Source organism: Mycetomoellerius zeteki, unplaced genomic scaffold (assembly GCF_001594055.1).
Source record: "Mycetomoellerius zeteki isolate Tzet28-1 unplaced genomic scaffold, Tzet1.0 scaffold106, whole genome shotgun sequence".
NCBI classification, from domain to species: domain Eukaryota; kingdom Metazoa; phylum Arthropoda; class Insecta; order Hymenoptera; family Formicidae; genus Mycetomoellerius; species Mycetomoellerius zeteki.
In genome coordinates this window covers 5,444,646-5,516,734 of record NW_017255975.1, presented here as the reverse complement: position 1 = coordinate 5,516,734, position 72,089 = coordinate 5,444,646, and the positions used below count along the sequence as shown (strand labels likewise).

The 72,089-nt window shown below is 33.7% G+C and overlaps 4 protein-coding genes and 1 long non-coding RNA gene across 5 annotated transcripts; 1 reads left to right on the top strand and 4 right to left on the bottom strand.

Moving 5' to 3' along the window:
* Nucleotides 1-15,522: 15,522 nt before the first annotated feature.
* LOC108723297 (uncharacterized) lies at nt 15,523-16,104 on the top strand. Its single transcript, XR_001936639.1, has 2 exons — nt 15,523-15,646; nt 15,721-16,104. It is a non-coding gene; the product is annotated as an uncharacterized lncRNA (long non-coding RNA).
* A 15,836-nt stretch (nt 16,105-31,940) lies between these two features.
* Nucleotides 31,941-33,441, bottom strand: LOC113002599 (cytochrome P450 9e2-like). Its single transcript, NM_001365357.1, has one exon. The coding sequence runs from the start codon at nt 33,431-33,433 to the stop codon at nt 31,943-31,945; it is 1,491 nt and encodes a 496-aa protein (NP_001352286.1). The 5' UTR covers nt 33,434-33,441; the 3' UTR covers nt 31,941-31,942.
* Nucleotides 33,442-38,179: 4,738 nt separating this feature from the next.
* LOC108722576 (cytochrome P450 9e2-like) lies at nt 38,180-40,291 on the bottom strand. The gene has a single exon (NM_001365356.1). The coding sequence runs from the start codon at nt 39,713-39,715 to the stop codon at nt 38,180-38,182; it is 1,536 nt and encodes a 511-aa protein (NP_001352285.1). The 5' UTR covers nt 39,716-40,291.
* Nucleotides 40,292-41,802: 1,511 nt separating this feature from the next.
* On the bottom strand, nt 41,803-48,477 carry LOC108723697 (uncharacterized). The gene is made up of 2 exons (XM_018449614.1): nt 46,644-48,477; nt 41,803-43,653 (listed from the first exon to the last, which is right to left on the bottom strand). The coding sequence occupies exons 1-2, from the start codon at nt 48,113-48,115 to the stop codon at nt 42,141-42,143; spliced, it is 2,985 nt and encodes a 994-aa protein (XP_018305116.1). The 5' UTR covers nt 48,116-48,477; the 3' UTR covers nt 41,803-42,140.
* A 2,780-nt stretch (nt 48,478-51,257) lies between these two features.
* Nucleotides 51,258-56,761, bottom strand: LOC108723705 (uncharacterized). Its single transcript, XM_018449626.1, has 4 exons — nt 55,186-56,761; nt 52,133-53,011; nt 51,449-52,092; nt 51,258-51,307 (listed from the first exon to the last, which is right to left on the bottom strand). The coding sequence occupies exons 1-3, from the start codon at nt 56,673-56,675 to the stop codon at nt 51,471-51,473; spliced, it is 2,991 nt and encodes a 996-aa protein (XP_018305128.1). The 5' UTR covers nt 56,676-56,761; the 3' UTR covers nt 51,258-51,307; nt 51,449-51,470.
* Between the last annotated feature and the right edge of the window lie 15,328 nt (nt 56,762-72,089).

Below are 72,089 nucleotides of genomic sequence, written 5' to 3'. Positions count from 1 at the left end.
TAATAGTGAATTAATTAATTCTTAGGATATCTTATGCAGAAATGCAACAATAAGGCATGCAGCCTGGGACAGTCTACATACTTATTGTATTTATAGTCATGTTATTTTTGGACAGATCATTTATCTTTCAGTCACGATTACTGACAAATTATAAATTTTATCCGGCGAAATACGTGATTGTCATGAGATATTTGTGCATTATTATGCGTGGTTTGTCCAACGAGGTGCAAATTGTGGAGTAAAATATTTTGGAAGCATTCGTACTGAGGGTGGACGTACAAAAATTCGAACCTTTCACGAACCTTGATCGCAAATCGTGGAGATCGAAGAGACGCCACTTGTTTCGACGACTGCGAAGCGTGCTAACGGTACGTGTCTAGCATATCGAGCGCCTACGTAAGATCTACGTTGATGCCATTCCAATGTTAATTGAGGTGCCTCACGCCTACGAGGTTTGAATTATTCGCGATTGGCTTATTATTGATTATCGTTAACTCGTCAAGTCAATAAACGCTCAAATTTTCATGGTAATTCGTCCAATGTGCTATCAGTATCCCAAGCTAAATTATATTATCAATATAGCGCAAGCTTGTCATTTTATATCAAGATAATAAACAGAAGGATAATTAAAAATTTGATTAAAAAACTGATAGCATAGCACTGACAGTACTATATAGTAGATATCAATTATTAGTACACACATGAAGGTATAATTATATTAATTAAGAAAATTACAATAATATGATCTAATCCTCGGTCTTTTTTAAGAATTTGAGAAAAATCGTTATGATAAGTATAGTAAAGAAAAATAAATTTTTATTAATTTCTTTAAATTTTAAAAAGTATCAGTTCAAATTATTACTGTATTGAAGTCCAGATTGAAGTCCAGATTGAAGTCCAGATAATTGCAAACAGTAAAAAATATGATCACGATACATATAATTAACCAAATATTGTCTCAAGAGAATTGATAAATCATGTTCTCACGAGACATTCGAGAAAAACGACAGAGTGATGATGGGATACGCAATTTAGGATTTCTCGCGCGAAGTGAACCGTCAATGAAGGCGAGACGAGGGAAGAAGAGGGCGAAAACGAAAGCGCGAAAGAAGGTGGAGACCACGGTCACTCCTGGCGGGCAGAACGGCAGACGGAGAATAGAGCCACTGTCTGGTCCAGCTGGAAAAATCGGCTCTGAATCACTGTGCGCGGCCTACCTGCTGCCATATTGAGGAACCCGCTCCTCGGTCGTTCTTTCAGCTCATGCAGTCAGGAGTATAAATAGCAACTCTTTGAGAATGTGCTGGAGACACATCACCGTGCACGTTCTCCATGCATCACCTCGCTCTGCATCACTTCCACCTCTCGCGTTTTTCCGTCACGCAGATCGCACGCATATGTACATGGTACTCCGATTCTGATAAGCCTCGTGACGCAAAATAGACGAGGGCTAAGTGTTTTGCCCTTTGTACGTGTAAAGTAGTGGCTGTCAACTGTAGCGCAAAGATAGCTATGTCGAATTACAATCTGCTCTCGATCTAATTTTTGTTCTATAAGAAGATAAAATATTTCCAATGATAAAAACGAAATATATCCAAGTTTATTGAATATGGAAATATATTAAATGATTGTAACAAATTTATATTCATAAATTTCAATTTTACGAATATCGTTCCTTCTCAAATATTCTAATTATTCAAGTTTTCTAATTATCTCGACTGATAGACGAATAATTTTAACAATGTTCTGTTTCGGTGAAATCAATCAAATAAAATTATTATTTTTTCAATCATAAACGCTCAAGATTTATGTCCTACCTATGAAAAGGATGGGTTTTGTGGAAATATTTAAAAATTTAGCTAAATACAGATCTGAAAATAATTTGTTGAACCATCAAAATAATTATATAGGACGCTCAAATTGATTGTTAGAATGTTAAAACTTTTTTTTGTAACATTGCTCGTCATGTTTAGTTTCCTATGTAATTATTTTAATGATCCAATATAAAATTATTTTCAAAATCTAAACTTTTAGATATTTTAGCAAAATCATTCTTTCCGCGCAACACACTTGAGCAAGTATGCTTCTGTAAAATGAATGGCAAATTAATGATTAAACGTTGAGAATCGTCTCAATGATCGCAGTGCGTCTAAGAGATTAGAAGATGATTTATATGGCCAGTTCGCTTATCAATGACTAGAGGCTCGGGATGAAACGCGCATGACGTTACAATACATCGATTTTCTCTTGGCGTATCCTCATCTGCCAGACCTTCGATTCGACTTCGTTATAACAGAACGGCGCCTGCAGCTTCGCGAAGAGACTGGCAACAGACGTGGGCGTCTTTATCAATGCAGTAATACGCCGTGGCGAGTCAAGAGGCTCGCCTCTCCGCTAACTTCGTCCTCCTTAAAAGCGCGGCCGTTCTCGCGTCGGCAAAAAGCACCAGTTTCGTGTCCTTGCGGTACACCTTGAATTTCGAGGCCAGGATAATAGCACCTCCCGGTAAGACTGACGAAGCCCTGGACCTCGTCCCACGTATTTGGCCAACTCATCCGTTCTGTCCGACACCCACCATATCTTTTTCGCCGTCGCGCGTCGGCACGTCAGGAAGAACGCTTACTTCCTCGGTAAATGAGCTCTTTAAAGAACAGAACCGTGCTTGTCCAATTTGATTTCAGTCTTTTGTTACGATATGTAGGCCGCATTCACGCGAGCGCGTAATTGTACGCACGAAAGAGGATTAAGTTAATTTACGACGCAGGTTCTTTTTAACTGACATTTTGTTCCGTGCAAACGAAATGAAACCCTTAAATTAACGTATTACTGAGCTTCAATGAAACTGTATTGTAGAATTCATGGCTCATCTATTAGAGTATAAGTAATTTTATTTTATTTATGTTTGAATGAGTTCATCTATTAGAGTATAATTTTTTATTTTACTTATATTTGAATAAGAGAGTCACGTGAATGCTAATCATTTCTTTTATTTTTTAAAGAATGTTTTATTACATTACGATAAATTATTCTATTTTTAAATTATGTTTGTAATATATTATTAAAGGAAATTTTTTAATTTTTCTTCGATTATATATATATATATACATTTACCATCTATTATAAAGATTTATATAATAAATCATCTTCTCTATTTAATTATTATATTAGATATATTTAATCAATGGCATTAATTAATGGCATTAATATTGTAATCTATATTAAAAAAAATTAACTTCAGATATTAGTTTGACACACAAAATTCCATGTCATTTTATACCAACATGAAAAGATTTTGCTGAAGCATCTAAAAATTTTGTTCGAGAAACAGATCTGAAAATAATTTTATTTGGACCATCAAAATAATTATGTAGAATACTCAAACTGGTTGCTAGAATGTTAAAACTTTTTGCAGTATTTTAATACATAATCACTTTGATGAGACAACAAAATTATTTTCAGATCTGTATTTAGCTAAATTTTAGATACTTCATCAAAACTGTTCTTTCCAGAAAGTGTTTAATACATTACTGTATAGCCGAGTACATCGAAGAATAACAGGACTGAGTATGTTCATTGCTTACATCACGTTCGAAGGAGAACGAAAAATCTCGCGATTTCTCGTGCCGACACGTCCGTTTTCGCCGAAAGGATCCGAAAGTACGACTACGAACATGTCTGTGAGAGTCAAGTTCGCGATGCTCGTGTTCGTCATTTTCGATAAGATCTTCAGGTCGAAACCACGCAAACTGATTAATATTCCGCTCAAGCGGGCTTTATGGTTTACGAATACATAAGGCGAGATGTGACGCCGACCGCGTATTTACGATAAATTAGCTGAGTTTTACATATTAAGACGATCAAAAATAGCGTGCGTGTGTCCACTTTTCACTTCCAATTAAAACTTTAGAAATATATTCAATTCTTAAATGTAAATGTAAATCTTGAAGATTAATAAGCGTGGAACTTAAAGATTATTAAGGCGTGTATCTTACATGCCTATTCATTGTTACCAAGAACTGTTCGCCACAGGTTCTTAATATTCGACGACCTGAGTAAAATTTTCAATGACGTCATGTCCGCTTACTACTGGCCAAATCGATGGGTGAAGACAATGGATAAAGATACATAGCCTCAATTAAATCTGCCCTAATGACCGATAATTCATATTTTTATGTAGATTAAAGGTTGGAAGTAATTTAACAGCAGAATTGATGGTACCACTTTTTCTTCACTAATTATTTTAATCTTTTTCTTTTTTGTATTAAATATACAGAATTAAAAATATGTGAATATTATAAATAATCTAACCACACAAAAAATATCAAAATAATTTTTCACTAATCGAAAAAAAGGTAAAAAATTAAATTGAAACTTTCAATTGAATTTTATCGGGATATTATCGATGGTTCTATGTTAAATAAAAAGATTCGATATAATTCAACTAACTCTCTTTTCTCTAATTTGTTCTTCAGCTAATTAAATACGACATAATTGAAATTTTATAATTAGAAGAAAATATTTCGCAAGACACAAAGTAACCAAATAACTCTAAAATCCAAGTCTGCTTAAATTCCTGACGAAATGAAATTCCGTTTTTAACAATTATAAATCCTTATACACTTCATGAACTTCCACGCAACTTCGAGAATGATTTTTTATTTAATTGGCGGCACTTTGTAAGATCTGTCACGTAGGTGTAAAGAACAGTGATTTCTACGTGGGCTTCGATCCAGTCATCGCACCAGGAAGTATCTGTCATCCAAATGGCTGTGCGTTTTTTCGCAGCGCGCACTGGACGATACGCTTCCACCATGGATCTTATTAACGAATTCGTAACGTTTTCACGATTATGGACGACGATAATCTTGATGGGTCGAAAATGCTATCGATAGCGGTTTGTGTAATGTGTACGCGTTACTAAACAGCATAGTAATAAAAAAACCGCCCCCTAAGTAATAAATAATAGAGATGATCTGAAGGAATTCTAACGGTATCGTTCTTTTTTTTATGACAAATCGTGAATTTCCACGTATAAAGAACCGATTATAAAATTTCGCAAAGAATCGCGTTACTTTATCTGCTATTCCCCGTTGTATCAATACTATAGACATATAAATTATCACGTTGTCTGCGTAGGCAGACAAACCTGCTGCATAGATGCTGGCTGTAACAAGGACGTCTGAAAATTTTCAGTCGGTTATGTCGCACGAATACGATACTTCAAGATTTCAATATCATCGTCGTTGATCAAAGTTTCTTCTTGCATGACGTGCGTTGAAAGTTGTGTAGGTGAATAATAATATTATGCGTGGGATGCAACTAAATCTGTGGGTTAATATCGATTCTGCGAGAAAACCATCCAAACCAGCTGCATGAAGTGTATAACATAAGTTGGCAAATTAATTTGAATTATATCGAATACTACTACAGAGAAAAAGATTTTATGAATTTGCTAAAAAAATACACGTTCGAAAAATTATTTTTAACGAGACCTATATAAAATTACTATATAAAATTTTTGTAAATAGTAAAAATTATACGTACAATATATAAAATATATTGAATAATATTTAATAAACACACGAATTTTTGGTAATTAAGTACGGGCTCTCTTGCACGAGTCTTAATAGTCAAGAGTTGTCTTTCCGCATCCCAATCGTCACGGGGGCCAATTAGCTCCCTGCGGGTATCCAGAAATTAAATATTGCCTTTTAGAAGAGATGTTTTCCGAAAACAAGAACAATTTATTTGTTGCACAACAGGACAGTTTCTTTGGAAATGTCTATTCCAAGGATTTATTTGTTCCATCGCAAGGTTCGAGTTGGTACATAAAGTACCTCATTAGGGAGTCTCTCACGAAGGACTGATACTTCATCGATTTAAGTTTAATGAAACCTCAGATTTGCAAGTATTTTTCATCGCGCTGTACCTAAAGACATTTTATTCATTTGATAAAGACCAGTTTTCGCGCTTGATTTATTCTTAGATCATTAAAGCACTAATACTTTTTTACTATATTTTTAATATGTGGAAAACATATATTTACTTTAAAAGATATTAAGAATAAAATAAATGATGATATACGGCGTACGATCGTAAACAACAATTTTTCATACTCTTTTTATCTCTTTTTGATTTATGTAGACATATTCTCAGAAAAATTCGCAACGAGATAAAGTTGACTAGCGGAAGATTCCCGCGGAGGAAGTCGGTTTTATTAATTTTTTCGAGACCGAAATGATCAACGATAATTCTCGATAATAGATCCAGCCACACCGGGTCCGTCGTTATTCAGTCCAGCCGTCTCTCATGCTACTTTTTTCCTCGATGCGGCGTCGTACCGTCGCCGCAATCGCACAGCGAAATAATTTAGTGCTACCATTCTGGACGCGCGCGCTGCCGGATGGACGCAATGATTAGTCGCGACGCGCACTGGTCGCACCAGTTCGCGAGCGTAGGGTCCATCGGTCCCTGGAGAGATGCACGCGCCTCGCCCTCGCGCAGTTCATTTCTCTCTCTCTCTCTCTCTCTCTCTCTCCTTTTCTCTGCTGTCTATTCGTTTCTCCTCTTTCCACTTATCCACGCTGTCTCTCTGCTCTCCCCTGTCTGCCGATTATTTCCTCGTATTGCATTCCGCGGCCAGTTTAATCGTTCATGTGCGGTTGGATGCGCGAAATGGAGTTGCGTGCTCGGCGATAAATGGGACACTTCGTTTCTCTCGATCGAGCATCTCCCCGCGGACGAGTTTATTCGTTCGCGAGTCCACAATCCCGCCGAACCAGCCGATCGGATTCGCCAGGACGGCGAAGTCTCGCGACTGGTTTGCACACGCACGATATATACGTGTACACACGCGGAGAGGCCTCGGTGCTATCGCGATGGAGATCTTGCAGGGCCGCGCGCGAGTTACCGTAGTACACAAAGTGTAGCGACTGAAATTATAACGGGCGTGGTAATATTACGACTTTCGGATGTATGATTTTACCTATGTCTTACGCTCCCCTAAGCCAAACGGAAGAACGAGCGTCATGTTTCCGCTGTGTTATCATGTCGTCGTGGAGAAAATCGTTGACTATCGTTAAAAAATTGTCATTTTAATTAAAATAGGAAAACTGTCGCTCTAACTAATTTATTTTTCAACCATAAACTCGGATTTAATGAGGAGACTTAATTATATTAAATTAACTGTCTCTTTAAACTCTATTTTAATTTTAAATATAACTAGAGCATTTTCAAATTTTATAAACAGGAAGTCATTAATTTAAGAATAGGTTTACACATATTTTTTTAACAAAATGAAAAATTATGAAAAAATTACAAATCTTCTATGTAGTATTTGAAAGTAATATAAAAAGTTTGGCAGCTCAGAACCTGGAAATTATTTCAATAAGAAGTATAGACATGTTTTTGAAAGATAATCGAGATAAAATTAGAAAATTTTCGTGTAAACTATAAAATTTTTTTTAAACAGCGAAACGATGAACTAAATTAGTCTTTATTAATTTAAAAGTCCTTCTAAAAATCTTGTTTTTAATATTTTAATTTTTAGGTAATTTTTGCGAAATGCTTATAATATTTCATTGGTGCTTTTGAATCGCGTAAGACAGAATATGATTACTTAGAGGTTAATACGAGAAGCAAACAATAAACTCGAAACGAGTCGAGTCAGTATAAAAAAGGATCGGTGACTTATGACCTACATAATTTAGCGAAAAATCAAAGAACCCCACTTTTGAAAATTCATCGATGGGTTGATATGGCTTTTCGAACTCCTTGATTGAATTGGGATAATCTCGAGCAGCACCTCCGGGACGAGATATTATGACAAGACACGCAATGTCACGTTCCAATTTCGAAAGATCTACCCTCAAATAACGTACAAAAGTACTCGTGGCGCTATTAAGTCGCATTGTTCCGCAACTGTGCAACGGTGCATTCATAATCCGGGCGTTCTATCCGAGTAGATACAGTTATGGCCCCGAGGAGTCCATAAGCGCATCCTCTGTCCCTCGGCGCGCCATTGATCACGGAGATGATCTTCTGGCGTCCACGAAGTCTGGGAGTCATGCAATTCGAGGCGGGCTTTGCGTTCCGCGAAAAAGTCACGTACGACCCGCGCAAAATGACGGTTCGACCCAGAGAATAGGCCATGCTCGATCGCGTCGTCGCACGACCGATGGTAATAGAAAACCATCGTCCGCAAACGGCACATTTCACTGAGTGAATCCTTGCCTGATGGTTGCAAATGATAGCTACTTAAAATCTTTCTACTAACTTTGCTTCTAATATTACTTTCTCAGACGTATATATTTATTATACATTATTAAAGGTATTTCTTTAATATTAATGAGATGTTGTAAACACTTGTACATATCCCTTTCTAAATTATAGAATAGAAATATGTAGCAAATAAAAACAACAGGAAAGTTGTTATATATTAATCATGACGTGTAAGCCATTTTTCTCCACTTTTCTTGTGCAAAATAAGATAAGTGTAAATTGTTTTGTCTCTGTGTCTTTAAATTCACAGAACGTATTACGACGTTTAGCTTGTTTAATGTTTCCACTCTTTATTTAATTCCAATTACATCGGAGAGAATCGCGTAGACACTTAATAATTAAAGGGCTGAGAGCAAAAATGTACCAAGTCCATAATTTATAAGAGCCACTTTACATACGACTTTGTACTTAAAGCAGGCTTTACAAATTACAGACCCCGTCCGCTTTTGCTTTGAAGCCCTTAATTATGCTACAGTCTCTTTTCACCGAGATTTGTCCATCTTCCGAGAGGCTCAGCGACATGCGAGGAACGCACGCCGATTAGCTCGTCTTGATTTTTCCCACACTCTCGAGAAAGCGAGGGGGTAGGCCCACGTCAGCGGGACATTTAATATTCACTAAGTTTCCGACAGGAGGACGGGCCCGTATGCATGCACCGAGACTCCGTTCCATCCTTTCGTCGGATAATTCCAATTCCGCGGCGGACATTGACGAATCATCGATTCGCGCGGGCATCATTAACCAAGCGGCTACCTACGTGCGCCGTTCGTTGCCAGGCTCGAACGAGAAGTCGGGTTACTGGCCAAACGCCTTCGTCTCACGTAATTCTTTAGTTGCCACGATTACGTTACGTTTCGCAGATCAAAATGTATATTTTGGGACACGAACTTATAATATTTACGATGATACACTTGTAATACTTAATCTTTAGGTAATTTAAGGATACGTAAGTTCATTGATGGGCTGCTTACAACGTCCTAAAAAATTTTAATTTTATAGTTATACTTTTTATTAGTATATTATGTTATAATTAAATTTATATTAGTCATTAGTTATGTTATAAGATAGAAGAATGTAGAAATAATGAACTTTTGGGCAACATTTTTCTTTTTTTAGAACAAGATTTTACTGTTCACCTCACTCACTTACTTATAAAAGTTCAGAAAAACTCTCTAAAGAGCTCGGTCACAATATAATTTTGTCTTCTAATTCTTCTCACCTGTTTTTCAAATCTTAATTTCTAAAACTCTTCTGTTCTTTTTATACGTTTGAAGGTTTTATCGAATTTTTTTATTAGATATAATATAAAATTTTTTATTCTTATAAAAAAATTGTAAAATGAAATTCTAAAAAAGCCAGAACCTAAAAGGGAAGGAAAATAAGATATTTTTATTATTTAATAGTTTTCTCTTATCTCATTATGTAATAAATTTAAAATCAGTTTTTTAATAATTTTAACTGATAATTTTAACTAATAAAGATAGTTATAAATATCATTACCCATTAACGATTACGATGATGAGGCAGCGAAAGCAACGTTTTTATTTTGTTGAAATAATGAAGATAATTAATATTAATTTCCTGAAGTTACTAGATAATTACAGATAAGAGAAAAATAAGAAATATAAAGGAGACGACTACGTATTTAATAATATTAATTTCAGAAATAATCGTGAAAAGTTTCCTGTTTATGCACATCTCCGCTCCACGGCGTATACATCATCGCGTTAGTGCAGTCTGCTCTATTTTTCGTAAAAAGACCCGCCGCGTCGCGACAGTGATTCTCTCGTGTTGCGTCTTGTCGCCGAAAGAGATAATGCCGTCGTCGCAATGATGGGTCGCGGACGCGTAATAAACTTTATTAATGACCGTTTCGCGCGCGACCGGGTGAGGACACGCACGCGGATAACGCGTAGAAGACGGATGACGTCACCTGCTGCGGGACGTCCTACTCGTGCACAGACACCCGCGAGGCCGAGGTTACCGTGAGCACGTACACGCGATGCGAACACGCTCGCGAGTCGAAGGCACCGCGCGGAGCCGCGTGCGAGCGCGCGCGAGATAAGTGGAGAAGGGGGAATCGACGCAGAAGTGAATGAATGTAGCGAAGCGTGGGCGAGCAGTGTTCTCCAGGGGTTCTCTATTTCCGGATGAACGACAAAGGTTCACCAGCAGGATGTATCCAAAGGATTTTCGGGAGTCGTCCCAGTCGATCGAAATGGGACTATAAAATAATAACAGAGTGTAAACAATAAATTCACATTATATTTTTTTAATACGTGTAATAATAATATAATTGTTTTGCAGTTTATCGGAATGTATTATTTGGGACGATTATGCTAAATTTTGTCATTTTGAATCTAAAGCAGTAATATGTTCACAAAGTGTACTAAAAATGAATTAATTGAAAAATTTTTTAATATTTTTAAATCACGTTAATTTTAAAAGTTTCTAATATTCCATCCACATTCGCATTGATCGATGAAATTGGTCTTCTTTGCAGTAAGGTAATACTTTTTTAAGTAAATTTTAATTCGCTGGGTTTTGCTATAATTTTATCAGATTATATGAAGAAAATTTAAAGAAACTAGAATTAATAGAGAAATATCGGATTTGATATAAGACTGTACTTTAAAATTAAGAACAAATGTAAAAATTTTTACACAAGAATATTTGGAAATGGTTGTGTAATATAAATTGCGCCAAGTCTTGCATGTGAACGGAGCTTAAGAAGGCGCGCAAGCATGCACGCGACCATCTCGACCAGCCCAGCGTCAACACCAGTACTTACCGGGTGGATAACATCCGGCTTCCATCGCATCGGTTAAACGACACGGCGCTTGATTCATTCATGAAAAACACGAGACTTTATCCCAATTAACACGAATCTCCACTCAATTCATGCGACCGCAACGGTGGTCATTAATTTCCCGCGGTGCCACTCGTGACCGCTTCGTCGATACCAGCGGTTCGGACACAGGTTCGAGAAGACAAAGGGGACATACGAACGTGGAGGAAGGTTGCGGAGAGGGTAGAAAATGCCTAGACCTCGCTGTACTCGGAGTCTTTCTCTTGATCTATGTACCTATCTTCTATCCGGCAAGCGCTAACTACATCCGAACATTATAAGCCGTACATTATAGCTCGCTAGTCTGACAGTATTTGTAGTTACTACCTGGGACCTTGGGTGATAAAGACGTGGCGCTTTCTGAGATTATTTTTCCTAGTCATTTCTATTGTACTTCACGTCGGAGAACTTTTTTCTCACATACCTAAATATTTTATTTATTAAAAATCGTAAAAAAATACTTATATTTTATAAAGATTTATGAAATATAAAAAAATTGTAGTATTTCATAAATATTAATATGTTTTTACTATTTTTTTTTAATAGCAATTGAATATCATCGACAATCTTCTTACTCTGTGAAATAGAACTAAAGTTATCTTTAAGTGTTTTATTTTATATTCTACTTCTTTCCTTTCTTTTTGTAAGAATTAAAACGTAATTTTTAAGATGAATGTCATAAATTCGAAGAAATAGGAATACCATATAAGTAATGAATTTTAATAATTTAAATTTTGAACTCTAACTGCTATTAACTTCTTTCTGTATTCTTTATCTGGCTTTCAAAATTTATCTCTTTGTTTAGATCCGTTTCTGTATCTATATTCTTATTCATATATTATTATATGTAATGATGTTTTTCCTTGGCAATTTTTTTCTTCACCAACATCATTGGTTACACCTTATCTCTTCTCTTCGCGAGCACACACTCATCTCCCAACATGCTATACGCTTCACACGTACACGCTCTATCTTACGCGACGTGTCACAGCCGCTGGCTTGTCGCATTTTCGACGAGACGTGGAATTCGGCCTTGACAGGTAGATAAGACGAGATGGTGAAAGAGAGCCACGCCGCGTACAGTCGTGGCTCTCTTTTCCGAGACGGGACTCGCCCATCCTCTCGGCGTCATCGCCACTGTGAATTTTCCCCCCTCGGCACTTTTTCTCGTGAATCGATACCGCCGTCGTCGCTGCTGCTGTATAAACCGGTCCACTTTAAAGGCGCATAGTAGCGCCGATCGCGAATACTCTAGAACTGGGCCTAGCAGAGGGATATCTTTGGAGCCGCGTGAGAGAAAATCTTTCCTGCGATCCATGATGCTGTGGTATGCCTAATACGATCGCATAGCAGCGGCATCCGGCATGTATGCGGCCCGTGTAGGAGCGTATGCATGAGTCGGATGTTCGTTACATATGATACAAACATTTGCTTTTAATTGGCTGACGTTATAACGCATCGATCCAATTAGAGGCCGGGCGGAATAAATCGTTTAATCGGTGACAATGATTTACATTCTTCTTGTATCTCGGAGGAGTCGTCTATGTGTCGGGTTCAGGCTTGCGTAATCTTTCTTCCTGCTGTGGCAATTATCACGGATATGTAGTTGGACGCAACTGAAAGTAGAGTATCGTCTAGTGGCTGTCGACTGATCACGATATATATATGGCAAATTATATTGTTTCACAATTAACATGTTTCGAGCCGACCGACGGTCAGCATTAAATAAATTATTAAATTGGTTTCAACATTATTAAAGAACTACGTCCGTAAACAGATTGATTAAAATGATAGGGAAAGTCGGAAGTTGCGGATCTGCGTATAGACTGTTTTTTATCCTAAATCGGACAATGTAAACGACGAGTATATGGCTTTAAGAGTCGCCGTGAGAAAATCGTGATTTGCAATATGACTTTCAGTTTTCCCAGGTGGATCTTCTCTACAGTGAAAGTCCGCAGAATCATCGGACGTATCCGTAGAAAGTACTTCCGCTGGCATCTCGTTCATAGGCCGCCTACAATATTTGGAGATTAATTGTAATAATTCTTCGATAATTTTTACAGAAATTCAAAATACTGACCGATTCAATACTGAAAGATAGTGGTTAATTATCTATTTTGAATATTAAAATCACCGTTGTTCAGTACTTAATAAATAATTAATCACCGTCTTCTGGCATTAAATTTCTGTAAGGGAAAAGATTCTCATGTTATGTTTTCGAAGTGCAAAATGAAAAATATATGAGAAATAAAAAAAATATTTTAAGTATTTAAAAGTTTATAAAGAAGATATCATTGCTATTAACTTCAATTAGTGCTAATTGTTCAATTCGGTTAATTTCTTAAATAAATATTTATTTAATGAATATTTTTTCATATTTAATGATATTAATACAGAGCATACATGTAACATTCTAGTATTTAGTGTAATATCTTTTTGTAAAAAAATAATACTTTATTATTTTTTAAAATTTCTTTTAATTAGTAGTAAACATGAGAATCTTTTTCTATCTTCTTCAGAACGTTTCAGAACGTTTCGCTTTTTTATTTATGATAAAATTGCACTATGCCATAATTCCGAGAATATTATCATTGTATAAACGAGTGATGACACCACGCAATTTACCACTGACGCAACTTGGTAAACGCTACGCGATGTTTCAAAAGCGCTAATACGCAATGCGGATTCATGTGTGATTTCTTTAACGGTTATCAACTGTCGGACGAAAGTTCAAAGCGTCCTACGCTTAAATCGTCGACGAACTTCCTCCACGGCAGACCCGGAAGACGGCCGAACACAAGCTTTACATGTAACCGTTTATCTACGTCGCAAGTCGTGGTCGTCAGTCGACCCGATATTTGCGGCGAGTAGAATATGAAGAAGCCGCCGGGATAATACGGCTGAGTACAGTGGCCCTGATGAGTCGTTCTTCCTTTTAGCGATAGACACAACACGAGTACGAGAACTAACGTTTGAGAAAACATGCACTCAATCATACTTGAATGAGCGACAATTAAAGTTAACTCGCGTTCGCTTGTGGGACTGTTCTGTCTTCGCGCAATTGTTTAGATTACACTGGCGGAACTGATTCTGCAATAAGCAACAATTTTCTGGCTACGTAAAACTGTTGCGTTGAGGTCGATCAGCGTTAACTATGCGTATAACTAAATATAAATCTTATTTAATTAAGCTTAAATTCTTTTATTTTTGTGTATCGACAATAATATTATGCAACCGTAATTTAGCAAGAAAAGAGTTGAGTGAGAGAGAGAGAGAGAGAGAGAGAGAGAGAGAGAGCAAATCATCAGCCGAAGTTAGTTAAACTCTGTCAGAAAAGATTCACACTTATGTCTCCGATAAAGTAATTAACAGGTTTCTTGATGCGATCACCATCTCGCGATAGAAACACGTTGTAGTTTAATCACACTTTGGAAAAGGAGCGGAAAGATATCACAAGCTCACATTTGCTCGCTCGTGCGTTCTCATCATCACCGATGTAACATGAAGGAAACGCCTAATGGTCCGCGAAGTCGACCATCGGTTACGCGACCGCATATCACCAGTCGGCCGGTGAAAACAAGACGAGAACAGGAGAAACGCATTATGGGGAACGAGTGCACGAGCATGCACGTCGATATCGACGATGTCCGTCCGAATTAATCATCGGCATAGTCCTGCCGCCGAACGCTAATGCGATCAGTTAATCAAACCGCGTGCGGAACGATAATTATCTGTATTTGATCTCAGATCTTCAAGGAAAAGTGGCAGACCAATGGCGTAAAATCCGGATATGCAAAAGCTGCGTCCTTCCTTTTACTCTTTAGAATACAGTAATTATATCTTAAGAGAGAAACAAATACATGGATTAAATGTGAAGACTTTTTTGTGAATACAAATCAACAACGGAAGCTGTAAAATATCCGAACAAATAGTACCGAGTGCCGTGGTGTTCACGCGTTGATAGAGTTTCTTGCAACTAAAAATGTTAGAGCCGTCGAAACTTTACGTAAACTACGTACATAGTTCGGAGAAGAGACGCTATCGACGGTGCAAGTGCGCAGTAGCACTCGATACTGTAGAGTGCTATTGCTTACATTAGTCTCTATTCATCTTTTTTTAGTTTCGAGAATGTCATGTTTTTTTTTCTATTACGCCGGAATTCGTTTGAATATACTTGTCGGACGTCACTTTCGCATGCACACATGATAACAATCTCTTATCAGCGACACGTGCTTGAAAGAATGCGAAACATGTTTTGTAAAATAATTATTTTTGTTATAAAAGAATATAATTGATAATAGGCTACACAAATGGCAAAACAGGTGTGTGCAATTATCATTAACATTCCTTAACAAATAGATCATTATTCGGCACAGTATAAATGTTGCTACTGCGACATGACGCGAACACAGTAAACGTTCATTATAGCAAGCAGTAGCAGCGCAAGATTGCAACATGAAATTATCAGTGGTGTTCTTGGTCTTGATGATAGTAGTATGTGCCATGTTTCAGGGATCTGTAAGTCTTAATCTAAACATGATCGTTTATCGATAAATTTCTGAAAAATAACGAAAGTTCCACTTTGTATGAAGGAATCCATTCCTCATAAATCTCGTGGACAGCGTGGACAGCGTAGAAACTGTAGTTCAACAACAGGTGCAACAACAGATGCACCAATAGCTACAACATAGGTACAATGGAAGAATCTTCCGCCACTACGACCGCAACGATGTAACACCACAATAACCAGGGATAAATTGAACTTGATGCCTATTTAGTCATGAAATAGAAATGTGTCTTACATAGCTGTTGTCTAGTTTTTTTTTTAGTCAGTTGTTAATCGGTAATATAAACGCTCAATTCTTCTAATAGCTATATAAAAAAATTAGCTAAAGATAGAGATAAAAAATTAAATGAGTAGTAGTCTATTCTAGACTGGACACAGCGAGTGCAAATAAATAGCAAAAAAAATAAAATAAAACATGAATCTTTTTATTATAATTTTTTCCTCTATCAAATTCCTAGTTTTTTAAATTCAAGATTCTGTATCTAACCTCTACATAGTTTTTATTAATCAGATTTTCTACACGGAGATAATTTTTTCTTAGAGTTTACCCTGAAAATATGATAGTTATGGGACAATATTATATTTTTTTTTCGAAGAATTTTAATATAAATTTCTTTTATTCATTAATAAAACTATAATAAAATATAAAATAAGTTTGATCAATTTTACTGAAATGGTAAAAATCATTAAAATATTGTATTGTACAAAAAAACTACCATAATTTCAGGGCAAATTTTAAAAGAAAATTCTCTCCGTGTATATATTTATTATCTTTTTATTTTTCTTAAGAAATGAATCGGTCAATATTTTCTGTTTCTAAAATTTTCTGCTCTACTTAATCACAGTACACAATTTTGAATTTGCAAAATTTTATATTTGATAAGACTTGAACTTGAAACTCTTGACTTTTGAGTTGATCATCTCATATATTGCGAAGCGCCACGAAGCGTATCGAAGTTATTTGCGTCGACCTGCCGTTCGTTCTGCGCATTGATGTTGTCCGCGCCGTTCATTCTACATGCATCGAAGTTGCAGCTACGTTCCACACACCAAAGTCACGGCGATTGCATCGCGATAAGCAGAGGCGAAAGTATAATTCGCCGATTATGACATGTATCTCTCACAGTCACGACGATTTTCGCGTTGTTACATACGTGATACGTAGAGTTTTGAGATTATCATATTTTTTTTTCTATTACATCGGAATTCGTTTGAATATACTTGTCGGATGTCACTTTCATATGTATACATGATAACAATCTCTTATCAGCGACACGTGCTTGAAAGAATGCGAAACATGTTTTGTAAAATAATTATTTTTGTTATAAAGGAACATAATTGACAATAGGTTATACAAATGGTAAAACAAGTGTGTACCATTTTTTATTGTCAATTTTTACCAAATAGATCGTTATTAACCGGTATAGTATAAATATTGCTACGGCATGACGCGATATAAATATTTACAGTGCAAACAAGTAGAAGCGCAAGTTTGCAATATGAGAATATCAGTGGTGTACTTGATCTTGATGATAGTAGTGTGTGCCATGTTCCAGGAATCTGTAAGTCTTAGTTTAAACATGATCGTTTATCGATGAATTTCTGAAAAATAATTCCACCTTGTGTGAAGGAATCCATTCCTCATCAACATAGACATCGTGGACATCATGGACATTATGGACACTGTAGACTAACCGTAACACCAATACATGTTACGACGCAGGAAGAATCTTACGCCACTATATAGCGGCGTCAGCACAATAACCAGAGATAAATTAAACCTTATTATTTTATGCCTATCTAGTCATAAAATAGAAAAGTTGCGTCTTACATAACTGTTGTCTAGTTTTTTAGTCAGTTGTTAATCGGTAATATAACGCTTCTCCTCACTTCTTCTAGTATCGTAAATGTGGGTGACTTGGGACAAGTGTAGGTGACTTGGAACAGCATGTATTTTCGTTAAAATTCAGTCATGAAATCTATTCATGAGTCTCTAAAGGAAGTTTAAAACTTAAACTTAACTTAACTTTCTTTAGAGACTCATGGATGGATTCCAAAATTGAATTTAACAAAAATAAATGCTGTCCCAAATCACCTACGCTTGTCTCAAGTCATCCACATTTACGGTAGCTATACAAAAAAAATTAGCTAAAACTAGGGATAAAAAGTTAATTAGTAAGTAGTCTATTCTAAACCAGACACAACGACTGAAATAGCAAATAAAAATAAAATAAAACATCTAACTTTTTTATCGTCTTTTTTTCTCTATCAAATCTCTTAGACAGTTTTTTTAATTCAGGATTCTGTATTAAGGATATCTAACTTTTAGATAGTTTCTATTAATCAGACTTTCTATAATATACTTATTGTTTTTTTTTTTTATTCTACTTAGAAATTCTTAATAATATTCTCCTTAAAAGATGAATGGGTCATATTTCCTAAAAATCTTTTGCTCTACTTAATCACAACACACAATTTGAATTGTATCTGGAAAAACATTTTATATCTGGTAAGACTTGAACCTGAAACTCTTGATTTTTGAGTTGATCATCTCACATACTGCGGAGCGCCACAAAGCGTATCGAAGTTGTTCGCGCCGACTAGCTGTTCGTTCCACGCATTGATATCGCCCCGCATCATTCGTTCTACACGCATCGAAGTTGAAATTTCGTTCCATACATGAAAGTTATCGCGGCGATTGCATCGCGATAAACAGAGGCTAAAGTATAATTTATCGATTATGACACGTATCCCTCACAGTCATGACGATTGTCGCGTTGCTACGTATGGCACGTAGAGTTTTAATTATCGTGTTTTTTTTTCTATTACGCCGGAATTCGTTTGAATATGCTTGTCGGACGTCACTTTCGCATGCATACTACCTTGATCAAAAAGTTCCCGGAATTACCACCAAGTGATGCTCTGAGTCAGCTGATTTAAGTTCTGTTTTTTTGATTAGGTTGCCACATCTATCATTGACAATTCCACCAAATTTTATCGCCATAGCTTGACATTTGTAAAAGTTACGCCGTCTTGAGAACATCTATCTCTGCACGTGTTTTCGATTTTTTACAGTTTTAAAAATGGAGTTGAATTTGCAACAACGTTTGTATTAAATTTTTTGACCAAGAACGAAACGAATACCATCCAACAGCCATCGAATTCACCCGATATGGCTCCCTGCGATTTTTTTCCGTTCGATCGAGTCAAAAAACCATTACTAACAATAAGAGGTAATGGAAAAATCGAAGACGGCTCTGATGGCTATACCGACAATAGAGTTCCAGAAATGTTTCGAGAGCTGGATCAATCGCTGGTATAAGTGCGTTACAGTCGATGGGGAGTACTTTGAAGAGGACAATATCACTTTTGATGAATAAACTTTGTATTTTGAATTTTCTGAATGAATTCCGGGAACTTTTGATCAAGGTAGTATATGATAACAATCTCTTATCAGCGACACGTGCTTGAAAGAATGCGAAACATGTTTTGTAAAATAATTATTTTTGTTATAAAAGAATATAATTGATAATAGGCTACACAAATGGCAAAACAGGTGTGTGCAATTATCATTAACATTCCTTAACAAATAGATCATTATTCGGCACAGTATAAATGTTGCTACTGCGACATAACGCGAACACAGTAAACGTTCACATAGCAAGCAGTAGCAGCGCAAGATTGCAACATGAGATTCTCAGTGGTGTTCTTGGTTTTGATGATAGTAGTGTGTGCCATATTTCAGGCAGAATGTTCATGGGTAAGTCTTAATTTTAATATGATCGTTTATTGATAAATTTCTGGAGAATAACGAAGTTGTTCGTGAAGGGATTTTGTAGAGGACGGAGACGGCGAACAACAACAACAACAACAACAACAGCAGCAGCAGCAGTAGAAGCAGCAGTAGCAGCAACAGCAAAAGCAGCAGTAGCAGGAACAGCAGAAGCAGCAGTAGCAGGAACAGCACACTCCTAGATGGAGCGAACAATAGCACTACTTAGTAATAACCAGGGATAAATTGAACCTGATGCTTATTTAGTCATGAAATATAAATGTTGTGTCTTACATAGCTGTTGTCTAGTTTTTTTTTAGTCAGTTTCTAATCGGTAATATAAACGCTCAATTCTTCTAATAGCTATATAAAAAAATTAGCTAAAGATAGAGATAAAAAATTAAATGAGTAGTAGTCTATTCTAGACTGGACACAGCGAGTGCAAATAAATAGCAAAATAAAAAATAAAATAAAACATCAATCTTTTTATTGTAATTTTTTTCTCTATCAAATTCCTAGTTTTTGAACTCAGGATTCTGTATCTAATCTCTAGATATTATAGTTTTTATTAATCAGACTTCCTATACACTTATTATCTTTTTATTCTTCTTAAAAGTATTCTTCTTAAAAGATGAATAAGTCAATATTTTCTGTTCCTAAAAATCTTCTGCTCTACTTAATCACAATACAATAATTTGAATTGTATCTGTAAAATTATTATATATCTAGTAAAACTCGAAACTCTTAATTTTTGAGTGCGTAGCTCCACGAAGCGCATCGAAATTGCAACTTTGTTCCACGCATCAAAGTCATCATGACAATTGCATCGCGATATGCAGAGGCGAAAGTATAATTTGATGATTATGACACGTATCCCTCACAGTCACGACGATTGTCGAGTTGCTACATACGTATGGTCACGCAGTTAGCGATGTAATGGAACGTCGAATGGTTCAGAATAAGCGGGCTAATTGTGTGCAGGTTTCACTTAGTGTGTCGACGCTCGCACCGACGATGCGTAAAAATCACGTTACGCCTGTCGGTCACCAAAAGGGAAAGGTTGTTTTAAGTGTGTCAACATCGAGATTAGCCTTTATCGTGAAGTACCTAATTAACAACCTGCTTAATATATGCATTTCGAAATTACCTTTATATTATCGATAGCTCGAATCATACACGTATCTTACCATACAGATATATTTGTATACAGTAAATTTGTGTATTGAGGCTAGTGATGTAAAAATGTAGAAAATATCTAGGCTATTTTAACATATTTACCCTAGGAACACATAAAAGTCAACAGAAAATCAAAATGACTTTATTTTGATTCTTAACATCCATAAATAATCACATTTTGTAACAAAAAATCATCTTCTTAACTTTCATGACGTCAAAATAAAGTCATTTTGACTTTCTCTTAACTTGATGTGTTCCTTATAGGTACTCAATCTTTCCTAAAAATATTTATGATCGAAAAAGATCTTTTAACAAGATAATAAAAATATCGAGAAAATATTTTATGTTTAAAAGTTTGTCGTGTGCATAATAATTATTGATTAAATATATGTGAAACACCATCCGTTTTATAACGGTGAAATATCCCGGAAGCATAATCGTAAACTTATCAGACAATTAGATGCATGCTTAGGTATATAATTGAGAACGATTGTATAAAGTAAACCTGTCTAAACTGAGCATAATCATATGAAACAACCGTTAGCGGTTGATAAAATTACACCCGCTGTAGGCTGAAAACGCATTATTAGATTCGATAATTAACCGTTTACGACCTTTGCGACGTATATGGCAAACATACTGGTAGGTAAAAAAAAATTCACAATGAATCATTGATGGGCGTTTCGACAAACACTTTGAATGTCAGATTACTAAAGATCATATCGTACTTGATACGAAATATTATTGCCCCAAAATAACAGCAACCGAATGACATGCAAACTACATTTACAGTTAATTTCTCAGTACAATTCATGAAAAATTCATCTTAATTTGATCTCCAGCTGGATTCTTAATTGATCTTAATTGATCTTCGATAACTAGGCCAAACGTCACGTAGATTTCGTTGTTTCTGATATTGTTGCTATGTAATTGATATCATTTGTGGGCGTGCAAATGATCGGTAACCTTATACTTCTGGTAATAAAAATTTGAAATTATCCATAACGAATTATTGAGACGGAGCGAAGAACAAATACTTTTAATCAAAATAATTGTTTTGATGTATAAAATTAAAAGTACTAAGAGTATTTGTTTTTAGTTTGTTGTTACTAATAAAAAAAATTGTTTCAAATTCGTAAATAGAAAGATAAAAATTGATCAAAACAATTTAAAAAATAGTTATTATTTAACATTAGACTAAATACGTAAAAAATTGATATTATTTAATAATTAATATTAATAATAGATAAAAAAAATAAATAGTCTGTATTATATAATTCTATTTAATATCTCTGCCAATTTTTATAAATATAGAATTCAAAACAAAAAAATGACTGTAGTAAAAACTAAACGTTATTTTTGTAAAGTTGTGTTTTATGTTTTTTATCAAAAATATCTAGATCCGGTTGAGGAACATTTGCCTTACTTCTGTATATATGAGCCAATGAATGCACACATTTGCTGGTCAACTCTGCAGCTCGACGCCAATTAGAGCAAGAGATTTCTCGGAGAGTTAGCACGACGTCATCGTAAACGGCGTCGTCTGCGAACGTATTTAGATCGTGGTGAGCCTAACCCAGAGGGGCTTCCCAGTCCAGATTTATTATTCAGCGGAACGTAGGCAGATCGCCCACCACTGTAGCCGCCGGACCTCGACTTCCCACGCATCTCTCATTCGCCAATACCTATTTAGTCCCATCGGGGGTTGCCTCGGGTTAGACTGGCTCGCCACGCGAGTTCGGACCCGTTGCGCCATTAAAACGCGATGGCGAGTTAGAATGTAAGCAATGCGCCCGCGCGTTCGCTCGCTAGTTCTCCTAGGCGAGATGTTGAGCACGTCTATCTAGGCTCTTCTGGGCACATTGAAAATCTAGTTTGTTGATATGATTTTCGTACTAGCCTTTGTTCTTTTGCGAAATAATAAATCTTGAATCTGTCAATTTTTTACATAATTATTTTGAAAAATTATTTCTCTCTTTCTTTCTCCTAATTTTACATGTAAGATATGTAATCTTTCAATAGAAATAATTAATTTTTAGATAAATAGATATAAGCTGCTATAAAGATATTGACTTTTTGGATCTATAATTTATGTTTTTTATAAGTAAAAATATATAAGGAAAGGATGCTAGAAAATTTTATCTTTCAATTCAATCTTTGTTCTAACTAAATTTTATTTGCGATCTAATTTTCATATCTGTTAAGAAAATTCATTACTTAAGAAAAAAAATTTACAACGGCATTGATAGTCAACGGAAGCTTTGTTTATCAATTAGAATTGATTCTAAGCAACCTAACATAATAAGATGATATATTTAACATGTTCTCGAGCGCGTGACAAGTTTCTCTCCGGATACCTGATAAACATACGCTATGTATGTGAGTACATACCGCTAGATATGCTCGACAAGGAACGAAAGGCGCTAACTTAGCAGGTTAACCCACACGATCGGCCGATCGCGTCATCTTCTTATATCTTCGATGACGTCACGCGTCCGCGTCGCGGTAGACGGGTTAAGGACCTCGGAATCAGCTCGCAGACCGTCCTGCTCTCGATTAATCCAGCATGAGAATTAATTTCACGTTGACGTGGCACGCGAGGCCCTCCTTTCGGCGAAAATGGGCCGCGCAAACTTACCTACTTTCGCTTCGTGGCTGCGTGTACCGAGAGAAAATTAAATCCCCCCTTTGTTTTTGTCAGTAAATCGCCATCTGAAATTCGTAACGTGTTATTATCCGGTGGAAATGTTACGTACGTATACCTCAAAGTTGCGATGCCTATGCTATGTCTAGGCAAATTATATTCATTTCGTATAATTATCACAAAAGACGGACGAGAGAGGATAAAAGATTGAATGCGTTATTACCTGAAATGCGACGTACAGCGATATATATTGCGTCGAGGGGTAATAACACGCTCGCAATTTCTACCGTGTTCGTATTCGCATTTGCCACGTGCAATAATTTCATGTGACAAGTGTAATTTGCATATAATTTGTCGAGTCCCATCCAAAGATCGTTTACGGCGTACCACCGCCCTCGTTCCGTCTCTCGCGGGGATCAGATACAAGGAGTTTCTACTAGATATAGAAAGAAAGAGAGAAAGAGACAGCATTTCTGCGAGACTCTTTATCAGGCAAATAGTGCAGTACCGTTAACCACGCTGCGGATTATTCACTATGTAATCTCTATCTGGCGCGATTTCCAACGTTAAGGCGTCTTAACGGAACATTAACTTCTCCTTTTCACGTAACGAACCTCGCTGCTAACCGGACTGATACTGGCGGCAATCGCGCACCGCTAATTACAATTCAACGTTAGTTGACGGAATAATCTGTCAGCATTGATGATTGTAATGATTACACGTCGCCTTACGCAAACAACCCTGTCATCTTTTAATTTCTTTTTTGCCGGCGTCACCGGACGTGTTACTCTTTTCTTTCGGTCTCGGTCGCGTTCTCCGACATGCGATTCGCGACGACGCCTCGGGCAGCGATAGAATAATTAGTAAATAAAGAGCGAAGACACGCACACATATCTACTGTACACATACATGTCGCGGCAAAGCATGCAACGAACAGGAGTACATTGAATAAGATTCTCGTGATGTTTTTGACGAGCGGTCTCATCATACAGTACGTCATCACTGTGACATTAACGTGTCATTTATATAACGATTAAACCCTTGGAGATGTGTTGCTTGCTAAAATTTCCTAACAATTTTCAATAATGCGTCAATTATCGATCGCGATGAACGGATCGTATACAAGGAACACGCGAGCGAGTTCTGTACTCTGGTGCGAATGGGCTCTAAGATCGAGCGATTTGCACGATCGTTATGTAACATGAACGCGTGGTAGATAACGGAGAAAAATTACTGTGTCGATCTTGCTTCGGACTCGAGCGCGGTGGTGGCAGCCGCAGCGTGCGAAGAGAACTGCCCGGGGATATAAATGCTGCGCGTTGCCCGGCACCCCGAAGGGACAGGGATAAAAATCCTGCGTGCACGAAAGCGCCAGCCTGCGCTTCGTCGTGCGAGCGCGATTTACGCCCACAGCGACGCAGAGCTGCGCGACCGCCCTGGCTGGCGATAATTAGCGCGTGTGACGGAACGATCCGTCATCATCGATAATTATGACGATTACACCAAAGAGGGAGAAAGAAGAGATGGAGGGGAGGGGGAGAGAGAGAGGAGAGAGACGGAGAGGAGAAGCACGCGGCATCATCGGCATCGCGTGCGTTAATGCGTTCGGCCGTCGTGCCGCGCCGTCCGATTGGTGCGCCCGTCGGGCTTAATTGCGACTAAGCTACGAAACGTCGATTAACGATCGCAATAACCGGGCGCCGCGACAAGCGTCTTAAATCAACGGCGACCGACAACGGCGGCGGATACGAACGATGATAGTCCCGGCGTTGCGCGCGCGAGAGCGATCCTTTATCTGCGTCGCGCTCGCTCATGCATCTCGTCCGTCGCGGTCGCGGCGTAGAGCTGCATTTGCGTGCCGTGTGCATCCATTTCTGCAACCATCTCTCCTTTTCTCTTTTCGTCTCTCTCTCTCTCTCTCTCTCTCTCTCTCTCTCTCTCTCTCGCTCTCTTTCTCACTCTTGCTCTTTCCGTCGGCACAGAAGCATTCGAGCGCGCGACGTCGAGAATGTTATTGCTGTAATTTCGTTCAACTGGATTTCCTATCTCGTATGTACTGAGAATTGATGTTGCATTAATCAAGGTACTCCTCCGATGATAACGCCAACTCGATTCATCGTCGTCGTCGTCGTTGTCGTGATTTTCGTTGTTGTTTGTGACTGTCCGAAGCGACTGGATGGCTACGCGTGCTTTGCTGAGCAGCAGTGGTCAAGAGATTATAATAATTTGCCCACTGTTTAAACGTGATATGAGCTACAAGCGAAAGAGTTCGTTCTTGAGAAAATAAAAAAAAGAGACTGTACTTAATCCATAAATTTCGTTCTCTTGTTTTTTTAACCTCAAGACATTTTACGAATTTATTAAGATCCAAATTAATTAACAAACAATTATATTAATATTTGTGTTTTTTTTATTACTAAATAAATATAGAAAAATATCATCAAAATAAATTAGATAAAATCTTTTATTCTGTTTTTCTTTCTTTCTTTTATTTCATTTTTTGTTCTATTAAAAAAAAATTTCACTTAAAATCGTCAGATTGTTCTAAAAAATCGTTTTGTGTCGTCATATGTGTTTATGTTAACAGATAAAATTTTGGTAATTGATGGCTTCTCAATCTATCGAAGAATAAAATAAAAAAGAACAATTAAAATTAATATAGATATTATCCACTCGAAATTGTAATAACAATAACATTAAGTAGGTAGGTCAGTCACAAACAATATAAAAGATCTAAATTTAAAATTAGTTTATTATAATAATTTATTGACAACTAACTAGTTTTTCGAAGAATTTAAAAAATTTATAATAAAAAGTCAAAGTAACGTTTCGACTATACTAAGTCCTTATCAACTAACTATTAATTAATCTTTAAATACAAAAATATATAAAATTTAGTAATTAAAACATTGGATGAGTTTAAAAAGTCATTAGTAAAGTCGCAACATAAAGTCATAACGTAAATAAATAAATAAATAAATAAATAAACGCATATAAATAAATTACAAATTATATGTTGTCGATAAATCGAAACTGTTTCATCGTTGGATGAAAAAAGAACGATTACGATATTCTGCATGTCGGACGATATATGTAATTTATTATTTAAATTCTTTTTAACCTCATTAACTAATGTACGTTACAATTATAAGTAACAACGAAAGCCGAGAGACATATCTTCCTGCGCGTTCCCTCATTTATTATTATGTAATTTCACGTTAAGACATCGCATCCTTGCCGCTCGCCCCGCGACGGTCTGTCACGTTCATAAGCATGTTAATCTCGTTGCTCACGCGCACGAGTAATTAAACGCAAACGAGGAGAGAAAACATTTTCTCGATGATAACGAACGTAAATTACAAGGGCGAGCGAAAATCACGAGCTACCGTCGAGGTCTCGTTCTTTTCTTGTGAAAAGAGAACTCGATGTCTACTATTTGCGGTACAGTTGAATACATTAATTAAAACGACGACACAGAAAAGATGTAAGATGTGCTACTGAAACATATGAAGATGTATATTTAAAATGTCTAATTGTTACAGGAAGTATTAATTATTAGTTTATAATATTATTTTATAATATAAGTTATATAAAAACTGCATATATAATTTATGAAATATTTTTATAAATATATATCTTTATCTAATAAATAAACGTCAATTGTAATATTTATAGTTTTTATTGAATAGTAAAATAATAAAAATAATATATTATATCTAAAGGTATAATTACACGTTTTAATTATATTTATACAAATAGATTTTAATTTTTTATATTTAACACTTGAATTGGGGTCTTTACAGCTGCATAGAAGGAAATCAAATCAATGAGATACAGAGAAACTCGTTTAGTATCATACGTCGCATTAATGCTTTGCTGTACGTTCAAATCACGTAACGCTCTCACAGGTCACACGAATTAAAGGCGGGCTTTGGTGTAGGTAGACAACAGAATAGCTCGTTCGATACACCTGCAGCGATCGAATTAATGCGTTCGAGAGTACGCAGCTTATGCACACGAAGATCGTGACACCAGGTTTAATCTCGTTACGCAGCTGGTGCGCACACGTGAAAGCGACTCTGTGCGTTCAGGCGAATCAGTGTGACGCGCTACCGCGAATTTTATAAGGTATTAATTGCACATGATCGCAGTGATTTATAATCGCGTAGTATTAACTAAAAGAATTTGTTTTAATTATCGCGATAAAAAGGTATCTACTACTTCATTTATTATTTAGACGTTTTCATAAATCAAAACCGCTAGCTTCCAAGAATTTTCAGTTTCGTGAAATTGAATATTTTAAAAATTATTGTTAATTACATTTTATTAATATTTAGATACACACACGCATATTTTAAAAGATTTGCTATTACATCAATACTTTTAGCAATATTTTTAACTTTGGCTAATAGCAGGAAAAAATTTTGTGTTGCTCGTCATTTTAATTTATAAGCCAATGACAGAGAAGAAACAACAAGAATTATTTGTATGACAAAAGAGCACTTTCACTCGGACGATTCGTATTATAACCGAATTGCAAAACGTCTGTCGTATAAGAAACCTTTAAAAAGGTTAATAGCCACATACATACGAGTATGTGCGTTTGTGTGGGATGTATTTTCGTTATTGAGTTATTTGTTCGAACACCCGATGTACGATCACGATGACCGCATTTCGCTTGTTGAAATGCGTCCAATATAATCAATAAGTTTTTATGAATTGCGTGGGAGGTACGATTATGCATTCACAACTTGAAATATAGCTCGTCATTTTACTGTTACCGTAATTTCACCAGAGATTTAGCTATACGATTTTATATTTATTTTAACTTTATGTGCTCAGCTTTTATAATTGTTTTATATGAATTCTTTTCCTGCAAATCTTAACTATTAGTTTTCTAATTTTATTATCAATTTTATTTAAGTAATAAAATAATTTAAATATATTATACGATACATAATCTCATGTGTTATCAATAAAATAAACATGATTTATCTCTTAGAAAGATTAAATTAACAGCATAAGTAAATAAGATTTATTATGTAAGGTTGCGTGTATGTTATTAAATAATTTATTGAGAGAGAAATTATATTAAGCCATGGAATAATCGAAATTTGCATATTTTTCAGCTTTAATAAATAAATAATAAACTGCGTAAAAAATAGTTGAAAAAAGGATTAATCTGAATGCACGTCCATTACAAACTCAAGGGAATTGCGTGCCATGGAAATTCATCGAGTAACGTTTCGCTATTTTGAGATACGCGGAGTGCCACTCTTCGCATAGAATACCAAGGCTGTTAGATCACGACTACATTTGGTCTCCGGTTTTATTTCGGGCTATTTTACGCGTTGACTGCGTTGCTCGTTCGGGCTATGCTAATTCGAAGACCCGATATGGTATTAAATCAAGACGCTACAATCGCGTATATCCAGTGTGGCATACAAAACACACATATTTACACGTGTACATACAGATGACATTTTAAACAGAAAAGGAAGAGAGAAAGAGCATAAAATCAAGAACTGTATTTATCGTTTTGTTTATTTTTTACTTAACACCGATGAGATTCCGGGAATTAGACACACGCGGAACGATCGTTTCTTTGAAAACCAGTTACATATCGCGACTACATGCATTCTGTTCCTATTGCGAGAAAAGAGATGCGGCTATTAAGCGACTAATCTTCCGCGGTTAATCTTGCGTTCTTCGGCTCGTCTTCGCTTCCGATTGTCGTCGGTCGTTATCTAATGACCTCTGATAAAGTGATTGAAAAAAAAGAGATAAAAAAAATGAAAGGAAAAGAGATCTTGAAAAGTGGAGAATCTCCTCTCGTGTGAGTGGACTTCGGTTTTTATTGAAATCATTAAACGGAGATTTTAGCTATTAGTATCATCGTGTAGTATTCACGAATGTGAATCATGGTTTTATTTAAAATTTATTATAATTATTTTAATAATAAATATATAATATGAGAAAGGGCTACGAACGTATAATAATTATTTTATATAATTTATTTAATGGTAGACATATTATTCAGAAAAATGATGTTCACCTTTGTAAGACTGTACTTTAACACCTATCCATTATTTGTTATCGTTATTATATCTTTTGCTATTCACATTAAGCTAGGTAAATACGTGCTATATATATCCAAACAAAGATTAATAGCTGTCTTCTTAGAATAGTCCACGAAGAATTTCAATTAATACCAACTACCGAAAAATAATAATTTATTTAGGGAGATATATAAAAATAACATTTTTTATTATGATATTATAATTTATAAAATTTCCCGGAGTTTTACATCGTTATCACACCGTGCGATCTAATAGCTGGTAATAAAAGTAGAGAAGGGATAGGGAGAGTACGGCAAGGCTAGACCGATCGCGAGAGAGAGAGAGAGAGAGAGAGAGAGGGGGGGAGAGGGAGAGGGAGAGGGAGAGAGGAGGATCTTCTTCCGAGCAAAATGTCAAGAAGCAGACGGTTAATTCTCAGCATTTACCGAGGCAGCAGTCTGACCCAACTATTCATTAGACAGGAGTGCAGGTTGTGTTCTCCTCTCGTGACGTTTTCCTCTCCTCCATCGCTCGATACAGGAGAGGACGTGAGGAAGAGAGAAGGCGGCGGGGAGAGAGAAATTGTGCAACTCGGCTCGATTCACTTACCACGTCTTCCACAGAAACAAGACCCTGATCGAGCTACGAACATGTTACAGCGGACGAGGCAAGCAGTACTTACACTGATCACCTTTTCGGCAACGTGAAAGGGTCTCCAACAATCGACAAGCGTTGTCTGACCTTACTAGTTGTAATTTTGATCAAGATTCGATTGTTATAAAGAGAATTGTTTTTAAAACTTTTTAACAATGATTTTGTATTCAGAGAGACTACATCTTTTAAGAAATCGTTTTGCTATCATATTATAGATAGCGTTAAAAATTTTGCAAAGTTTATCTCTATAGCAAATGGTTTGTGAAACTATGCTTATTTCCTGCTTTTAAATCATCATTGAGATATATGTTAATACTCAATATTGTAGATATTAATTCTGTATATAAATTTAAATTAAATAAAACTAGATAGGTCCATATAAAAGAAATTTTAATAATAATAACAATAATAATAATAATAAATTTTATTGAGGTGCGAAAAAATATACATGTTAGTATACATGAAAACGAATGTAATAATCTTTTCAAGATAAGAGTCATCAGCACAGTTGCTTGCAAGCCTAAACCTTAATATAATATAATATAATAACGTAAATAATACAAATACGTAAGAAAAACACGAATTTAAACATAGAATTAATTGATAAATGAAAACAGTAGTTGCCTCGACATGCATCGATATAAAGATATCTGCAAGCTAGTAATTACATGTGAAGTAAACGCAAAGATATTGAGAAAATAAAAAAGGGAAGAAAACGAAGAACGATCATCATTAAGTTTATAATAAAGTATATTAATGAATTATAAAAAATGTTATCTTTGGTAAGTACATACCAATTGCTAATGAATTGCATTTTATAGTCTAAAATATATATAATTTATCTAACACTAACAACTACGGAGGTTCATATAAACACTTTACTTGTATATTGGATTTATTTTTAGAGCTACAAAACTACTAACTTAATTCATTTTTTAAATTAATCATTTCAATTAATTGTTAATATTCCCAAGAAAAAGTTTTAATATATTATAATTTTGACTTTATTATTCTCACACATAATGTGTATCAAAATACACATAGAAGTTCTTTTTATTAAAATATATTGTTGATAGCACACATATGTAGATATCTACATATGTGTGCTACTGATGAATTTTTTATGTTGATTTTTATTATTGGCATAATTTCTTTATGATCTCGAATTTACTCTATGTTAACTTTTCTACTTTTATCTTTCATTCTGACATGACAACTTAGAAATCATTTTGACCTTGGTTCCTATTACATCATACGGATGAGAATATTTCATTCCGACAATCATTCAATTCACTCTATTACATAATAAGTATTGTACTCAAGTTGTCTGTTTTGTATTTCTGCATTAGGCTGCACTAGAATTCTCTTTCTAAAAATGTACACTAGTTCAGCCACAGAAAACAGATCCAAGAAGTGAAGATGAAAATAAAACTATCATATGCTAAAATGCAAGCAAATGTCTTAAGTATATAATTTTATCGTTTTTGTGTATTTGAAAATTTATAAAAATGTAATGCTATTTATATATATAATCGAATATATAATATTTAAATATCTAGTAATCTGTGTTTGAAAAAGTAGTTAATTGAAACGGAAAGTAGTAAATATACATATATTCAGTGCACGAAAAAATGAAATAGATTCAATAGAAATATTTATTTAGAGGATACGTCTATAGAAATATTATTTGAAATAACTTTTTTCGTAGTGAATATAAAAACGGCAAACAATATTTATTATTTACATCTCAATATATATTGAAATAAAGAACTTATTTGGCATCTTGACATTTCATGGTAAAATGAAATACTTCTATTCACTATTTTTTATTTCTTAACAGTACAAAATATAGAAAAGCAAAAGTAGAATAAAAAACACAAAAGCTATATTATTGAAATGTTTAAAAACATTAAAACTATATTATTGAAATGCTTTTTAAGGCTTAACAATCCACTACAGTAGACTTCAGCGCAGGATGCTTATCTTTTCTACGCCGAATATTTAACCAGAATCCATTTTCCGGCATTATCATGAAATCTTTAGAAAATTTTATTGGGGAAGTAGTTTTCACAGAAGGTTTCAGCTCACATCGCGCTAATAAGTGAAACAGCAAGATTTTGATTTCCAGCATAGCAAACCTATTAGCTATGCACATTCTCGGACCTAATCCGAATGGCATATACCATGAAGAACTATGCATTTTATCATCTAAAAATCTTTCTGGATCAAATTTTTCTGGATTATTATAATACTTTTCATCACGTTGGATTGCGAAATTCGGAATCCAAAAAGTCATACCCTTCTTTACGATAAAAGATTTTCCGTTCGGCAATGCGGATGGTAATTCAAAAGTTTTTTCGCATACCCTTTCTAATACGGGGATTGGTGGATATAATCTCAGAGCCTCGTTTATCACTGCATCTAAATATTCTAACTGATTAATGGCTTCATAAGACACTTCTCCGTGCGACTCCTCCAAAACCTTATCGATCTCTTGTTGTAATTTGGTTTGAACTTCTGTATTAGCTGCGATTTCATGCGCTATGAACGACATCGCGGTTGAACTGGTCTCAAAACCACCTAGAAAAAAGATGAACGCTTGCGCAGTCATATCGTCGATATCCAGTTCTCTACGATCTCCTTTGCTTCTGATATCCATCATTAATTGTAGCATATCCGGGCGTGTAATATGTTCTGCATCACGAGTAGCGATTGTGGTCTTTATAATGTCCTTGAAAAAATGCTTCACATCTTCATTCACAAACTTTATATTCAGAATTCGCCCGAGTCTCGGGAAATTTCTGACAAGGAGGAACTTTAAGGCACGAATGCCTCTGAAATTAGATGTTTTCTTGCCGTTAACATAAAACTTATTCGTGGGATCCTTCATAGAGTTGATTTTAATTCCGAAAGCACACGTGGCAATAACGTCGTTTGTATATTTAGAGAAAGCATCTTTCATGTTTATACCCTCTTCATACGATGGAAATATCGATAGAAATTTTGCGAAGTCTGTAGCACATTCTGACATCAACGTGAACATCATTTTCATCTTGCTAGACGTAAAAGAGGGACTCAACAGAGTTCTTATGTTCCGCCATTTTTCTCCCTGAAGAGAAAACAAATTTTTTTCAAATATAGAGTCATTTAAATCAGAAAAACCATTACGATTTGGAAATGACTCAAAATTCTTCACAAAGATATTCTTAATGAGTTCCGGATCGCGAAGCAAGAAGATTGGAGTTGTCGCCAAGTAGAATCCAACATACTTTGCATTTGGATTGGAATTATATATCTTGAGCAGGAGATCGACGAATGATATTCGATGAAATACAACCGATGTCATGGCTCCGAATATTGGAACAGGCGGTATGTGTACAATACCATGTCTTTTAAAGAAATTAAAATTTCTAAAAAGATAATGAATACTCATTACACCGATCACTATAGATAAAAATATTAACCAATATTCCATGTTGTTTGAAAATCTCGCTACAGTTCTTTTGTAAATCTACGTAATCTGATGTAAGACTGACTTAAGAGTGTTTGCGATATTACTGACGCGCATCATTGCAGACAACTGCTCGTATAGCTTATTCCAATGTAGTAATATATCGGTAGTCATTTTGATGTAAAAGTTTTCGAATTGATATATGATGGATCAGCTTTGGCACTTTGCTCCTTGCAAATCAGCAAGTCATTGTTATGTTTGCTACATGTTCGCATATATGCAAACACATATGTATACTTAAAATTAAATTGCTTATGTAATCTGTAGAAGATAAATGAAGATGCTTACATGATTATATTCATTTGCAAAATTGTGAATATGCAATTTAAAGATTCATATAAGATAAATTTTGTTCTTAACGTTGTTACCATAGGATTATTTTTAAATGATAGGACGCGATGTTTGGAAATACTTTTTACTAAAAATAGTATTTAACATAATATGAAATAAAATAAGCTGAAAAATAAATGACGTATCAAAATAAGTTAATTCGAGTTATTTTATAAATTATTATGTTGTATATATTTAAAGCTAATTTTATAAAAAAAAAAACGCACTAATCCCACTGAAAATATTGCATTTTTATTTGGAGTTTGTTTATATGAGAACAAAATTTTATAAAATCTTATAGTTTATAAAATAACATATATTATACATATATAAACATAAATCCCTTGTTATTTTATTTTATTTTGTACTCCTTATCCGTAAGTTTATCCATTGCATTTATTATTATTACAGTTTATTTGCGTGAAACGAATATCGTGGATAAAAGTATCAAAATTTACTTTTATTAATAACCTTATACAATATGTCATTTATATCAATTTGATGAAACTACATCGTTGGTTTTAATTTGATATCCATAATTACGTAGCTTATAATTTATTATGAATACAAACACTTAATTTTTTACTTTATCAGTATTCAAATGATAAATATATAGAATGATTGTATAATTTTTCGTAGATGTATGTATAGCTAATGAAATTCACATAGGTATGTTGCATCGAAATATAAACATATTAACTAGTCTCCAGCTGATTACGTAACACATAATGTATATCAAAATACACATAGAAGTTCTTTTTATTAAAATATATTGTTGATAGCATACATATACAGATATCTAGTTTGATCAATTTTTTTGTTGATTTTTTTATTGGCATAATTTATCTAAGATCTCGAACTTACGAATCTATATTTACTTTTCTACTTTTATTACTTCTGACATGATAACTTAGAAATCATTTTGACCTTAGTTCCCATTACATCATACAGACGAGAATATATCATTCTGATAACCATTCAATTTGCTTCATTACTTGATAAACATTGCACTCAAAAAGTGAAGTTGAAAACAAAACTGTCATATGTTAAAATGAACAAATATTTTAAGTGTAGTTCTATCATTTTTGTTATTTGAAAATTTATAAAAAAATATTGTTCATGTACATAATCGAATATATAATTTTAGTTATTCGAATACGTAATATTTAAATATCTAGTGGCCAGTCCTTCGAAAAATAATTAATTGAAATATAAAATAGTGAATACATATTTTCAGTGCACAGAAAAATGAAATAGAATCAATGGAAATATTTATTTACAGAATGTGTCAGCGCAGGATCTTTTCTGCGCTGAATATTCAACCAGAATCCATTCTCTGGCATTATCATCAGATCGTTGCAAAATTTTATTAGGGACTTAGTTTTTGAAGGTTTCAGTTCACATCGCGCTAATAAGTGAAATAGTAAGATCTTGACTTCCAGAAAAACAAATCTATTAGCTATGCATATTCTCGGTCCTAATCTGAATGGCATGTAACATGAAAAATTGTGCATCTTGTTGTCTAAAAATCTTTCTGGATTAAATTTCTCCGGATTATTGTAATATTTTTCATCTATTAATCTATTTCATATAATCAATTTAATCTATTAAAACTAGACAATAACTGGGTAGTGTTTACGCAAATTGCACAAATTTTTACCAAGAAAACTGCTTCAGTCTCTGAATAAAACTCTATCAAGTTCTTATCCATTTCCTACTCATTGTCAGTATTGATAACTAATGAGAATACAGTAATATTAGATAGTAACTGGATAGGTGTCTAGGAAAACTGCATACATTTCTACCAGGGTAACTTTATTGTTATAAGATTACTTTTAAATGATATAAAATTGTGTTTGAAACTATTTTTTTTTTTACCGAGAAATTAGTATTTAACATAATATAAAATTGAATAAGATAAAAAATAAATGTGATGTATATAAAATATGTTGCTTGGAGTTACTTTATAAATTATTACGTTATATATATAAAACTAATTTTATAAAAAAAACGCACCAATCCACTAAAAATATTCTATTTCTATTTTAAAAAATAACGAAAAGTTATATAGTTTATATGAAAATAAGGTTACATAAAATCTTAAATTTTATAAAATAGCATTATATACAAACATAAAACTCTTGTTATTTTATCTTGTCTAGTATTTTTTATCTTTATGTTTGTTCGTTGCATTTGTTCTTATCCTTGTTTGATAAAGGGGAACGAATATCGTCGATAAAGGCATCAAGATTTATGTAACAATTTTACGCAGTAGGTATATCATTTATATCAATTTGATAAAACTGCTTCGCTGGATTTAATCTGATATCTATAATTATTTCTCTCATAACGATTCTATCGTTTATGCTATATAGGATAGTCGTAAATTAATATTATTGCTTGTCCAAAAGCAAATTATTAATTCGTTTACAAATCCTTTAACAATTTACGGACGAAATCTTTCAGACTGAATGTACAATATTGTTATCATTCGACGGATAACACGACGATACTTATGGGATTTACTTAGCGTTATTTCGTTACAATTATTGAGCGGAGTTATAAATACATATCTGTCTATTTTATCCTTTGAGTGGAATAGGAGGAAAGAGCGAAAGAAAGACACGATGCAAGTACGTATGCCGTCGTCGTTGCATCCTTGAGATCCCTCGAGACAGCGTGCCGCATTTTGCAAAGGCCGAGAAATCGATGGACACAATTATATTTTAGCTGACGTTGTTACAAAAGATTTGACCAACTGACTCGCCTGATTGTTCGCTTCTTCTCGGCACTTGTCGTCGTATCATCGATCTTTTCGGCTTTCCCTCCTCTTACGCTTTCACTTCGTGTAAATTACAAACTTTTTGCGGTCATGGCCATTACTGCTATACTCCTGTACACTTTAGACTCTACATTCTTATAATTTGTGGTCGACATAAATACTTAATTTTTCACTTCATTAGTATTCAAATGATAAACATAGAGTGATTGTACAATCTTTCATAGACACAAACAGGCTTTAGATGATCCTAAAGTCATCTGTTTACCGATTGAACATAATAATTTTCGTAGAACAGTATCGCATACATTATTTTTAACGATTTAGAAATCCTTCTCCAGAATTATAGTATACATACTACACGTATCTCGGAATTTATGCTGAAAATGATAAAAATATTTTTAATTGTGATCTTTTTTTATTATTTCTTAGTCTAATATGGCGTCTTGAGCTGTCAAAGTCGCGACAACATTTGTTTAATATACATGTTTTACAATCTGTATTTACGAAATTAGAGATTACAGATTAATAAATCACACGAAGATACAACATTGAATTCCTAGAAGTAAACTTAAACGTCTAATTGAAACGCTATTGTTGTACGAAAATTTATGTAAACGTGTGCGTGCGACATTGATAACGACAAGTTATTATTGATATTTTCAACAAATAATTTCAATACATAATCTTGATTTTACTCATTATTACTACATATAGGGGAGACCGGGGCTAAGCTGGCATTCGAATTTTGAGTGGCAAAAATATATCTTATGAATTCCCAATTTATATTGTAGGTAGCATCTTGTGTGTCTTCTTTACCAACGAAGTTTGGTTAGTGTAGGTGCCACGTTGTTATGTTAGATAGTCAAACGTATTTTCGATAGTCAAAAGTAATTTTTGAGATTTTATTTTCTAAATCACATCATTTTTTGTATATATGAATGAAATGAAGTTGCAAACACTAAAATTTTTTATTGCCATCTTGTAGTCTTATAATCACTCTATAAAACACTAATAATCATTTGACTAAAATAGTTTATTTTGTTATTGAAAGTTGCAATTGAAAAAAAAGTGCCCACTTAGCTTCGGTCTCCCCCTAATATTATAATATATATTATTTATAAAGATTATAAAAATGCATAAGCAATTTTTTATTATAAATGTACATTCTTGTAAGTGGAATTTAGATTGATAAAAGTAAATCAAATAAGAAAAAGAATACTTTTTCGATCAAAATAGATTTCGATAACAGTTTTAATAATGTTTATATTTGTAAATAATATAGTGCTTGATGTCAATTATATACATACCATATATATATTTACCACAGTTGAAACTTTATAACCATATCTTTTAGTTCTATAAAGTACAATCCGACTCAACTTGTCGGACTTAAAGCACAATCGTGAATTGAAGCTAGAAATAATATAAAAAATTATATTGATCGTCAATTTTCAATAATGATGCCCAAACGAACTTTAAAACATTCCAAAGAACTGATAACTGTAATTTTTTTAGTACAACTATGTTATTATTATTTGAAATTTTTTCTCAAGCTTTTATTCACAACTATAAGATTCCAGCACAGGATGCACATCTTTCCTACGCTGAATATTCAACCAAAATCCATCCTCTGGCATTAGAAACCCATCTTTGGAAAATTTCATTGGGGTAGCAGTTTTCACAGAAGGTTTCAAATCACATCGCGCTAATAAGTGAAACAGCAATATTTTAACTTCCAGCATGGCAAACCTGTTAGCTATGCACATTCTCGGTCCTAATCCAAATGGCATATAACACCAAGAATTGTGCATTTTGTTGTCCAAAAATCTTTCTGGATCAAATTTCTCCGGATTATCGTAATACTTTTCATCATGTTGGATTGCAGACATCGGAATCCAAACAAGCATACCTTTTTTCATGATAAAAGGTTTCTTGTCCGGCAATGCGGATGGTAACTCAAAAGTTTTTTGGCATTTCCTTTCTAAGAAACCGATTGGTGGATATAATCTAAGGGTCTCATTAATCACCGCATCTAAATATTCGAGCCGATTAATGACTTCATAAGACACTTCTCCGTTTGACTCCTCTAAAGCTTTGTCGATCTCTTGTTGTAATTTCATCTGAATTTCTGGATTAGCTGCAATTTCGTGAGCTGCGAAGCACATTGCGGTTGAACTGGTCTCGAAACCACCGAGAAAAAATATGAACGCTTGCGCAGTCATGTCGTCGATGTCTAGTTCTCTACGACCTTCTTTGCCTCTGATATCCATCATTAACTGCAGCATATCCGGACGCGTAATATGTTCCGCATCACGAGTCATGATTGTAGTTTTTATAATGTCTTTGAAGAAATTCGACACATAATCGTTCAAAATTTTTATATTGAGAATTCGACTGATTCTTGGAAACGTTCCAAGAAAAAGAAACTTTATACCACGAACGACCCCTTTGAAGTTACTCGTTATCTCCTTGCCATAGATATAGAATTTATTCGTTGGATCCTTCACAGAGTTGATTTTGATTCCAAATGCACAAGTAGCGATGACGTCGTTTGTATATTTCGAGAAAACGTCTTTCGTGTTTATACTTTCTTCATTCACTGGCAACGTTGATAGAAATTTTGTAAGATCCACAGCACATTCCGACATCAATGTGAACATCATTTTCATTTTGCTGGAAGTAAAAGAGGGACTCAACAGATTTCTCACGTTCCGCCATTTTTCTCCATGAAGAGAAAACAAATTGTTCTTGAATAAAATATCATTTGTATCGGAGAAAGCTTGCCGATCTGGAAATGCTTCAAAGTTTTTAACAAGAATATTTTTAATAAGTTCTAAATCACGAATCACCAATATTGGATTCATCATGAAGTAGAATCCAAGATATTTGGAGTTTGGATCCAAATTGTATACTTTTTGGATGAAATCTATGAATGATATTCGACGAAATATAATTGATATCGTGGATCCGAATATCGGAACAGGTGATATGTGTATAATATCATGTCTTTTAAAGAGATTAAAATTTTTAAAAAGGTAGTGAATGCTGATCACACCGATTGCTATCGATAATAATATCGACCAGTATTCCATGGCACAAACAGATTTGAAAATCTCACTATAATTTTTTTGTAGACGTCTGATAAGTATGACTATCTATAGAACACTAGCGGTACTGCCGTGGCGAGTCGTAGCATGCAACTACTCGTATAGAAGTTCCTATCTCGTTTTATATACCAGTAATCGTTATGAAGTGTTGCTTTCAAGCTGCTGAATGTATGCGTTTGGGATGACGCTATCAGCGCTATTTGTGTTATTCTATCCTTGTTTTACGTCTAATGGTACAGTAAAGAGAGAATGACACAAATAGCGTTAGTATCGCTTCCTCGAACGCACATTATGTAAAATCAATCAATGTTAGTACTTTATTTGATGTAAATCAATGAATTTTTGTGTGTATGCTTTATGTTTGTATATACGTAGCACACGCACACACGTATATATATCAGCGATGCGAAGTCCCGCCCGCTTGCAGAACGGTTAATAGCATGAAAAGGGACCATAGGCGGACACAACGCATTCGCAAGTGTATTATACGGATATGGAATCATCATAGTATGTGCCTTCTTACCTACTTTCTTCATGCTATTAACCGTACTGCAAGCAGGCTGGAATGGCATCACTGATATATATAGATATCTAAAATTAAATTGCTTATGTAATTCGTAGAAGATAAATGAAGAAGTTTACATGATCATATTCAATTTGTAATTCAAAGATTGACGCATATAAATATTGTACTTAACGCTATCATTATGTGATTATTTCTAAATATAAGAAACATTGTTAAAAAAAATGTTTTACTAGAATTATCATTTGATTATATAAAATCGAATAAAATAAAAAAATAGATAGTGTATAAAAACACATTTTTTGTAGGCTTATTTTATAAGTTATCTTGTATATTTAAAACGAATTTTATCAAAAGAAAACGCACCAATCTCAACGAAAATATTCTATTTTTATTTGAAGAATGATGAAAAGTTGTACCATTTACATGAAAACGAAACGGATGCCCACATGGCGTTTCAGTCTTGGAGATGAAACTTCCATAAAATCGATAAATTTGTTTAAAATATGTTGTGAAATTTGATATTGCACCTATCGTCCTTCTCGAACTTTCCTTTCTCATCAGCAAGAAAAGTTGGAAAAATCATATTTGAAGTTTCCCAAGTTCAGCTATTATTGGCTGACTTGGAATTTATTGATTTCAGAGGTTTCATCTCCTGGGCAGAAGCCTTCATTTACAATGGATAACCTCATTTATAAAATCTAATATATTATAAAATAGCATTATATATAAACATAAGAATCTTTGTTATTACTTATTTTGTATTTCTTATCTTTACGTTTATTCGTTACATTTTCTTCTATCACTGCTTGTTGACGCAAAACCAATAGCATCGATAAAGATGTTAAGACTTACGTAATAATTTTATGCAGTATGCTATTTATCAATTTGATAAAACTGAGTCATTTTAATTTGATATTTATAATTACTTATAGTCTATATTACTTATTGTCAATACAAATTAAATTACTATTATTAATTTGTCATTACAAATGATTAATTGTTGACTTTATTGATATTCAAGTGATAAATTATGTAGAATGATTGTGCAATTTTTCGTAGACATAAAGTACATAAATGTACCAGTGGACATGACTCAATGATTGGGTAAATTGAAAAAATTTTAAATATTAAGCTTTTAGTAGTATTTTATAAATAAATGTGTTGTTTATAAGAAAAATTTAATGTTTTATACTAAATGATTTAATATTTTATATTATTTATATATTCATATTCTTTATGAATATATAATTTACGCACTAAAATCCGCGAAGGCTCATATAAACATTTTATTTACATTGGAGTTATTTTTAGAATTACAGAACTATTAACTTTTTTTTTATTAATTTTAATTAATTATTGATGTTCGCACTGAATAATTGCAATATATAATCTTGATGTTAGTATTACTACATAAAATACTGTAATATGTGTTCATGAATATATATGGATAATTTCTATTACAAACATAGTTTTTATTACAAATGCAATTTCTTTAAAATTTAGTTCTACATGATTAAATCAAATAAGAAAAAGAATACTCTTTCGGTCAAAACACATCGATAATAGTTTAAATAATGTTCATATTTTTAAATAACACAGTTTGTGTTAAATAATGTTAATATTTCCAAATTAGTACTGAAAATTTCTATACATATTAGTCTGCTCTATAAACAGCACGCCGAGGTTTGTCGGACTTAGAACACATTAATGAATTGAAGCTAGCAATAACATTATAAATTATGTCGATCGTCAATTTAATAATGTTAAAAAGTACGAGTTTGAGTACAAGAATTGTTACGATAATGCTTGTGTTCAGATCCTACCCTGCCTTAAAACACTCTAAAGAACTGATAATTCTAATTTTTTATAAAAGCTATGTTACTACTACGTATTCGAAATGTTTCCTGAGGCTTCCATTACTGTAGATTCCAATACAGGATGAATATTTCTTCTACGCTGAATATTCAACCAAAATCCATTCTCCGGCACCATTACTATCATATCTTTGCAGAATTTCATTGGTAACGTAGTTTTTACAGATGGTTTCAGTTCACATCGCGCTAATAAGTGAAAAAGCAAGACTTTGACTTCCAACATGGCAAATCTGTAAGCTATGCACATTCTCGGTCCTAATCCGAATGGCATATAACATGAAGAATTGTGCATCTTGTTGTTTAAAAATCTTTCTGGATCAAATTTCTCCGGATTATCGTAATACTTTTCATCACGATGGATTGGAAGAACCGGAATCCAAATAAGCATACCTTTTTTTAGGGTAAAAGGTTTTTCGTCCGGCAATGCGGGTGGTAACTCAAAATTTTTTTCGCATACCCTTTCTAAGGCGGCAATTGGTGGATATAATCTAAGAGCCTCACTTATCACCGCATTTAAATATTCTAGTCGATTGATAGCTTCGTAAGACACTTCTCCGTTCGATTCCTCTACAACCTTGTCGATTTCTTGTTGTAATTTCGTCTGAATTTCAGAATTAGCTGCAATTTCATGAGCTGCGTAGCACATTGTGGTTGAACTGGTCTCGAAACCGCCGAGGAAAAAGATGAACGCTTGCGCAGTCATGTCATCGATGTCTAGTTCTCTACGACCTTCTTTGCCTCTGATATCCATCATTAACTGTAGCATATCCGGACGTGTAATGTGTTCTGCGTCGCGAGTAGCGATTGTAGTTCTTATAATGTTCTTGAAGAAATCTGACACATAATCGTTTACAATTTTCAAATTGAAAATTCGCCCGAGTCTTGGAAACAATCCAAGAAAAAAGAACTTTATACCGCGAATGACCCCTCTGAAATTAGTCGCCTCCTTGCCGCAAATATAAAATTTGTTCGTTGGGTCTTTGATAGAGTTGATTTTAATTCCGAAAGCACACGTGGCGATGACATCATTCGTATATTTGGAGCATATGTCTTTCATGTCTATAGCGCCTTTATCCGCTGGTGATGTTGATAGAAATTTTGCGAAATCTACAGCACATTCGGACATCAATGTGAACATTATTTTCATCTTGTTGGAAGTAAAAGAGGGACTCAACAGATTTCTCACGTTCCGCCATTTTTCTCCGCGAAGAGAAAACAAATTTTTCTCGAATAAAGGCTCGTTAAAGTCGACGAAACCACGATGATCTGGAAATGCCTCGAAATTTTTAACAAGGACAGTTTTTATAAGTTCCACGTCACGAAGCAAGAAGATTGGGGTTGTCGTCAAGTAGAATCCAAAATACTTTGCGTTTGGATTAAAATTATAGATCTTCAGCATGAAATCGAAGATTGATATTCGACGAAATATAACCGACATTGTAGATCCAAATAATGGAACAGACGGTAAATGTATAATACCATTTCTTTTAAAAAAATTAAAATTTTTAAAAAGATAATGAATGCTGATCACACCGATCACTATCGATAAAAAAATCGACCAATATTCCATGGCATTAACAGATGTTATTTGAAAATTTTCCAACAACTTCGTAAACGTCTAATAAAATGTGACTCACTATAGATAGAGCACTAGCGATACTGCTGATACGAGTCGTTGCGTATAAATGCTTGTAACAGCAGTTCCTACGTCGTAATATACTGGCAATCGTTGTGAAGTAAATGTTTTCAAGATGGATGTGTTCAGGATGACGCTGTCTGCGTCATATGTAATTCTGTCCTTGTTTTACGTCTAATGAACGATAAAGATAGAACGACACAAATAGCGCTAGTAGCGTTTCCCCAAACGCATTTTATGTAAAGTCAGTGTTTCGCTCTTTACAAATCGATAAATCATTATTGTGCGAGTTGCATGTTTGCGCATATTACAGTAAACACAATGTTCCATGTATATTTCATGTAACATTGTGTTTACTGGGATGTAACACTCATATACACACACATACGTATATATATATATATATATATATATTAAAGATTAAAGTATATATGTAATCTTTACAAAATTAATGAAGAAGCTTACACGATCATATTAAATGTGCAATTTAAAGACTGAAGCATATTTCTATATACATTCTTTATTTAATGCTGTTTTATTATAGAATTATTTCTGAAAGATATACGAAATGTGTGTAATTGAAAATATTTTTTACTGAAATTAGCATCTGTTAATCGATCGAATAAGATAAAAAATAAGTAAAGTATAAAAGTATGTTGCTTCTAATTTACTTTGCAAATTATTACATTGTATATATTGAATATCAATTTTACAAAAAAAATGCATCCATTCCATTGGAAATATTTCGTTTTAATTTGACAAATAATGAAAAGTTATTCAGTTTGTATAAGAATAAAATTTTATAAGATCTTATATTTTATGAGAAGAGAGAGGAGAATATCATTATATCATGTATAGATATAAGACATTGTTATCATATTTTATCTTATAATTCTTATCTTTATGTTTGTTTGTTGCATTTATTTTCATTATTTTTTGTTAATCTGAAATGAATAACAGGATTCAATTTGAAATCTCAAATGATTATTTTTATTATTTATTGGTGATACAAATTAATACTTAATCGTTGACTTCATCACTATTGAAGTGACAAATTATGTGGAATGATTGCGCAATTTCATAGACGTATATAGAGCTAATGGAATTCACGTAGGTATGTATATTGCATCAAATTATAAGTACGTATGAATTAGTCGTCTCTCTCTCAGCAGATTATGTATAAATACGTAAAGTATGTTAATAAAATACAAAAAAATCAATTTATTAAAATATAATATGTTGTTGACGGCACACATATGTGGGCATCTATTATCGTCAGTAGTTTTTAATGATTTTTATAAGTTGTATAATCTCATCATAGTCTTATAATTTACAATTTTGTGATTTTCACTTTATTATGTTTGTCTTTGAGATGATGATGATGATGAGAAGGAGAGAAAGATTCTATCATAAATTAGAAATCATTTTGACATTGGTACCCATTATACTGATAAGAATATGTCATTCTAACAATCATTCACAATTCACTCGATTACTTACAATTAGTAAGCATTGTCCTCTAGAAGTGAAGTTGAAAACAAAATTGTCATATGCTTAAATGAGCAAATGTTTTATGTACAGTTTGAACAAGAACCATTAATTTAATTTAACTAGCATTTTTTATTGAGTAAATATTTGCTTATTGTAAATAAATCTACTTAGAATATTCTATATTTCTTTTCAATGTATAAGTTACGAATTGACTAACCAAAATATTACCAAAAAAAAAGTTTTAAGAACATGAATTTCCTCTAATTTCTAAATCTTAAAAATTGTTATTTTCTGTTGATAACTTATAAGTAAAAATAGGAAATTGGTTTACACGTAAAAAATAAATGAATTAAAGTATAGATCAATTGATTGACGAGCACTTACGTTAAGAAAAGTCATACGATTATTAAAGGTAATAAATATTAATAAATGTTAATAATAAATATCCTACAACCCACACGCATTCTTTATCGCGTTTTTTTTCTGTTTCTTTTACAAAAATCTATATCAATGAATTATAAAAAGATATTACACAGAGAAAACAAAATTTGATTATATATAAATACAAGTTGTTACAATCTGTTCTGATTTTATTTTTGTTAAATTATATTTCAACAATTTTAGTAATACAAATTATGAATCCAATGAAGTAAAATGCCAACATCATCCTGCAGTTAACTTTGTTTGGTATATTGTTAGCGAATTATGTCTCATCGCCTTATAAATATATAATTTACTCACTAACAACTGCGGAGGCGTTTTATTATACTGGATTTAAACTTGGGATTGCAAAGCTATTAATTTATTAACTAATTATTAACATTAGCAAAAAATGATTTTAATATATAATGTGTTGATTTTATTATTATTTTATACAAAACTATAATATGTATACGTTCATGAAGGTGCATGTGCAATTTCTATTACAAAAATAATTTTTATTAAAATGTAATTTTTTTGATAAGTTGAAATTAGACCAAGAAGAATAAATCAAATAAAAAAAGGATCCTTTCTTTTGTCGAAACGGTTCTCGGACAATGATGTTAATAGTACTTATATTTGTAAATAACATATTTCGTCCTTGATAACGTTAATATTTGCAAATCACAGTTAAAAATTTGTAAATGCATTATTCAATTCTATAAACTGCGCGCCGATGTGGTTTGTCAGACTTAAATCACAAACATGAATTGAAGCTGAAAATAATATTACACATTACAAATAATTTAATAACGATAAAAATGAACTTCAAAACATTTTGAAGAATTGAACTGAAATTTTTTTGTAATAACTGCATTACCATTTGAAATGTTCTATGAGGCTTAACTATCCATTATTGTAGATTCGTGTATAGAATGTATATTTTTTCTAGGCTGTATATTTAACCAGAATCCATCTTCCGGCATCATTATTAGATCTTTGCAGAATTTTATTGGTGACGTAGTTTTCACAGATGGTTTCAGTTCGCATCGCGCTAATAAATAAAACAACAAGACTTTGACTTCCAACATGGCAAATCTGTTAGCTATGCACATTCTCGGTCCTAATCCGAATGGCATATAACTCGAAGAATTGTGCATCTTGTTGTTTAAAAATCTTTCTGGTTCAAATTTCTCCGGATTATCATAATACTTTCCATCACGATGGATTGCAAGAACTGGAATCCAAATAAGCATACCTTTTTTCATGATAAAAGGTTTCTGGTCTGGCAATGCGGAAGGTAACTCAAAAGTTTTTTCGCATATTCTTTCTAAGGCGGCGACTGGTGGATATAATCTAAGAGCCTCACATATCACCGCATCTAAATATTCGAGCCGATTAATAACTTCGTAAGACACTTCTCCGTTCGACTCCTTTAAAGCTTTGTCGATCTCTTGTTGTAATTTCATCTGAATTTCTGGATTAGCTGCAATTTCGTGAGCTGCGAAACACATTGCGGTTGAACTGGTCTCGAAACCACCGAGAAAAAATATGAACGCTTGCGCAGTCATGTCATCGATATCTAGTTCTCTACGACCTTCTTTGCCTCTGATATCCATCATCAACTGTAGCATATCCGGACGTGTAATGTGTTCGGCGTCACGAGTGGCGATTGTAGTTCTTATAATGTCCTTGAAGAAATCCGACACATAATCGTTCATAACTTTCAAATTAAGAATTCGCCCGAGTTTTGGAAACGTTCCAAGAAAAAAGAACTTTATACCGCGAATGACTCCTCTAAAGTTACTCGCCTCCTTGCCGTAAACATAGAATTTGTTCGTTGGATCTTTCATAGAGTTGACTTTGATTCCAAATGCACATGTAGCGATGACATCAGTTGTATATCTAGAGCAGACGTCTTTCATATTTATATCGCCTTTATCTGTTGGTGATGTCGACAGAAATTTTGCAAAATCCACAGCACACTCGGACATCAACGTGAACATCATTTTCATTTTGCTGGAAGTAAAAGAGGGACTCAACAGATTCCTCACGTTCCGCCATTTTTCTCCGTGAAGAGAAAATAAATTTTTCTCAAATAACGGATTATTAAAGTCGGCGAAACCACGACGATCTGGAAATACCTCGAAATTTTTAACAAGGACAGTTTTAATGAGTTCCAGATCTCGAAGCAAGAATACTGGAGTTGTCGTGAAGTAGAGTCCAAAATACTTTGCGTTTGGATTGAAGTTGTATATCTTCAGCAAGAAATCGAAAAATGATATTCGACGAAATACCATCGATATTGTGGATCCAAATAATGGAAGAGGCGGTAAATGTATAATACCATTTCTTTTAAAGAAATTAAAATTTTTGAAAATATAATGAATGCTTATCACACCGATCACTATCGATAATAATATCGACCAATATTCCATGGCATTAACAGATATTATTTGAAAATTTTCCAACAACTTCGTAAACGTCTGATAAAATGTGACTCACTATAGATAGAGCACTAGCGATACTGCTGATACGAGTCGTTGCGTAGAACTGCTCGGTCCAGCTGTTCCCACCTCGTAATATACTGGTAATCGTTGTGAAATAAATGCTTTCAAGCTATATTATGGATGGGTTGAGGATGACGTAATTCACGCTATTTGTGTTACTCTGTCCTTGTTTTACGTCTAATGGACGATAAAGGTAGAATGACAAACAGTGCTACTAGCGTTTCCCCGAATGCACCTTATGTAAGATCAATCAGCATTGATACTTTGATCGATGCAAATCAATAAATCATTGTTATGTATGCTGTATGTTTTCACGTATGTAACACACATACATATATATATGTAGGCTAGAGCGGGGCTAGTTATGACACTTTTTCTTTAAATTATTATAAATCTTTACACAATCATGATAGACTAATAGTAAATGCTTTAAAATGTTGCATGTTCATCTGGCTCAATAATTAAGTACTTATAAATTCTTGATATATCTCGTAAATAAGAAAAAAATTACGTTAATTACAAGGATTCAAAGTGGATCAATATGCCCCATCTATAGGACATGTTGAGCATCCTCGAAGGATAAGTTAAGCCATGAAGATAATCGTTTAATGAGTTTATATATTATTAAAAACATGAAAGGATTATGTGTATATTAATCAAATTTTTATTATTTGCATCTTAAGTATAATAATTTGTAATATTCTTTCTTTTTAAATGCTTTAATTAACAAAATTAGAAAAACTAAAATCTTTACTCTTTATAATAATAATTAAACGTAAAATATATGTTTAATCGTTGACATAAAATAAAAAGCATTAATAAAGACAGATTTCACTTAAGCAGCTGAGTTTATAAGGTTAGTTATGAGGTACTGGCTCAACAAGCCCCATATCGATGTTAACTGAAATACTTTTATATAACTGAAAAACCGTAAATAAAATAGCAACTTAAACATTAAAGTTAAAAAACACGATAATAACTTATATCTAAAAAATACATTTGATTATTATCAATCGCTTTAATTACCATGTAGACCAAAAAGAATACTCACCTAATAATTTTATTTTTGATATGCAAAAACAAAAAAACGCACGTATTTGGCATTTGACCGGATACAGATTATTGTATTAAGATAATCTCTGTCTTTGTGCTACATTACGCAAGCATAGACGTATCTACATATATTTTGGTTATTTAAATATTTGCATTTGATCAACTTGCCCCTACACTCAAATAGCCCTACTCTACCCTATATATATATATATATATATACAGGGTGTCTAGTAAGTTGTGACAAAGCACTTGTGTGTAGAGTGAACCAAACTGAGTCGAAAAGTTTTCTATCATTGTACAATTCTTTTCAATCTTTGATTCTATCATGATAAATTAGAAACCATTTTGAACATGGTTCCCATTACATCATACTGATGAGAATATATCATTCTGACAATCATTCAATTCACTCGATTACTTAATAAGCATTGAACATTCAAGAAGTGAAGTTGAAAACAATACTGTCATATGCGTGAGTGAGCAAATATCTTATGTATAGTTTGAACAAGAATCATTAATATAACTATCATTTTTTTCATTGAGTAAATATATATATTTACTGTAAATAAATGTCTGCTTGTAATTAAAAAACTATTTATTAAGAATCATAAGATTGAAAGACCGCTAATGTTAAACATAATAATTTTAAATTAAGAAGCGCCATAACGGTCAGAACGTTAAGATGTTGAACTATTGTAAATTCATTTAAATGAATTAATTTCAGAAATGATAATTGCGTGCCGATATGGTTGTCGGACTTTCAACGCAATCAAATCTGAAAATATTAATAATCCCCCCAAATTCCCCAACTTAAAAACTGTAATAAAACTTATTGCGAAAAATAATGCCTCGGCCGGGAGTCGAACCCGGATCTCTTGCATTCCGTGCGAGCGTCCTAAGCCTTTAGACTATTTATTAAGATATAGTAATTTCTTTTCAGTGTGTAAGTTATGAATTTACTGACCAAAATATGACGTAAAGAAATATTTTTACATAAACATGGGTTTCTTATAATTTTTAACTCTTAAAAATTATTATTTTCTGTTGATAACGTGTCTTAGTTTATAATTATTTATTAGTAATAATAAAAAATTGATTTACACGTAAAAAATGAATTAATTAGAATATAGGTCAATTGATCTCCACGCGAGTATATACTTTTAAAAATGTCACGCTATTATTAAAGGTAATAATAAATATTAATAAGTATTAATAATAAATTTCCTGTAGCTTACACGCATTCCACATCACGTTTTCTTCTATTTATTTATACAAAAATCTATATCAATGTATTGCACGGAGAAAACAAATTCGATCATGTACCTAAATAGAAATTGCTACAGTTTGTTCTGATTTTATTTTTGTTAAATTATATTTCAACAATATTTCAGTAATACTAATTATTAATTCAATAAAGTAAAATGCCTATATCGGCCTACAGTTAACTTCGTTTCGTAAGTACAATATTGGCGAACTATGTTTTATCGCGTCATAAATGAATATATAATTTATGCACTAACAACTGCGGAGGTTCATATAGCTATAAGCGTTTTATTTATATTGGATTTATTCTTGAAGTTACGAAACTGTTAACTTATTAACTAATTATTAACATTCGCAATAAGTAATTTTAATATATAATGTTGATTTCATTATTATTCCATACAATGCTATAATATGTGCACGTTCATGAAGGTGCATGTGCAATTTCGATTACAAAAATAATTTTTATTAAAATATAATTTTTTTAATAAATTGTATTTAGACCTATACGAATATCATGTGCAATTTCTATTACAAAAATAATTTTTATTAAATTATAATTTTTTTAATAAATTTTATTTAGACCTATACGAATAAATCAAATGATACAAAGAATCCTCTTTTCAAATGACATAGATCTCGATAATTTCGTTTAACAATACTCATATTTGTAAATAACACAGTTTTTCTTGATAAAGTTAATATTTATAAATCACAGATCAAAATTTGAAAATACATTATTCAGTTCTATAAAGTACACGCCGATGCGGTTTGTCGAACTTAAATCACAAACATGAATTGAAACTGGAAATAACATTACACATTACAATAATCGTCAATTTAATTATGATAATGAAAATGAACTTTAAAGCACTCCAAAGAACATTTCAAGAACTGATAATTGTTTTTTTTTATAATAACTTTTTTATAATAGATAATTATTACCGTTTGAAATGTTTTCTGAGGTTTAACTATCCATTCCTTTAGACTCCAGTACAGGATGTATATCTTTTCTACGCTGAATATTCAACCAGAATCCGTTCTCCGGCATTAATATGAAATCTTTGCAAAATTTTATTGGGGACGTAGTTTTTGTTGAAGGTTCCAGCTCACATCGCGCTAATAAGTGAAATAACAAAACTTTGACTTCCAGCATGGCAAACCTGTTAGCTATGCACATTCTCGGTCCTAAGCCGAATGGCATATAATTCGAAGAATTGTTCATCTTGTTGTTTAAAAATCTTTCTGGATCAAATTTCTTCGGATTGTCGTAATACTTTTCATCGTGATGGATTGCAAGAACAGGAATCCAGACAAGCATACCTTTCTTTACAATAAAAGGTTTCTCGTCTGGCAATGTGGATGGTAACTCAAAAGTTTTTTCGCACACCCTTTCTAAGACTGTCGCTGGTGGATATAATCTAAGAGCCTCACTTATCACCGCGTCTAAATATTCGAGCCGATTAATTACTTCGTAAGACACTTCTCCGTTCGACTCCTCTAAAACCTTGTCGATCTCTTGTTGTAATTTCGTTTGAATTTCTGGGTTAGCTGCAATTTCGTGAGCTGCGAAGCACATTGCGGTTGAACTGGTCTCGAAACCACCGAGATTCGTGAGCTGCAAAGCACATTGCGGTTGAACTGGTATCGAAACCACCGAGAAAAAATATGAACGCTTGCGCAGTCATGTCATCGATGTCTAATTCTCTACGACCTTCTTTGCCTCTGATATCCATCATTAACTGCAGCATATCCGGACGTGTAATATGTTCCGCATCACGAGTCATGATTGTAGTATTTATAATGTCTTTGAAGAAATCTGACACATTATCGTTCATAATTTTCAAATTAAGAATTCGCCCAAGTCTCGGAAACGTTCCAATAAAAAAGAACTTTAAACTGCGAACGATCCCTCTGAAGTTACTCGCTTCCTTGCCGTAAATATAGAATTTATTCGTTGGATCCTTCATAGAGTTGATTTTGATTCCAAATGCACATGTAGCGATGACGTCATTTGTGTACTTAGAGCAGACATCTTTCATGTTTATATCGCCTTTATCCGCTTGTGATGTCGATAGAAATTTTACAAAATCCACAGCACATTCGGACATCAATGTAAACATTATTTTCATCTTGCTGGAAGTAAAAGAGGGACTCAACAGATTTCTCACGTTCCGCCATTTTTCTCCGCGAAGAGAAAACAAATTTTTCTTAAATAATGTATCGTTTGTGTCGGCGAAACCACGACGATCTGGAAATGCCTCGAAATTTTTAACAAGGACAGTTTTAATGAGTTCCAGATCGCGAAGCAAGAAGATTGGAGTTGTTGTGAAGTACAATCCATAATATTTTGCGTTTGGATTGAAATTGTATATCTTCAAAATGAAATCGACGAATGACATTCGACGAAATAGAATTGGCATCGCGGATCCAAATAATGGAATTGGCGGCACGTGTATAATACCATTTCTTTTAAAGAAATTAAAATTTTTAAAAAGATAATGAATACTGATTACACCGATCACTATCGATAATAGTATCGACCAATATTCCATAGCACAAACAGATGTTATTAGAAAATCTTCCTACAATGTTTTTGTAAACGTTTGATAAAATGTGAATGACTATACATAGGACACTAGCGATACTGCTGATACGAGTCGTTGCGTACAACTAATCGTCACAGCAGCTCCTATTTCGTAGTATACTAATAATCGTTATGAACTAAATGCTTTGAAGCATTATGGGTGTGTTTGGGATGACGTTATTAGTATTATTCCGTCCTTGTTTTATGTCTCATAGACATTAAAGGCGAAATGACTCAAACGGCGCTATTAGCGTTTCTTCGAATGCTCCTTATGTAAGATAAATCAGCGTTGGTACTTTTATGGATGTAAATGAATAAATCATTGTTATATGTTCTGTATGTTTTCGCGCGCGCGCGTGTGTGTGTGTGTGTGTGTGTGTGTGTGTGTGTACAGGATGGCCGGTGATTTGTGACAAAGCACTCGTGTGTAGAGTGAACTAAGTCGAAAAGTTCTCTATCATTTTGCAATGTTTTATTTTTATCTTTGATTCTCTCTCTCTCTCTCTCTCTCTCTCTCTCTCTATCTTGGTAAATTAGAAATCATTTTGACCTTCGTTCCTATTACATTACTGATAAGAATATATTATTATGAAAATCATTCAATTTATTCGATTACTTAATAAGCATTGCACACTGAAGATTTGAAGTTGAAAACAAAACTGTCATATGCGTGAGTGAGCAAATATCTTATGTACAGTTCGAACAAGAATTTCATCAATTTAACTATCATTTTTTTCATTGAGTAAATATATTTACTTCCTATAAATAAAAGTGCGTGTGTGTGTCTACTTGCGATTAAAGAAATATTTATTAAGATATAGTAATTTCTTTTCGATGAGTAAGTTATGAATTTATTGATCAAAATACGACGTAAAGAAATATTTTTACATAAACATGGATTTTTTATAATTTTTAATGTTTAGAAATTATTATTTTCTGTTGATAACGTGTCTTAGTTTATAATTATTTATTAGTAATAATAAAAAATTGATTTACACGTAAAAAATGAATTAATTAGAATATAGGTCAATTGATCTCCACGCGAGTATATACTTTTAAAAATGTCACGCTATTATTAAAGGTAATAATAAATATTAATAAGTATTAATAATAAATTTCCTGTAGCTTACACGCATTCCACATCACGTTTTCTTCTATTTATTTATACAAAAATCTATATCAATGTATTGCACGGAGAAAACAAATTCGATCATGTACCTAAATAGAAATTGCTACAGTTTGTTCTGATTTTATTTTTGTTAAATTATATTTCAACAATATTTCAGTAATACTAATTATTAATTCAATAAAGTAAAATGCCTATATCGGCCTACAGTTAACTTCGTTTCGTAAGTACAATATTGGCGAACTATGTTTTATCGCGTCATAAATGAATATATAATTTATGCACTAACAACTGCGGAGGTTCATATAGCTATAAGCGTTTTATTTATATTGGATTTATTCTTGAAGTTACGAAACTGTTAACTTATTAACTAATTATTAACATTCGCAGTAAGTAATTTTAATATATAATGTTGATTTCATTATTATTCCATACAATGCTATAATATGTGCGCGTTCATGAAGGTGCATGTGCAATTTCTATTACAAAAATAATTTTTATTAAATTATAATTTTTTTAATAAATTTTATTTAGACCTATACGAATAAATCAAATGATACAAAGAATCCTCTTTTCAAATGACATAGATCTCGATAATTTCGTTTAACAATACTCATATTTGTAAATAACACAGTTTTTCTTGATAAAGTTAATATTTATAAATCACAGATCAAAATTTGAAAATACATTATTCAGTTCTATAAAGTACACGCCGATGCGGTTTGTCGAACTTAAATCACAAACATGAATTGAAACTGGAAATAACATTACACATTACAATAATCGTCAATTTAATTATGATAATGAAAATGAACTTTAAAGCACTCCAAAGAACATTTCAAGAACTGATAATTGTTTTTTTTTATAATAACTACATTATTACCGTTTGAAATGTTTTCTGAGGCTTAATTATCCATTCTTTTAAGCTCCAGTACAGGATGCATATCTTTTCTACGCTGAATATTCAACCAGAATCCGTTCTCCGGCATTATTATGAAATCTTTGCAAAATTTTATTGGGGACGTAGTTTTTGCTGAAGGTTTCAGTTCACATCGCGCTAATAAGTGAAATAATAAGACTTTGACTTCCAGCATGGCAAACCTGTTAGCTATGCACATTCTTGGTCCTAATCCGAATGGCATATAATTCGAAGAATTGTTCATCTTGTTGTTTAAAAATCTTTCTGGATCAAATTTCTTCGGATTGTCGTAATACTTTTCATCGTGATGGATTGCAAGAACAGGAATCCAGACAAGCATACCTTTCTTTACAATAAAAGGTTTCTCGTCTGGCAATGTGGATGGTAACTCAAAAGTTTTTTCGCACACCCTTTCTAAGACTGTCGCTGGTGGATATAATCTAAGAGCCTCACTTATCACCGCATCTAAATATTCGAGTCGATTAATTACTTCGTAAGACACTTCTCCGTTCGACTCCTCTAAAACCTTGTCGATCTCTTGTTGTAATTTCGTCTGAATTTCTGGGTTAGCTGCAATTTCGTGAGCTGCGAAGCACATTGCGGTTGAGCTGGTCTCGAAACCGCCGAGGAAAAAGATGAACGCTTGCGCAGTCATGTCGTCGATGTCTAGTTCTCTACGATCTTCTTTGCCTCTGATATCCATCATTAACTGTAGCATATCCGTACGTGTAATGTGTTCCGCATCACGAGTCATGATTGTAGTTTTTATAATGTCCTTGAAGAAATTCGACAGATAATCGTCCATAAATTTTATATTGAGAATTCGCCCAAGTCTCGGAAACATTACAATAAAAAAGAACTTTAAACTGCGAACGATTCCTCTGAAGTTACTCGCTTCCTTGCCGTAAATATAGAATTTATTCGTTGGATCCTTCATAGAGTTGATTTTGATTCCAAATGCACATGTAGCGATGACATCGTTTGTGTACTTAGAGCAGATATCTTTCATGTTTACAGCGCCTTTATCCGCTTGTGATGTCGATAGAAATTTTACAAAATCCACAGCACATTCGGACATCAATGTAAACATTATTTTCATCTTGCTGGAAGTAAAAGAGGGACTCAACAGATTTCTCACGTTCCGCCATTTTTCTCCGCGAAGAGAAAACAAATTTTTCTTAAATAATGTATCGTTTATGTCGGCGAAACCACGACGATCTGGAAATGCCTCGAAATTTTTAACAAGGACAGTTTTAATGAGTTCCAGATCGCGAAGCAGGAAGACTGGATTTGTCGTGAAGTACAATCCATAATATTTTGCGTTTGGATTGAAATTGTATATCTTCAAAATGAAATCGACGAATGACATTCGACGAAATAGAACTGGCATCGCGGATCCAAATAATGGAATTGGCGGCACGTGTATAATACCATTTCTTTTAAAGAAATTAAAATTTTTAAAAAGGTAATGAATACTGATTACACCGATCACTATCGATAATAGTATCGACCAATATTCCATGGCACAAACAGACGTCATTAGAAAATGTTCCTACAATCTTTTTGTAAATGTTTGATAAAGTGTGACTGACTATACATGGAACGCTAACGATACTGCTGACATGAATCGCTGCGTACAACTGCTCGTCACAGCAGCTTCTATCTCGTAATATACTAATAATCGTTGTGAAGTTAATGCTTTCAAGCATCGTGTGTGTGTTCGGGATGACTATCAGTGTTACTCTGGCCTTGTTTTATGTCTAATGGACGATAAAGAGAGAATGACGCATATAGCACTATCGTTTCCCAATGACGCAAATATCGTTTCCCTTAACACATCTTTTGTAAGATCAATCGGCGTTGGTACTTTGGACTAGGCAAATCAGTGAATCTTTGTTGTGTATGCTGTCATATACGTGCAATTTAAAGACTGATGTATGTAGTTATATAAATTTTGTATTTAATCCTGTTTTGTTATAGAATTATTTTTGAAAACTATATGAAATGATGTTTGAAAGTATTTTTTACTGAAATTAGCAATTATTAATGGTTGAATAAGTTGAAAAATAAATAATGTATAAAAGTATGTTGCTTCGGTTTTATTTTACAAATTATTATATTGTATATATTGAACATCAATTTCAGGAAAGGATACATCAATTCTATTGAAAATATTTTGTTTTAGTTTAATAAATAATGAAAAATTATTCGGTTTATATGAGAATAAAATTTTAGAAAATCTTATATTTTGCAAAGTCACATTATTATATCATGTATAGATATAAGACTTCGTTATTTTATATTATCTTATATTTCTTATTTTTATGTTTGTTTGTTGTATCAGTTCTCATTTCCGTTTGTTGATATGAAGTATATAGAGTCATCATGACTTAAGTATGTAACAAGTATATCACTGAAAAATTTATTAAATCTGCGTCACAGGTTTTAATTAAATATCTCAAATAATTATTCTTATTAGTTATTGTTAATATAATTATTTAATCGTTGGCTTCATCAGTGAAATTGAAATCATAAGTTATGTAGAATGTGTAGTTTGTAATAGATATATATAGACCTAATGAAATTCACGTAGGTACATTGCATCGAAGTATGTGTTAACTAGTCGTTCGCAGATTACGTAACACGTGAAGTATATTAATAAAATACGTAGAAGTTCATTTATTAAAATATATTGTTGGATAACATAAATATGTTAATATCTATTATTAACAATTTTTACTGATTTTTGTTACTATATAATATCATCCTAGTCTTGATTTTATTTCTGTAATGTTCACTTTTTTACTTTTATCTTTAATTTTATTTATTTTTATTTATTTTAATTTACTTTTATCTTTTATCATGTTAAATTAGAAATCATTTTAATTTTTATTCCCATTACATCATACAGATAAGAATATATCATTCTGACAATTAATCAATTCACTCGATTACTTGATAATTGTACTCACGAAGTGAAAGTTAAAAACAATATTATCATTTACTGAAATGGGCAAAAGTTTTAAGCATAGTTTTACTATTTTTATATATTTGAAAATTCATAAAGAAAGGATTTACAATTTATGTATAATCGAGTATATATAATATATATGTATCTATTGAGCAAGTACAAGAAATATTTTTAAATTAATGTACGTATATATACATATTTTTTAAATATAATTATACATGTAACAAATTTTTATTATTTTGTGTTTACATTTACAACAATCATGACTCATGTTCATAAATAGAAGTTTTAATAACTAAAATGGGTATTATGTTAATGTGTATCATGTTGACGTGTTGTATGTCACGTATTGCGAACAATAAGTATAATATAAACGTCAACGCGATAAATGAGACATATTTACAGAATTAACGATTGACAGAATATGATAAGATCTAGAAGGTCATATAGGTATTCGTGCTCCACAAAAGTATGAAATGCACTTCAAAATTGATGATCCGTATGATGTCATTCACGATAAGATAATAGTGGGTTTGTTAAGAGTCAACCAGAGACGATCAATAACCTCAGATTAAAAAAGATAAAGCGTTGTCATGTTGTAACAGATAGCATCAGAAGACTCCAGAATCGTGAATTTCGAAAGAAACATTAATGAATGTTTTCAAAGAGAGAAAAAGAAGGGAGGTGGTCGAAAAGTTTACAGTAATAAAAACAAATTACATAATCGAAAAACTGGAAAAGAAGAGCCTCGCAAGACAGCGAGCGACAAGCAAATACTAAAAAAATAGAAAAAAGAAAAATACGTCTGTATATACTCACATCTGGTCATTCAGCGAATAGATATATTAATACATATATTATAATATTAACACATGATAGGCATAGAAAATCTAAAAAAAGAATCATACTTCGCGAGCTGAACGTTCAGTTATCTGTTTTATGATCTCGTTGGTAATTTTATTCAAGAAGAATATGACTGGCTGAGGGAAATATGATAATGAACGGTAGATTTACGGAATCAAAGGTGGAGATACAGGTCGACTTTCACTCCACCGGCACCGATCGTCGTCGTTTATCTCATCGATAATAATCTGCGCTTCGTGTAACTTCCGGTAAATTCCAGGGTTTGCTGTATCTTAACGCGTTTTTTTACGCTCTTTATCGATGAAAATCGTATTCGGTACATAATTTTATCTGTTTGTTTTCTTGATAAAAGGAAGAAACAAAGAGAGAAGGAGAGTTTACATGTATATGATTAATTTAATTTTAGATTGTTTAATGTAACGTTAGAGAAAGAGAATTTTATAGCTTGATGAATAAATTTAGACGAAGCAATTTATAGATTTATAGAATTTAGCAACATATGCAAATCTACCTACGCAAATTTACACATGTATACGTCTGTAACTTATTAGTATTAGCACATACAGATGTAAGTATTTATGGATTTAACAATTTATATACATACTTAAGAGTGAACACCAATTGATGAGTCAGATAATCAATCGATTAGACAGAGATTAAAAGGTCCCTATTGATTCTTCTTGTGTCGTTTGCATGACTGCTCGTCGTTTATTCGTCTATTCTTCCGTCTTGCCAATTGAACGAGGATTGAAAGAGAAGGACGAGAACCATTCTGCATTTCGCTTCCTTCTCGTATCTCTTGCTTACTCGAGCGTTAATTTAATTAATGGTTAAGAACCCTTCTACATTCCAATGAGAGTACACAATCGTCACGGTGCTTGAGAATACTTATCGTCCCAACGGTTCGCTACTTTTCCGGTACTCGGATTAATGTCGTGCGTAACATTGCTAAATTATTGTCATCGTTAACAGAAATTATGGTTGAAACTCAGACTATTTTTATCACTGGTACAATTGTAAATTTTGAATCTTACATATATTTCGTAATTATAAAAAAGATCTTATTGAAACAAACGGTATAATGTACCTGAACAAAGAGAGATCGATGCTTTAATCGAGAGAACAGACTCTGTTATTCATTCATAAAAATCTAAAATTATTGTAGTATGTGGATGTAATAAAGAGCAAATTTATCGCATGAGCAAACAAAACCGTTACGAAAGTCTTGTGTATTAGTGAACTGGTTTCGTAATCATTACGCAGAAAAATTATCGTCACCTGCGTAATTTAAATACAGTTCTGAGAAACTAACGATCTGAAACAACAGATTGTCGCATTTGTGTTTTCCGCAAGCTATTGTTGCGTGTCGATCGCGGTTGATTTTCGGATAGCGGTTTACTAAAAGTGGTTCTCACACGTCACTGCGGATTGCGGGCAGTGACGCAACTCGCGTGGTTGTTCGACTTTCATTCTTTTCGCACACGTTCGTACAATCGCGATTCCGTTAACGAGGGCCGCAATTAATAACTTCTTACGCGGAAGTCGTCGTCGGTTACGCGTCTCTCTTTTCGCCATATCGTCTTCTTCGTCTTCCGTTACTATTACGCGATGAAACGGTGATCTGCACCGTAGAATTGGAGCTGCGGAAGTTCCCTCCGTAGCGTGCCGGTTCCCCATTCACCTATACATTAGTCGACAATAGCAAACGCATGTTAATAGCGGTGAGAGAGCGAAAAGGAATCAGCGAGGGCGTAGACTATATATAGACCCGCTATAGTACTTTAGCTTTATCGAATTGTAGATTGTTCAGTTTGCAGTAACGATAAAACAAAGTGAATAGAGTATATAATAATATACGTGGAATAAAGTAAAGAAAATATTTGATTATAAATTAATTATATCAACTTGTTTTCTAATACATTAATTTTAATTAGGTTTTTAGAATCATTTTGTTTCCTATTATAGATATTAATTCTAGTTAGGTGCTTAGAACTATTTTATTTCCTAATGTATGTCCACCGAAGTAATCGCGTGAACACGCAATCAAGCGTCTCATTACTCTCATTAATTCATACGAATAAAATATCTTTTGCGTGTAGGCCCCAATCAGTTCTGAAGCAAAACAATCCCGTGCTCTTATTCACGCATTACCGTTTCCGTCTGATCTTATTTACCACACATGTATACACAAGTGCGTATCCGCTCGCATTCATTCGCGAACGCATTACGTTTCTTAACATATACGCCTCATCCCTGAGGCCTGTAATTTGGCAGGCCCAAAGCGACAGATCTATAATCATTTCACGCTCTTCATATCCGGTACAGTTGCGAGTACGAATAACGGGATGTTAGGACGTAGACAGTAGTAATAGCCCCCGAAGCAATACACTAATTTCTCATTTTCAAGTCAGATATAAATGTTTACGGGAAAAATACTTTACAGATATTGATACTGTTGGGGGCAAATAAAATCATTAAATCTTCAATAAAATATAATCTCAAACAATCGCAATTGGATGTATTTACGTATAATATTATTAAGTTCATTTGCAGTTCACTTCACTTGATAATACATTCCAATTATTTGCGAATTATACCTTATTTGTGCACTGACAATCACGAAAATTTATGTAGACATTTTACTTATATTTATTCTTAAAGCAACAAAACTATTAACTTAATTTATTTTAATTTAAAAATATTTTATCAATATATTATATATTTTTTTCTGACACTGAATAATTTCCGGTTTAAAAGGTTTCCGTCTATTTAAATTGATAATCAAATGTGTCAACGAGACACACATCATCCGATCATATATCAGAGTGATGCTTTTAAATCGATCGTGCTCGTAGCCTCTTTTTCTTTCGCGTGATTATTTCTATGCAGCAATTCGGATTCGGAGGTATGTATCATAAACGCTTCTTGCTACCACCAACATAGAATTAACGACGGTTAATAAGAATCCTCGATTTGCTCCGCCATCACATCTGCCGTAATTATCGTGCGCCATGCATAACATTTTGACTCGGCACCTGAGCGAGTTTGGTGATCGGTATGTTAATGGCTACGTTTACACCGTGCATTTAGGCCGCGACCTATACAATAAATATCCTTGTTTATCCTGTATATTAAACAAAGACATCTATAGGTCACGGACTAAGCGCACGGTGTAAACGTAGCCAATGATGTGCACCGATGGTCCAGCTTTATTTTCTTTCGAATAACCTTTTCGCGTGTACTTATAGGGGTTATTCGTACAAGAGGGCGTATGTACACGCACGTGTAAGTGAAAAATCGAACTTCGAAACCGCTCGTAAAATTAAAATCTCATCGGTCGCGGCCAAGATCGCGAATAAATTACATAGATTTACGGACAAACCAGCTCGTATTACTTTTTCCTAGAAAACACATTGTCTCGCGTTTTCTAGCTACTGCCCAATCTCCTTCCTGACTATTATTTTAGAATGACCGATGCCATCGTAATAGATGAAATAAGAAACGCTTCCTCGAACGACTTGACGGTCGAGAATCAATTAAAAAGAATACTTCTACGATAAATGTCCTCCTCTCTCGTGGAAATTATTCTGCATACTATGTGCATCGCCTACGCGTAGCATCTGTTTGTATATCGTTATTTAAAGTAAAAATAACGTAACGGAACTAGCGAATTTATTAATTGCTTCAAAATATGTTTGGCACTTTATGTGACTTTATGTTTTATAAACTGGCAGCTTACGGAATTAAATATTGTATCTTGATGTAACATAGTGCTCCAAATTGAAATTCTGTCAAAGTTTGTGATACGTATAGATTCAATCTTAATTTCATTACGTATTGTAAAAGAAAACAGTAATTGCGGAGTCGCAAATAATATCGCTATAAAACCAAAGATATAAAAGTCAACAAAAAATCAAAATGACTTCATTTTGATTCTTAACGTCAATAAACAGTCACATTTTGGAATAAAAACTCAATATTTTGATTTTTATAATATTAAAATAAAGTGATTTTGACTTTTTCTCTCTTGACTTGGTATATTCCTTGGGAAAGACTATCTTTTAAATAATAATAGAAAATTTGGTTTAGTTGTAAGAAATATTATTTTTATTACGTTTGATCAAAAGCAGTGAATGTAACCGAGAAAAAAAAAAAGAAGCCGAGTATTCTCGGGATTAATAAATGGATCTAAACAACATATACTCCTCAGCTCCCGCGGCGATCGTGACAAATAGCGGCCACAGTCCATCTGCCACCGCGGCTAAGTTTGTTTCACGTATGCTGACCCCTCGACTGACCCGAGTAAACCTCGCATTGCCGTTCCACAAGCTGTCCTCTCACGCCGCGGCGCGGCGGGCTATTTCACGCCAGCCACGTAGCGTAGACGTGCATTCGTGCGCGCATGAAGGTTGTACAGTCCGTAGGAACGTAGTCACATGCTTGGTCGGCAGCACAGGCCGGCAGGTATGCGACATTGAGCCAAGGCCACCGTAGACTGCACTGGCAAACGGACGTTTATATAAGTACGACACACACTGCGCCGTGTTTACGCGCACATCATCCTGAGGTACGCGTAAACACGCAGCCTTTCCTTATGTGCGTGCAAATGTGCGTGCGTACATATATCGTATACACGAGCGTCCGCGAGAGTGTATATGCCTGCAGGCGAGTCTCGTGCCCCGCAGGTGAATTTGCACATAAGTAGGTACGCGAGGGAGTCGTTCCGGGTGGTGTCGTTGCGTGAATGTGCAGATACGTGTGAAGTCTTTTTAACACCGCTTAACTCATTGCCGAGAGCCGCGAACACGATGAAAAACGATTCTGATTTTCATTAGAGGGCAGTATGGGACACCCTTCCGATTGAGCTGATACTTTACAGGTAATATTGTTACAATATATAGTGATTATTTATGAATATCTTATCTTCGGGTTTTGTATAGTTTAAAAATTAAAGAATAAGAAAGAAAAATTATGACGATAAGTATGCTGATTGGGGAAGACCTTTTCGATGATTTTGACCTTGATATATGTTGTCAAAGTCATGAGCCTGAGTAACCTCTAAGAGGTCTTAGCCATCGCTCGTTATTTATTAAAAAATTATTAACAAAAAATGTTTCAAGAATACCGTCTTATTTTTATTGTGATATATACAATATTAAGATCTCAACAGTCTCTCCTGTCTAGAGACGCAAGACTTTCCACGCGAAGCTACCTTTTTTTAACTTTTAAACTACACAAAATCCGAAGATAAGATCTTCATAAACAATAATTATATATCGTAATAATATTGTCTGTAAAGTTTCAGCTCAATCGAATGGATGTTCCATTCGGAAGAACACCTTTAAGATTATATTCTAAAAATATATTACTTTCCATTGCAGTATACAAAGGAGTTTGACCAGAATTGTGTAAGAGGAATGTTTTGAATACTGAAAAATTTTACGAAAAATGTTCGTTCCTTAGTGGAATCTCGGTGTTTCCTATTGTTTCAAGGAAATATCCAAAATCAGAAACGATTTTTTGGATTTTTACTGAATCCAGTCTTGAAATTTTTTAGGCAAATCGTGTATTATGTAAAGGTATTTTTATAAAGGTACAATATTTTCATTAAATAATAAAATCCAATGAATCTCCACAGTCTGTGCATCTTGGGCTTTCTCTACTGCAATTTCTCCTTTCCTACTTGCGGTAATTCTTCTCGCTAAATGAGTTCGCCCTTCGAAGAACTAGGAACGATGCTCCTAAATTGGTCACCATAGTGATGTATAGGTTCGTACCCAGATTGGTCGTATCTGCCACATTCATCTTTCCCCTCTTCTTTGCTCGAATTCTAATGACCGCACGTTAATGCAGGCTCGGCTAATTTAAGAATTCTCTAGCTAAATCTGTTTTGGCAATTTAAGCTACATGTCATACGATTATTGCTTTATATTGTACACAGTACTTTTTTTTTACTGCTTTTTTACTGCTTAGCAACCCCTTTATAATATTATGTGATTCTGTTTAATATTATGTAACATTTTTAGCTACATTAATATAATGCATTTTATGCTGGCTATTATTAGTTTACAGAATCAAATAATCAAATTTAATCGTAGACTTTCCGATTATTGAAATGGTACTTAGAATTACAAAAAAGTTTTGTTACATTCCTCGTTTGATCTGTACTTTGAATAAGAATTCACATATATTATCCAATAAATACTCAATGTCTACTTTTCTCAGTTATTATTCTTCTAATTGGAATTGTTAGCCATTAAAAAATTGATTTTACGATCGCACGCAAGTATGCGGGCGCGATTAAGCGTCATAAAGCTGCCGCTGTCTAAGAGTTCATAATTCGGCTGATAAATCAATCGTGCGCCTCGATCGGTTCGCCGAATGCAAGAGCGAAAGAGTTATGACGGCTTATCGTGGAATCTACGGGCGCTCTCTCGGAATTCATGGAGAAAACTAGAATAGCCCGAAGGGCCAGACATAGGGGCCCTATTATAGGCACCTATGCCGCCACTTAAAGTCCTGAACCACGGACCGGATGGGAGAACCACCGGTACTAACCGTGGCTGCAACCGTTTTCGAGCACTTTTTGTGTCTAGGGCTGGACCGTAACGTTCCCTCGGATGCTTCGTCCCTCGTTAGTTCGTGTGTGCGAGGTCTCGTTAGAATTCACAATAGACCGCACGGGAACGCTCCAAGGCGTCTTGCAAAAAATCTTCCCGACAACTAGAATTTTATAGTGTTTTACACATAAAACGAACCGACACGCAAAACGTATTTCTATTAAGATTAATTTACTATCGTTATAATTCTTTTGAAATTATCTATGTAAATAAATAAAATTATCTTTTAAGATCTCAATCATTGATTTAACCACGTAATCTCAATTAAATTTCATTTACTTTTCTTCCTACTATTTAAAAAAGAGTGAAATAATGTATATATTTTAAAATTAGATCACAATCATATTTAGTATATGTATCAATTGAATAAAAAAGAAATAAAGACATAAGATATCAGTGAACTGGTGATACAAATGGAAAGGGGATAAGACTACATGAAAAAATAAGTCGAAAACATAAATATTGAATAAAATTTGTTCATGTGAGGCTTTACTTTCGAGAAAATCGATTTCAAATATTCGCTGGATTTGAGCACTTAATTATGTTTCGATTTAATGATCTCACTGTAAACTATTATTTCTGTTCATATTATTTATTTATGTAGAATCATTCCTTTCCCAGTTATAGTATTAGTTCATCCTATATAGTATGATATTTTTCACTTGCATTAAGAAATAATTTTGTAAATATTAAAATATTTAAAATAAAAATTCGGCCAAATTGTTTATATTATAGTTTCATATTTTCTGTCACTTACACTTAAATAATCGAGATGCCGACGATTAGACCTTTGATCATTTGATTGTTTAGTTAATGATAGTCGACAACTTTTCAAGTCTACCTGACCCATGGGCAACGGCAGAGTCGGGTATCGAATTAGCGCCCTAAAACGCAATCATTAATCACAGTTAACTTTTAGACCGTCTTAATCGTTTTCGAAAAATTATAAATGGCAAATTTCGCAAACTGTGTGAATCGATTGACTGCGGCCAGAAATAATTCTGTATTTTTTAGGCCTTTAGCGGCAATATTCCTAAAGGAGTATGAATACGTTTTGATATGCTTAAAGTGAAACTGTATATCATTTCAACAAGAAAAATTGAGAGTCCCTATAATCGGGCACAGCACGATAATTTAGGGGATTAACGAGGTATCCCAATAAATCCAATGATTGATGATTCCATTTAAATCCTTAGTGCGAAAGGCAAAGAAAGCCGAACGGCGGGGATTAATCCTTTCCACAAAGATTCTCCCCGAATATCAAAATCGCTAATAATCCCACTAACAATTCGCAATAAGATAAATCGAATCTAAAAAAAAAATAGAAAACGGATATAATATCGCGAGTTCGACTAAATCTTGCAAGGTCCAAATTTTCTCGTTATTTTTTCGCAACAAATTTTAGCGAAAGAAATATTTAATTTCATTTTTACAAAAATTTAATTCCCTATATATAAAAAAAAAACTTATTTGAAAAATTAATCTTAAATTTAAAAAAATGATATATTTAAATAAATTCTCTTATATATATAAATTTTTCTAAATAAAAATGACTTAAATCAATACTAGATACTACCAAATCGCATTTAATTCTTCCTTTCTACTAGTTTCTATAATTTCCAATGCTATTCTTTATAGGGAATGAAAAACGGGCACTATGAACTGGACAGCTAATTAATCACTAATTTTCTTTTGTTTACATTTGTTAAATTATCATCAATCCCACAAAACGGGTCAAAATCGCAGGGTTTTTATTATACTTATAAAGTATAAATGTTATTTTCTCCTTGGCAGATTTTCAAGAAGATTCCTCGGAATTGTGAATCAAGCCGCGACTTTCGCGTCTCGAGAAAGCGCTATGAACCAGCGAGCATAGACTTCCTCGATACAACACGATGCGATGCACATTTCCGCGAAACCAACAACCGACATACGACGGCGGATCAAGAATCACGTTCGTGCATTGTAATCAGGGACACGCGCTCGAGCCAGGGACCTGCCTTTAACCCGGCGGGTTAAGTATAGTTTTGCCCAACCCCGTTCACCTCTTTCGCTCATTGCGGCTGGCGCCCGTCGATTGATAGAAACGAGACCGCGGCACGAACAAGTCACGGCCTTTCTCGGAAGTGGTGCGGCCTTGGCCGGATAGGTCCGGTGAAACGGTCGCATCTGATATTACGCGCCGCGCACGTTGCACGCATACCGTGTACCGCAGACGCAGCCTTGACTTCTTCCACGGCTTTCTACTATAATACGACATGCTCAGCAGTTTTCCTGAATCTTTAACGAGCACACTTGGAGAAAATTGTGCAGTCTCCATGGTATCGAAAAGTCTCGATCGAGCTCGGAAAATTTTGTTTACAAAAAATATGAATCGCGCAGCAGCTGGGCGATAAAAAATCACGGCTAACTCCGGCAATGACCTTCGACTGAAATTAGTACCTACACATTTGTTCTTGCCATGACAAAGAGGAGCATCTATCTAGCCATGGCGTTATGCCGCTAGTGTCATCGATCGGGGATACAAAGCTTTTCTATCATCTCACAGTCAATGGTTTTGAAAATCGGAAATATATATATATATATAGTATATAAAATATTGCAAATTACGAGGAGAAATATATAGTTTTTAAAACAAAGTATTAATCCTTTGGTGTCACTCTCAGAGATGCGTTTTAAAACGTAACTACAGTAATTAAAACTCTAATTTACGTGACATGAACTATAGAATTTTAGTTACTGTAATTATCACATTTTGGAACGCAATGTAGCATACTCAAATTTATTTTTACTTACGTATATGCTATAATTTTTTTATTAATAAAGCATTAATAAAACAATTATAGCATATAAAAATAAATTATAAAGTAAAAATTAATATACATATATCTTTATGTATATTACGGTTTAATTAATTCAAGTAGCAATACTTGTTTAGTAATATTGATCATTCTTGTCGTCTATGAAACAAATTAATTTATGATTTTTCAAATATTTTAATACTATTTTTTTAAGAAATTTCTATTTTTAAAGTAATTTTGAAAGATTCAACGTCATAATTGTTAGAATATCATTTCATTCTTAATTATCATTCTTGTTTGTCCGCGGAACGGTTGTCACTCGTACCTGTCAGTAGAGGATGAGCACAGTACCATGCTCTATTTATGCGTACTTATAAAGCTACGAGCTTAACGATGCTCTTTTCCTAGAGACAAACCGTTCGTTCTGGAAGTATAATCCGCGAGCGACTATAGCAAAGCGGGTCTCCCCATTGTTAATTGCATGGAAGTAATTAGACTGCGTAAGCCACTAATCTAAAGCATCCGTCATTCGTGCGCATTACTCTTTCAAATGTTCTACGTTTAGAATTTCAGCCAACCGCACGTAATGATCGATCGTTAAGCAACGGATACAAAGGTGAAAATTTCTACGAGCCTTCCGGTGAACATTGCCTGCAAGAATAATTATCCGTTGATTCTAAACTGTGCCAGTATTATATCGCTTGATTAAATCATTTGTTATGACTAGATTATAATTTAAAAAATTACATAAAATGGTATGTGTACGTATATGTGCATTATGTATGTAGACAATTATATATTTTTTCAATATGTATAATTTTGATTTTTTTAAACCTGATATTTTTTTTGTAAAAGTTTTAATCAGTTAATTTAATCAGAAAATTTTCTGATTAAATCTGTTAAAATTCTTAAGATAATCGGAATTTTGATTGATAAAATCAGAATTTTTCTGGTTTGTTAATTTTCAACCAAATGTTGATTTAATTGAACAGTACTTAGTATACATTGAATACATTCAAAAATAAATCATTTATCTAAATTTGAATTAAATAATTATGTTTAATATATAACAAGAATTGCGTAAAGAACAGATTAATAATTAATAAACATATTAATAAATATTTTCAAAAATTCTTACAATTAACATTGTCTAATTGACTTACGTTGAGCTGAACGCGAGCATGTTGTGTGCGTGGGTTGAATAAAAAGTAGGTGAAGGGTCGTTCCCAAAGCAACAGTGGTCGGTTAAGCAATACGTTTAACGAGGGTCAAGTGCCGAGACAATTATTATTACGGCAGCATTGCACGGCGCTTGACTGAGCGACGTGTGTATGTATATATATTGTTAGTCTATGCATCATTATATGACTATATAACGCGGGCGTGCCAATACGTCCTTCCCACTTAATTGGGTCTAATCGGTTTGCAGGTTGCGACAGGTACTGCGCACAAAATAGTCGTCCAGTCCAATATAATCGCGAATTACAAATAGACCTAAACGCAAAGTTCTCTCTAATTACGTAAATACGACTGCAAGTTCATTAACAGTTTCGTATCGTTCTGATCTTGTCAATATACCAATTCATTTCTCCGAAACTGACGTTAGATCTGTTGGACCCACTCTATTATAAATCTCTTTGTTAAATCTTTTTTAGTTAAAATGTACCGAACAAAATTGTAATTTTATACTAAATTATTTAGTAGGTATAAACAAATATGTTTGTTATTTACAAAGAAGAGAAGTTATTTTGCAACTAAATTTTTTGTTATCTAAGCAATTTTTGTTACAAAATGCCTCAACTAAACAATTTTGCTGAAGGCACTAAATTTTTTCCTAGTGTGAGTATAGTATTCGTGTATATTTCCTTTTTATATATGAGTTATGTCATTTTGGTTCCTTGAAATTAATTAATGTCTTTTAATTATCATAAACTAAATGAGTCATATATATATATATATCTAGCGTTAGTAATTGTGTTATAAATTTTGAGATAAGCTCTGGAAGATTAATTCAAGCAATTACTGTGCACAAATAAAAAAAATCATTTATACTTCATTGAGATACATGTATACGAGCGCGCGTGAAGGAATACGCATTTTATCACATATCGTTACATCTGTTTCCGCGCGGAATTACGCAATTGTTATGCATCCGTGCAGGCATGCAGCACGATGCGCATGCAATCAGTTATTAATATCGCCGCATCGCGAGCGCGCGGTTGAGATGCTGTGGCCTCCCCTGTATTTTAAAGGGGTTAATACAACTGTATCGTTTATCAACGACAACCACAAATACGCCGAATGAAATACGGTCGGAGTAATAGCCGCTGTAAAAACCTCGAATGCCCCGTGGGCCCGATCGATAACGCCCACACACACGTGCGCGTCCGGCGTACGGCCCCGCAACTTTCATTCCCCCGAGAGACTAAGAGGACCGATAATTCGCGTAAAAACTTCAGACCATAATTAAATCTATCTCGCGTATCGGTGACTTTAGAGATTTCACGTCCGTTCTTGTAGCGATATTTCTGGACGAGTGGTTTCATTTCGCATATATTCTCAGTCAAAATCAATTGACGATAAATATAAACCAGACGATGCATATAATTTCATTTTGTGCCTTTGGAAAAGAAGAGAAAGAGAGAGAGAGAGAGAGAGAGAGAGAGAGAGAGAGAGAGAGAGAGAGAGCGCATCAAGATCGAATATATTTCTGAAAGTCAATGTAATTATAATTAAGGATCGTAACAAAAATTTATGTATATAATACTTTTATTTAATTAATTAATTTAATTATAATAATTTTATATTATATATCGGTTTATTATTATACTATATAACAGCTGGTATTATCATATGATATTTTATAAGACATTAAAAATTTTTTTCCCTCTTTATAATTAAACTTTTAAATTATAGATTTCGATATATAATAAATTCTTTATTTTGAATATTTTAATGTATAATATATACTTTTTTTCTATAAACTATCAAGAAATACATGTCATACAAGAAATATGAAAATTACGTTAAATATTTTGCATAAACATATACGCGCAACATGTAAGCAATGTAAATATATAAGCATCCATTTATTTCTCTCATCGAGTTCTTTAATTAAAACTACCGAAGGCAATAGCAATTGTATTTAATGCCCTCATCTTGTTGTTATTTCCTTCAAAGCGATTCCCGTGGAATAACATATTCATAGAATTAAAGTAAATTGACGTTAAGGGAACTACATACAATGATAGCAGCAAGGACATGTACCGATGTCATTCTATATTACGACATTTCCTCCACGTGCGTAAACAGGAATTTTTTTTGGTCAATATTAAACATAATGGACAGAAAAAGTTATATGAGACAGGATGGAGTGAACGATTGTCTTCTCTTTATTGACCTTTCATAGAAAAAAATTGCACACAAATATTACACTTGAGGATACGTCATCGGAGAGATCGCAATGTCATGTCACTCGCTGGACTACGATTTCAACAAATGTCTTAGTGGAAATGTCCATAGGAACGTGAAAAAAAAAAACAGTCAATGATACAAGAGCACCAGTAGATTTCTGAAAGAAACCGAATACATTAAAAATTAAAATTATATTTTAAAAAGATATTACATGCACTATAAAATATATTTCATTATAGTATAGCGTCCAATCGTCATTATTATTGATTATAATTTGTTGTCGA

Bases quoted from the DNA above. Each gene is read 5' to 3' on its own strand.
- LOC113002599 (NM_001365357.1), bottom strand. From the start codon at position 33,433: ATGAGTATTCATTATCTTTTTAGAAATTTTAATTTCTTTAAAAGACAT.
- LOC108722576 (NM_001365356.1), bottom strand. From the start codon at position 39,715: ATGGAATACTGGTCGATATTATTATCGATAGCAATCGGTGTGATCAGC.
- LOC108723697 (XM_018449614.1), bottom strand. From the start codon at position 48,115: ATGGAATATTGGTCGATATTATTATCGATAGTGATCGGTGTGATAAGC. The intron at 43,654-46,643 runs GTTAAATATACA...CGGTGTGATCAG, and splicing joins ATGCCGGAAGATGGATTCTG to CATTCATTATCTTTTTAAAA.
- LOC108723705 (XM_018449626.1), bottom strand. From the start codon at position 56,675: ATGACGTCTGTTTGTGCCATGGAATATTGGTCGATACTATTATCGATA. The intron at 53,012-55,185 runs GTTGAATATTCA...CGGTGTAATCAG, and splicing joins ATGCCGGAGAACGGATTCTG to TATTCATTATCTTTTTAAAA. The intron at 52,093-52,132 runs GTGCTTTGCAGC...TTTCGAGACCAG, and splicing joins GATACCAGTTCAACCGCAAT to TTCAACCGCAATGTGCTTCG.